Source organism: Sceloporus occidentalis, unplaced genomic scaffold (genome assembly GCF_023333645.1).
Source record: "Sceloporus occidentalis isolate IW3139 unplaced genomic scaffold, rSceOcc1.0.p SCAF_10, whole genome shotgun sequence".
Classification (NCBI taxonomy): domain Eukaryota; kingdom Metazoa; phylum Chordata; class Lepidosauria; order Squamata; family Phrynosomatidae; genus Sceloporus; species Sceloporus occidentalis.
In genome coordinates, this window is record NW_028316990.1 from 24,304,389 (window position 1) to 24,376,477 (window position 72,089).

Genomic DNA, 72,089 nt, shown 5'->3' on the forward strand with positions numbered 1-72,089 from the left:
AGGGTTCGGATCGTGGCCGGCCGCCGTGGATTTTGCCTTCTGAACTTGCCCGTTTCAAGCTCCCTGGACTCTGTTTTGAATCTCAGCATCCAAACCCTCTTTCGATGCAAATGGAGATGGCTAATTGAAGGAGACGCGGCCTCCGTCCATTTCATTGATTAGCAGAGGACTCTGGACTGTGTCTCTTTCATCCTTCCTGTCAATGGACAAGCCGTATTTTAACTTCTCACCTAATTGGATTGTTTGGAAAGAGTTGTTTGCCAAGGAGCCGCAGAAAGAGGAATCCCTTTGATCACAAAGTAGCTCCTTCCCCTTGGGACCTGTCTTTGCTCTGCTCCGGGTAGGAAACATGGCCTTAAAACACACACAGACGCACAGACACACAGACACACCCCTCATCAGATTGCAATCCACCGAGGGAGTCTTCTGCAGAGGTGAACCCAGCGCAGTAGCCACAGGGAAAGACATGCTTTCCCTCAGAGTCTCACATGCATGTATTTCTCACATGTATTTTGCAACATGGCCCCTGAATATATTTCCTGGCCTCAAACAGTGATATATTCAAGGAGTTATTTGCACTGTAAAAGTAATCCAAGATGAATCCAGGTTAAATTTTCATTGTTCACAAACATCCCCAATGCACCCGAATAAGTTTGGTGTGTGTGTGTGTGTGTGTGTGTGTGTGTGTGTGTGTGTATGCCAAAAAGACCACTTAATTCAGGATTATCGATATCAGGTTATCCCTGAGTTTTTAAAACAGCTCCACATCATTGTTACTGTGAATAACCAATGCGAATAGACCCGAATAGACCTGGGATAAAATGCTGCATGCCAAAAAAGGGGGTCCGAATGCATTTACATCATCGGCTCCATCTTTATTCAAATGCTTGCACATGTGAGAGCAACTGAACTCACAGAGAGGCGGATCGATGTGGATCGATGTGGTTCCATGGTGTGAATAGCAAACCTGGAATGCGTGAGTGAGATGTTTCGCATCGTTGTGCTAAAAAAAAATGATGTGCGAATATCTCCCAAGTCTTTTACTCCAAGTCTCAAGTCGAGTCTCAAGTCCTTGCAAAATACTCTTAAGTCATGTCTTGAGTCTCAAGTCTGGAAGCCAATGTTGACATGAAAAAAGGAGGTGGTGGAGGATTTCCGTACCTAGTAAAATCAAGCAGATGTGCACAAAGTTACATTTCAAAAAATTAAATCATCGCAGGGAATGTATCAAGATCTGGATGGTCCTTGCGGTCTCTTCCAACTCTATGATTCTAGGTTCAGTGCCTTCAAGCTTCTGCTTGTCCACTGGAGGGTGCTGGTTACCCCCCTTTATCCAAAGCAGACTAAACTGCTGGAAAGCTACCCTTGGCTCATCCATATTTCTTGGTCCTTGATGTGAATTATGCTACTATTTTGTATGGTTTGCATCCTGGGTTCGCATCAGTGGTATATGAAACCATGAACTGAAGTCAACAAGATCTGTTCTCAGTGGCAGCGCTTGGAGCCAGTGTGCCATACCTTTGACTCCTCCATTTGTATACTGTACTGTCCAATTCTAACTCTGACTCCTTCATAGCTGGCAAATGTATATCAATTGGCAAGGCAGCAAAATGGTCACAGAAGGCATTTTATCACCACCACGTGAATCATCAGGCTGCGTAGAGGGACAGAACGTAAAATATATTTATATGATTAAAATTTCTAAGCACGAAAGCTTTCCTAAATTCCTGCCAAAGTAAATGTGCAACAAACTAGGCATTTCATGACTTTGACTCTACCCAGAATTGTTTCTGACGCCTGCTCAATGGCACGTGAAATCATGCGTTAAAGTCATCAATATCGGTTCAGCTAATAAAAGCAAAGGCCAGCGGATGAAAACGTGGGGAAATCAAAAGTAGAATCAGCTTTGTTTGGACTCTGTGTGCATCTACAGTGCAGAGATAATGCAGTTTGACACCACTTTAACTGTCATGGCTCCAAGGGTGACTCAGCCGTCCATCCTTTCGTCGGTTGGTAAAATGAGTCCCCAGTTTGTTGGGGACAATTGGCTTACAGATTGTGAACTGCTTAGAGAGATAAGTTGTATAGAAATGTCAGTGCTATTGCTATTGCTATATCCTACAGAATCCTGGGATTTCTAGTTTCGCAAGGTCTTTAGCCTCCTCTGCCAAAGAGTGCCGCTGCCTCACCAAACTACAAATCCCAGGATTCTGTAAGATGGAGCCCTGACAGTTAAACTGGATTTATTTCTACAGTGCAGACGGACCCAAAGTCAACTCTGGCATCGACGAACTTTGGGAAAGTTCATAGGACTGGTGGAGATCGTGAGAAAACGTTTAGTCTACATCCCTGGAAACTGATACGTTTCTCTGTGGGATAGGCAAGATAACAATAATAATAATAATAATAATAATAATAATTATTATTATTATTATTATTACTTGAACTCCAGTTTTCTATTCCTTCCATTTTCCAGCTGCATATGGATACACACAATGGTTTACTCACCAGGCTGAATTTTGCAATGTTTTCTTACTCCCCGTCTCTTCATTTATTATACCGCTTTGCCTGATGAAGAGCTCTGGAGAACTCTAAAGCTGGCATCACTTACATATCCTCTTTTGTAAACCTTTTGTGAAAGGCATCATGCATCTCTGATTCTTGTTTTTCCTTTTGGACCGCATTGCTACTGGGTTCCCCACCGCTCCCTTGGAAAATGCACACAACTCTTACCTACATTTCCTCCACAAACACAGACTCACCCTCCAATATCCTAAGCAATGAATCTTCCCCTTTCCTCAATTACACTCTTATCGCTTGGGAGGCTTGGAAGCCCTAATTATATTCAAAACAGATAATTATATTAATGGGCTAATTAGCACTTTTGCTGATTGTGGCTGGAACAAAAAGGGAATGACACAAAAATGGGAATTGGTGGCTCCGGAGGGGATGGATGAGGAGAGGCAGCCAAAATGGAGGCACTGCACTTTTGCAGATGGTGCGCTTGTACCACCGGAGATGCATTGATGCACAGAGTCTGGAATAAAATGCTCCTTTTTTTGGCCTACAACTTTCAGAATCCCTCCAGCAATATGAGGGTCAACATCAAGCGAATGAGAAGGTCTCCTGTGGACAACATCTACATCTTGGATGGACACCAAGGCATCCTATGGTGGTCGATGGAAACCTTTTGGTAGATCTGGGGTTCTCAAACTTTGGTCCTCCAGATGGTTTGGATTTTAAATTTCCAGATTCCTTGACCTTTGGCCAAAATGGTTGGAGCTTCTGTGGGGTGAAGGCCAAAACAACAACAAGAATAACAACAACAACAATAGGATTGAATGCATGGTTAAAATTATTAGTAGACCACAAGATGAACATGAGTCGACAGTGTGCTGCAGCATCTTTAAAAGCCAATATGATTCTAGGCTGCATCAGTAGGATTATAGTTTAGATTATAGTTTAGTATATCTAATCATAATAGTAGCACTTCATTCTCTTTTGGTCAGATCTCAACCAGAATATTATGTCCAGTTCTGGGCACCGCAATTCAAGAAGGATTGTGACTGAAATGGTGAAAGGCCTGGAAACCATTAGGTCTTATGAGAAATGGCTTATGGAGCTGGTATGTTTTGCCTGGAGAAGGGAAGGTTAAGAGGGGACATGATAGCCATGTCTAAATATTTGCAGGGATGTCATATTGAGGAGGGAGCAAGCTTGTTTTCTGCTGCTCCAGAAGATGAGATCCAGAGCAATGGATGCAAAGTTCAGGAAAAGAGATTCCACCTCAACATCAGGAGGAACTTCATGAAGGTAAGAGCTGTTTGACTGTAGAAGACACTCCCTTGGCATCTGGTGGAATCTCCTTCTTTGGAGGCTTTTAAACAGATGCTGGATCTTTTTGGGATGCTTTGGTTGTGAGTCGAGGATGCTTTGGTTGAGAGTTCCTGCATGGCAGAACGGGGTCGGACTGCATGACCCTTGGGGTCTCTTCCAACTCTAGGATTCTATGAGTCTACGAACCGCCATCCTGTCGCCGAACGCCGTTTTTCTTTTTTGCGGCCACCCATCCTTTCTCTTTTACATTTTCTTTTTTCAACTGATGCAGAAAGAGGGCAGGAGTATGCCGATGTAATAAGTCCATTGCGCTCCCAGACATGCGTGCGAGTGTGCATGCACACACTCACTCCTATTAAAACCCGGGTCTCTTTAATTAAAACCGACATTTGCAAGGGCTGATTGTGAATTGCCCGGCATGTGGCTATCATCAGACTAATTGCTGTTTATTTACAACATGTTTCTCGTCTTTGATTTTAAAACTCTGCAGGAAAAAAAGGAGGCATTTAATATATATATATATATATATATATATATATATAATTTTTTTTTGCAAATCCCTTCCCAAGATGCAAGCGACTGCAAACCATAATTACGCTCCCCCCAAATATGGAACGGAGAAGAAGAAAAATCAGACGTGGAAATATTATTTCCCCGCATGCATGCGCTGCAAAACATCCCTCTCCTCAATGAACCTCTGAATCTTTTGCTCAGATGTTGTTTGATCTTCTTTTAATTCCAGTTTGGGCTGGATGTCATAAAACCAGCAGAGACACATTTGGTTTTGATTTGCACTATCCTGCCCTATCCTGCAGGTTCAAGGCAGATGATGCATTAAATATTTTGGGGCACGTCAAGAGACAAGGCCAGGTTTTCCCTCCTTGCTCTCCTTGAAGTGGAAAATATGGACCTCCCCAGGACTTCTGTATACTTTGAGTTTACTTCCAGATGTCCTGTTTATTGATGGAACCGTAGAAGATTTTTTGAGATGTAGGTGTTCAGAGGAGCATAGTAGGGTTAAAAATTAGAAGGGATGTCATGATGAGGATGGAGCAAGCTTTTTTTCTGCTGCTCCAGAGACTAAGAGTAATGGCAGTTCATAGACTCATAGAACCATAGAGTTGGGGGAAGACCCCAAGGGTCATCCAGTCCAACCCCCTTCTGCCATGCAGGAACTCTCACTCAAAGCATCCCCGACAGATGGGTGAAAACTACAGGAAAAGAGGTTTCACCTCAACATTAGGGAGAAATGTTTAGCCTGGAGAAGAGGAGGTTAAGAGGAGGTTAATGATAGCCCTGTTTAAATACTTGAAGGGGTGTCATATTGAGGAGGGAGCAAGCTTGTTTTCTGCTGCTCCAGAGACTAGGACCCAATGGAGCAATGGATGCAAGCTCCAGGAAAAGAGATCCCAAAGTAAACATTAGGAAGAACCTTTCGATGGCAAGAGCTGTTTTGACATTGGAAGATACTGCCTTGGAGGATGGTGGAGCCTCCTTCTTTGGAGGTCTTTAAACAGAGGCTGGAGGGCCATCGGTCAGGAGGGCTTGTGTTTTCCTGCCTGGCAGAATGAGGTTGGGCTGGATGGCCCCTTGGTGCCCCTTCCAACTGCAGAATCCTTTCAATAATAACATTTATTACATTTTAAACCACCAATGCCTTTGGCTTTTTAACCTATTTAGGGGAGGAGGAAGAGGAGGAGGAGGGATAGAAGGAGGAAGAAGAGGAGGAAGGGAAGAGAAAAAGGAGGAGGAAGAAGAGCAGCAGGAGGAGGTGGAGGAGGAGGAAGAAGAAAATAAAGAAGGAGGAGAAGGAAGAAGAAGAAGAAGAAGAAGAAGAAGAAGAAGAAGAAGAAGAAGAAAACTAGGAGGAGGGATAGAAGAGGAAAAAGAGGAGGGAGGGAAGAGGAGGAGGAGGAAGATGATGATGATGAGGAAGAACAGAGGGAGGAAGGATAGAAGGAGGAAGAAGAAGAGGAGGAGGAACAGAAGGAGGAAGGATAGGAGGAGGAAGAAGAGGAGGAGGAGGAGAAGGAGGAGGAGAAGGAGGAAGAAAAGGAGGAAGGAAGGATAGAAGGAGGAAGAAGAAGAAGAAGAGGAGGAGGAGGAGGAGAGGAGGAGGAGGAGGAAGAAAAGGAGGAAGGAAGGATAGAAGGAGGAAGAAGAAGAAGAGGAGGAGGAGGAGGAGAGGAGGAGGTGGAGGAAGAAAAGGAGCAAGGAAGGATAGAAGGAGGAAGAAAAGGAGGAAGGAAAGGAGGAAGAAGAGGAGGTGGAGGAAAAGGAGGAAGGATAGAAGGAGGAAGAAGAAAAGGAAGAGGAAGAAAAGGAGGAAGGATAGGAGGAAGAGGAGGAGGTGGAGAAGGAGGAGGAGGAAGAGGAAAAGAAGGAAGAAGAGAAGGAGGAGGAAGAAAAGGAGGAAGGATAGAAGGAGGAGGAGGAGGAGAGGAGGGGGTCTCCCGCACCTGGCTGCCCTTCTGTCCCACTCCTCGAATCGGTGCCAGCGAGGGGGCGTGGCTAAGGGGCGTGGCGAGGGCGTGACTAACGCCTGTGGGGCGTGTCTAGGGCGTGGCTACATGACATGTGGGCGTGGCGAGGGCGTGGCCCAGGCTTTGCGGGCTGCTGGCGGCGCCGTCGGGGCAGCCTCGGCCTGAGCCTCCTCCTGCTCTCCTCCGGGGCGGTCGGCGGGGCTCCCGGCGGCGGATGGGATGTAGGCTCCGGGGCGAGTGCCAGGCATCGGCGTGGGCGTGGCGGTGGCCGAGGGCGTCCCCGGTGGCGGTGCTGCTGCGGCCGGCGATGGGGGCCCTGCTGCTGGGCTCCTTCCTGCTGCTCTGCCTGGGAGGGAGCCCCGCCGTCGGGGGAGGCAGGCAGGGCCAGCCCCGGGGGGGCCTCCTGCTGCTGCTGCGGAGCCCGGCTTTGGCCGCCCCCCCGGAGCCCCTCCGGAGCCCCCTCCCCGTCGGAAGGAGAGAAGGCGAGGAGGAGCAGGACAACGAGGAGGAGGAGGAGGATGAAGGGGAGGAAGAGGAGGGCGAGGAGGGACGGGGCCCCGAGGGAGGCAGCCCCTCGGCGGGGGCTTCGCCCGGGCTCAGCGGAGGCGTCGGGGCCGCCGGGGCCAAGCGCTTCCCGCAGGCGCTGATCGTCGGGGTGAAGAAGGGCGGCACCCGGGCCCTGCTCGAGTTCCTCCGCCTCCACCCCGAAGTCCGGGCCCTGGGAGCAGAGCCCCACTTCTTCGACAGGCACTTCCCCAAAGGACTGCCCTGGTACAGGTAGGGCCCCCAGGGAACCCCGCCAGCCTCTCCTTCCCCTCTTCCTCCTCCTTCTCTCCTTCTGCTCCTTCTTGTCCTAGTCTTTCTTCTCCTCCTTCTCCTTGTTCTTCTCCTTGTCCTTCATCTCCTTCTCTGCTCCTTCTTTCCCTGCTAGGAACTTCCTGAGAGTAAGGGCTGTTCGACAGTGGAAGGCCCTCCTTCCTCGGGGATCATAATGGAGTCTCCTTCCTTGCAGGTCTTCAAACGGAGGCTGGATGGCTATCTGTCAATGGGGATGCTTTGATTTGGATTTCCTGCATGGCAGAATGGGGTTGGACTGGATCAGGGCCCTTGAGGTCTCTTCCAACTCAATGATTCTGTGATTCCCTCTCCTCCTTTCCCTTCTTTTGCCTTCTCCTCTCTCTCCATCTCCTTCTTTTCTTTCTTCTCCTCCTCCATCCCTCTTTCCTATCTGGGGCCCCTCGAGGGCATTGAAAGAGATGGGAAGGGGGCATGGAAAAGGGCAGCGAAGGAGCAGGGAGGGCACTGAAGGCACAGCAAGGGCTTTAAGGGACCATGGCAGAAAGGCTGAGGGCAGCGAAGGAGGGCATGGGAGGCACAGCAAGGGCTTTGAAGGAGCACTGAGGGCATCGGAGCCATAGTAAGAGCGCTGAAGGCACAAGGATAGGATACAAAGAGCAGTGAGGGTATCAAAGGCATAATGGTGGCATCAAAAGGCATAGAAGGCACCTTTCTTGTCTGCTGGAGATGTTCCAACCCTTTACTCCTAGGAGGAAGGGCAAGGTGGCTGAAGGGAGCCCTCCTCCTTCCCATCCACCCCTTGGAAAGGACTGTTTGAACCTTTGTCCTCCTCGCCTTCATTTGGATGCCCATCTCGAGGGATGTTCAGAGCGTGCGCCACGTTCTTGATGCTTAGCGTTCACACCTCCCATGTTACCTGAAGGCCCTGTGCACAACTTGCCCCATCCTCGCACCCTTGATTCTCGTGTCGGGGAGCGCCTTTGGAGACCCCACCCGATGGGCATCTATCTCTTTGAGACATCTTTGGCGAAGATCCATTTCACGCAACGCCTGGATGCAACTCTAATCTGAGATTGGAGGTTTCCTTTTCATTCCGGGGCGAAATGTAGAGTTTTAAAACCCAGGGAAATGTTCTTGGGCAAGGGATACTCAGAGGTGGTTTTGCCCGTTCCTTCCTCCGCCATTGAGCCTAGAGGACCTGATGTTCGTTGCTGGTCTCCCCTCCAAATCCCAACCATGGCTGACCCTGCTTAGCTTCCAAGGGGCCTTTAGGACATTTAGACCCTTCCTAGCAATGGCCAATCTTTAAATGCTTTTGGCCACTTTCGCCCCTCAGTTCCTCCTCCTTCTGGTCCTTCCCTTCATATTCTCAATTTGGCCCTCAATTTACTGGGTCCGTCCCAAAGGGGTTTTTCACTTTTGATCACGAAAGTGGATTTATGGGGTACAGACTCCCCTTGACCCCATAACCTTGCTTTTAAAAACCCGCCATTATCCTTCTCAGGGTTGTTGCTTTTCCCCCCAGAAAATATATCCAAAGTGGGAAATTGCACCGAATTTTCAGTGCCAAGAGCCATCCATCTGGAATCGCGATGTCCTTCGTATATCGATATCACGGGGTCACAAAAATCCCCCGCATTGAATGGATTTATCCAAGAGACATTTGCAACCCTGGTTTTGAATTGGAAACTGTTGGGACTGGTTTGGTCATTTCTAGTTTTCGAAGCATAAACGCTGGTTGAAAAGGGATAGGCGTTTGTCCCTGGTTGAGTCAAATGGGACACAGTAACACCGGGGCTCATTTCGGCATTAGATTAAAGTGCGTTTAAAGCAACCCACGAACAAAGCGGAAATGGCGAGCAATATGGTGATTGCACACCATTGCGCAAATAGAGCGGTGTCGGAAATGCATTGTCGCCGAAATCCCGCAAGTAAAAAAGAGGCGCGTTGATGCTTCTTTGCGGCCACTTTAATGGCGGATTTTGTGTGACGCCGTCTGAAATCGTTGCGCGAATTGTTCAGAATATTCAGGGGAGCAATTCCTGGTCTTTGTGTGATAAACTTCACGGTTTCTACAGACCCGGCTTGAGCTTTGGTGCCTTTGGTAGAAGGGAGAAGTAAAGAAATAACCCAACTGTTTCTTAATCATGCGATTCCTGCCCAAGTTCTGTTGCTGCTTTAGGAATGAAAGTTCGGCGCATAAACCGGCCGCCAGAAAGGAACCTAATATAGGCAAACTGTTGTTGGTCATTTGATCATTTGGTCACGTAGATCAATTTTGGATTTGCAATTCCATCCGGATTTGAAATGCCTTTTAAATTAAAAGCATGCCTTGTCTGTTTTAATCTGGATAGCCTTTCTAATTTCCATATTGTGAACCAGATTTATTGCATGGGTTGAAAATATATTTCCAAATGTTTAGGACTCTCCGCTATTTCTTTTCAAAGCCTGGAAGTCCGTCCATCAGCCATAGATGCAAATCGCCAAAGGTTCGATGCCCCATTTGTGCGCCGGACGATAGGTGCTTTCCTTCTCCGTCTCCTCCTTTTCCTGCCCTTCTGTTCCTTTATGAATCTTTCCATTATGGGGCAAACTATGAAAGACGCCCCGACTTTCAAAGTGGAAGCTCTGCTTTTCGTTTGAAGTCAGTGGCCAGCCCTTCGCTTTTGTGGACTTCAAAGGGGATCTAGATTTCCCAAAGACAAGGGGACAGAAGTCGACCGGCTATTGAGAAAAAGGGGCTTTTTTTTCTCCTTTTCCTTTAAAAAACGTCCCCAAAGCGATTCATTGTGGTTTGGTTGTCACAAAGTCATCTGGAAAGGAGATCCCAAACTTTTGAAAGAGTTGCTTTTGTCGCGTTCTTTGGGCTCCGACTCAACATTGAAATGCCTTTTGAGCAGAAGGTCTCCAAAACTTCCAAGTCAGTATCCGAAGAACAGCAAAGATCTCATCCATTCCATTTATTTTCTCTATCTGTTCTCTCTTGTCTGTGTTTGAATTGTATATTCTGTCTTTTCTGTTGGTGGCGGCGATGTTGCAAATCACAGTTTGCGTTGAATGGGAATTTCCTTCCTGTTTGGAACAAGTGACAACCTTTAAAACGTCTCCCAGATCCAAATATTTGATTCATGGGTGTCTGAGATAGGGACACCTTTGCTTTCTCAGGGATCAATGTACACAAACTTTGTTTCGTGCCCCAAAATTATTAAAAAATAGTGTATAAAATTACCTTCATGTGTATAAGTTGTATATGACACATAAATGAATTTTGTGTTTCGACTTGGGTCCCATCTCCAAGATATTGCATTATGTACATATATGCAAATACAAATTCGAACCACCACACACACACACACACACACACACACACATATATATCTGAAATCCAAAACCCTTCTGGCCCCAAGCATTTTGGATAAGGGAAACTCAGTCTGGATATAGGAGTCTCTCCGCGGAGGTTAAGATGCCATTGTAAGCATGCTTCTTTGGAAGCCAAGTCTCTTAAATTCAATGGGGTTTACTTCCTAGCAAACATAGATAGGATGTTAGGCAAGACATCTGGAGGGTCCGACGCCAGAGATGTGCTGGACCGGATCCTTTCTTTCGCCTTAAAACATCTGAGAAATGATCTTCTCTTCCCCCTTCTTCCTCTCGGTCGTGGCAACCATAGATGTGACATCATCCATATCTTATCAAATAACATAAATAAATATGCATATGTTTCAGGGAGGCTTATAGGATTACTATCATTTGTGGTTGCATATGTTTCAAGGTGTTGCCAGTGGTTTCCTGTGTATGTGTCTTTATATATATGTATGTGTGTGTGTGTGTATACATACACTTGTCCCTCCATATTCGCTAGGGTTAGGGGCACAAGACCCCCATAAATAACAAAAACACCATGTTATCACCTCCCTAGGAATCTCTAGGTCCTCCATTGCAACTCTGTGGTCAACGTCCGACAGACACTGACCAGAGAACTGCACCGGAGGAGCTACAAAGTGGAGTGTCCTCTCTAGGAATCTCTAGGTCTTTCAGTGCGACCTTTAGTTAAAGTCGACCATAGAGTTGCACTGGAGGACCTAGATGTTCCTAGAGAGAACGTATTAATTGAATCAGTGAATAATCAGATCTGCAAATATCAAAGCCGCAAATATGGAGGGATGAGCGTATATGGGTTTTTTTTCCCCTTTCTCTCTCTTGTTAATAACCTCCCTTTTCCAATTAGTCATTTCCAAAGAAGCATCGTTAGAAGTAGGGCCACAATCTCGAAAGAACGATTCTTGCATCCAGAGAGTATCAATTGAGTAGATGCATCGAATGACTGACACTGACTTACGTGTTGACTTACTAAATTCTTATTGATCCCGTGGGTCTAGTTTCATTGGGAACATTGATTGGATTTAGGCCGGAATGGACAAGGATAAATATCTGATCGGAGCCCCTTACACGATCGCATTGTGATCAGAGGGCATTGATCCAGGGGATATTAATGCCCTTATAATACAAATGAACTCTTTCGGTGGTCCAGGTTTGAGCCGTCAGCTACTGTTCATCTGCTTGATATTAAGCCTTCATCTTATGACCAAATGGATCAATGTCTGGAGCTGATTTATCTCGGCTTAGAAGTCAGCGGATGTATCCGGTAGATTATCTTCAGGGCGGCGGAGGAGGAAACATGGAGGGACAAAATGCGAAAAATTAAAAACAGCTACCTTGTTCATTTCTGAAATGGGTCCCATCGCTATCCATTGGGTCTCTTCTGGGACGGATCAAAGGGCCAATGGAAAGTAATGCTGGAAACAGAAGAATAGTTAACCAAGAGAAACGGTGTCCTGTTTGGAAGATAGTGAATGTCTGGGAGAGTTGGGGTTTTTTTTGTTGCATTTGGTGGCTTGTGAAATTGTGAAAAGGCAACATTTTTGCAGACAGTGCAGTGCACCTGAGTCTGGAATACATTGTTTTCTGTCCAAAAATGTTTCGGCACAAAACAAAAGCAGTTTGGTTGTGCAAATGGATTTTTCGCTCACACGTAGAAAGTCCCAGCGTGCAAATAGCAATTGAAAAATACAGAAGAGAAACCTCTTACACTGTATAATCATAGAATCATAGAGTTGGAAGAGACCACAAGGGCCATCCAGTCCAACCCCATTCTGCCATGCAGGAAATCCAAATCCAAGCATCCCCAACAGATGGCCATCCAGCCTCTGCTTAAAGACCTCTAAGGAAGGAGACTCCACTACAATCTCCGAGGAAGGAGTGTGTTCCACTGTCGAACAGCCATTACTGTCAAGAAGTTCCTCCTAATGTTGAGCTGGAATCTCTTTTTCTGTAGCTTGCATCCATTGCTCCATTGGGCCCTATTCTCTGGAGCAGCAGAAAACAAGCTTGCTCCCTCCTCAATATGACATCCCTTCAAATAATACATGAGTATATACAGTTAAGACATAGTACTTACATTGGCCCATGGATAAGTCGACTCAGGTTTTTGGGGTCAATTTTTTTGACCTAAATTTCTAGACTTGTACATAAGCCTAGAAACTTAGGTCACAAAATTGACCCCAAAAACCTGACTCGACTTATCCATGGGTCAATGTAAGTACTGTGTCTTAACTCTTATTTAAAAGAAGGAACCATCTCCTGGTGAAAAACAAGAGTATAATTTGTCCTGGAAGCACTGAACCCCCTCTATTTTCTCATTCATCCAGCCTTTAGTATTCGCACAAATAGTTATGTCTGCTGGAAATTTGTAAGTTCTTTGACTTTGCTTTGCTTTGCTTCATCCTTTAGAGCCTTTGCTCCATGCCCCTAAGTTTTACTCTCAACTTATCCAGGGGTCATATCAAAATCCATAATTTTGGCCCTAAAACCTGCCCCCAACTTATACATGAGGTCGACTTATAGGCGAGTATATGCAGTAATCCTGCAGAGAGGACATTTTTGAAAGTACCGTATATACTCGCCTATAAGTTGACCTCATATACAAGTCGAGGGCATAAGTATGGATTTTGATATGACTCATGGATAAGTCGAGCGCAAAATGTAGGGGCATATAATGAAGGATGTAAAGGACGAAGCAAAAGAAAACAATGCCAGAGAACTTACAAAATTCCAGCAGACATAACTATTTGTGCGAAAACTAAAGGCTGGATAGATAAGAGAGTAGAAAGGGGTCAGTGCTTCCAGGTTAAACTCTGAAATAAGTGAAATAAGGAACAATTTGCACCTCTATTGACCAGATTTTCACGTTCGTTCAAAAGCAAATCCCATGGCTTTGAATTTGTTTTTTTACCAAGTGTGCCAGTGAACTTCAAAGTTTGATCACGACGGCAACGACTTTTTATCAGGATCAAGTATTTCTCCAATAAGCCTAAGTTTCTCTTTGGATCCTTAGCATCTTACAGGGAGATGGATAGGTTTATTTCATGGCTTTTTTGGGGAGATGAGGAGGCTATCTTAAAAAAGATAGGAGTTTAATAACATTTGCGGGAATTGCATTCTTAGAATTAGCGGCTATGATGGAAAACTTGAGCAAGTTGGTTTTGGAAGCTGGCGAACATACATCTTCTGCAATGAGAAAATTAATGTTTGAAAATATCATTGCTGTGCATTGTGTTGCTACCAAGACGGTTGGTAGAACATGTTGTGTTATCAGCGTTGACACGTTCGAGATAACAGAAACGGCAGTACGAAGACAATTTCTGATCTCGTGTCTCAGAGTTGTATGTTCCCTGCAGCGCTTCAGGAACAAGGGGAAGAGGGATGATTTTCCTTTTCTTGTTTAAAAAAGGCAGCATTAGGTAAATGTAATGGGCTTGGCTTTTGGGGAGCGTAACATTTAATTAAAACCACATTCTTTCGGCTGCAAAAAGGCAGGTGCTTGCCGCTTTGCCAAAACTAAATACTTTTGAGGCTGCGTGTCTGGGGACGGGCCCAACGCCAACCTAGCGGAGTTTGCTCCTGAGTAAATATGCATAAAATCCAACCGCTTTGTGGTGGAAGAAAGAGTTATGCGTGTGCTACAAGTTGTAACGTTTTGAACTATTTTCTGTTCTGCTGAATTTTGTAATCTCTTTCTTTGGCACAGAGAGAGAGAGAGAGAGAGAGAGAGAGAGAGAGAGAGAGAGAGATGGATGCGTTTCTTAATTTGGGTGCATTTCAGATTGCCTCCGATCGCAGGTGTTGCGGCTGTTCAGAAGTGGGGTGTGTGTGTTTCTATATCGGAGCGGAGAGAGAACAAAAGTTTTGGAGGCTCTCGCTCCTGGGGATCTTTCAAAGTCATGTCAACATTTCTGAAATATTTGACTAAGCCAAGAAAACCCAGCCAGTGCCAGAAGCTTTTAATTGCCAACATGTTCAAACCCCGAGGCACCTGCAGAACGCTTCACCTTTAAGTCCCTTCTTCTTTCCTTTTCTGCACGGAGGAGAATATTTGTCCCACAAGTTCTCGCTTTGCAGTCCAACCCTCTTTGCATCTTCCCATGCATGCAACCTTAATCCTAAAATTGAGGCCTCCGGTCGATGTTTCAAGGGAGATGATATACTGGAGATAGTATTCCTCGAAGTGAGAGGCGTTTCGCTCGGGGGGAATGCTACTTTCCCCCACCGACCCAAGTTTTTGTGGAGCGTTCCTCCTGCCCCACCTCTTCTGGATCTTGCGGTTTTTTGGTCGAGAACAAAAGAAATTGTCAGTTAGAAAAGCAGGGAGTAATCCCCCCGGTTGCTAAACCTTTTAACTCCTTAAAGTGGAGGGTGGTTGTGGGTCAGAAGGAGGATAAATCTAGCCTTTCTTTTCCAGGATCATGAATAACTTAATGGGCAGAAAAAAAGGAGAATGGTGAACTTGGATCAAAACTCCATCTAAAATAGCGCGATGCAGTGGTTTGAGCGTCGGACTCTGGGAGCGAGTTCGAATTTCCACTCAGCCATCAAAAACTAGTGGTTCACCTTGGACAAGCTACACTATCTCAGCCTTGGAGGAAAGCCATGGCAAACCTCCTCTGAAGAAACTCTCCAAGAAAACCCTATAATAGATTTGCCTTAAGGTTTCCATAAATCAGAAACAACAGCGACACTATACCAACAACAAAATATTAGGATTATATTATAATCTTGGTACCTAAACTGAAACAGGGATGGGGTTAGGAAAGGTATAACAACTCCTATAGCAGGATCTAGCATTGGATGCTCTTTTAAAGAGGTTTTGTTTTCTAGAACAACAACAAGAACAACAAACCAGCCACTTTTTTGTATGATGCATTGTTGGAAACTTGCTGATAAAGTTATGGATGTAATTCTTCACTAATTTTCCTTATGAAGGAAGCTAATTTTAGTCATTTTCTCCTCGCTGCAAGGAAGCCTAGAAACACTGTTTGCAGTTTGGGATTTACTCTGCCCCTCCAAATCAATGCCGTTGTTTTGTGCAGAAAACAGCCTTTTCTAAGGAAGAAACCACATTTTGCAATCAAGAGCACCCATGTGCGAATTTTGCGTTGGAAAAGTCCCATATGGAGGAGATTCTTGTCGGCCCAAGATTCGTCTCATTCGGGTTTCCCAACACTTGAGAAACATGTTTTTGGACCTTTAAAAAAACTATTTCCCAACATTCTTCCCAAACTAATCTTGCATTGCAGTGGCTTTGCCACATTCTCAAAATTATACTGGAAAATCGTTAATGCGGGGGAAATTGTATTCTGTTCATGTGTGTCTGTCTTTGGTTTATGCCTCTTCCAAGTTTTCTTGTGATTCCTCCCATATTTTTGGTTGCACACAGACACCCAAAATCTGTTAAAGAGAATGGAGTCGCTGCCGTTTCTTGGCTTGTGAAAGGGGTGAAACCATGCGCGACGGGCTTCAAAGTACATTGCTAGCTGAAAGAATGAAGAATAAAGCAAGGGGTGGAGATCCCAAATTTCAAACCCATGGTCTGGTGCTTCCCTTGTGCCGGAAATGACATTGCATAGCTTTCTGTTTGCCATTTGCAACTGGTTTCTGGATGAAAAATGGCATTTGGAGGATGGGAAGTTGGAAATTGGGGTGGATGGGTGAGAAATCTGTATTTGCAAGTGGTGTTTTTTGGCATTTTGGGCCATTGAAGGTTGGATCTAAAAATGAAAATATTGTGGGGTTTTGGCAAGTATTGGGGAAGTAGCAGAAAGCTTGGAGTGGGGTCTTTAAAGTGGGGTTCAAGGGCTGTATGTGGCCAAGGGGACTCATTTCCCCATTGCCTTAAGCGTAAAGCCCAAATCCCATTGCTAATCCCAACTAGAGTAGATCCATTGAATCAAGGGCTTTGATTTACTATTGGGCAGCTGATTCAATGCGTCAACTCTAGTTGGTTCTGCCCATAGGACTCTGGCCTAACTGGTTTATTCTGGCTTTATTTATTTATTTGAAATGAGAATTGCATTGGCCTTTTTGGCTGCAGCCAACACAGTCGACTCGTGTTTCACTTGTGATCTACTAAGATCCCAAGATCTTTTTCGGATGTACTGCTTTGGTGCCAGGTGCAACCCATCCTATATTTTTGGCCTGCATCTTCTAGACATCCCCAACCAGCACAGTAACTGGTCATACTGGTTGAGAGACTATGAGAGTTATAGAAATATAAATGTCGCTTGTGCAGAATAGACCCATGCTGGCCATCTTGAAGGGAGGGAGTATGGGAGACATAGTGCCGAAAGGGTAACTTTCTCCAACTTGGGCCCGTCTGCCACTCCTTTGGAGAACGAAAACAACCGTTGCAACACCTTTTATAAATGGGATGATTTGGAAGAGCGAGGATGCCATCAGGGAATCTCTTTTACTCCAAGCGTCTGTTTGGTAACCGAAGTGGGCAAAGGATTGTGGGTCCATGATGGCAAGCCAAAAATCCATTGACTTGATCTTGCTGTCTTTTAGCGGAGGGTAAAAACTATATAGTGCCAGGGCATGAAGGCATGGCATTGGCCCAGAGCATTGGCTCTTATAGATTTCAAGTACCGATAACTTCCCCCTGAAACATGATCAACATTACTAGGAAAGCCAAAGTGGGTTGTATTAGTGTAGTTGCCTGAATGCTGCCAGGACATTCCTTCTCTCATGTTCTTTCTTCAATTAATTACAATATCTATATTCCATCTTATATCACAAGATCTCAGGGTGATGTGATAAACAGATTTACTCCCTCATTACAACACCTCCACTTTTACATATCTCTTGTTACAACATCTCCTTCGGTGACGGCTCTCTTTCCGGTAAATCTTTGTAACATTCATGCATTCAGGGGCACTTTAGTTGAGTATTCTGATGGCATTGGGGCCAGACTAGATGCTCTTTGGGGTCCCTTCCAACTCTTACATTTCTTTGAAACATCTTCCACTTTTCATTTACCTGGAAAAGGAGCGGATTGATTGCCAATAAGATATCAATGGGAATTGGCAATGGAGGAGTGAATTTATCACTCATTTATAACACCATTGCTTTACAAGAAGTGATGGAAAGAAGAGGAGGAGGAAAACGAAATCTGGTCCTCTTGGCTGTGAATTGTCCCAGTCTTCGAAGGAAAATACTTCTTTTGGCGCATCTCTCTGCCTTCCAAACACACAAACAACACACAAACACACAATCAGAGTTTTGTTGAGTCTTGCTGGCTTTGCAAATGGGAAAGTTGTTATTTCAGCACTGGTTCCATGTTGTTGTGTTGTGTGTTGTGTGTGTTTGCTCTTTAGAGGAATAATAAATGCATTTGCTCGGAGGAGGGAGCCATCTCTGCAATGGAAATCAGTCAAAGGAGTCATGAATGTTTATCAGAGGAGCATTGGAAAAGCTTATTGTCGTTGTGCATCTTCAACTGGTTTCTGACTTATAGTGACCCAAAGGCGAACCAATCATTGGGTTTTCTGGGGCTGAGAGAGTGTCACTCATCCATGGGTTTTTGTGGCCGAGGACAAGGATTTGAACCCTGGTCTCCAGAGTTGTAGCCCAATGCTCAAACCACTATACCACACTGGAAAGAAGGGATTGATGTTAATATGTGGAACTCACTGTCACAGGATGCAATGATAGTGGCCAACCTCATTTCTCCAATGCATTAATTGAAAAGTGAGTCTGGCTGCCATTTTGGTAAGAAAATATCTCCTTCATTTCAATTAAAAACAGGAGGCAAAAGATGGGAGAAGGAAAGCTGGAAGGCCTGAGTCCATGGGAAGAGGCACTGCATTGTCTGACATAAATTATTGGTGTGTTTCATGTTGCTACATAATCTCATTTCACTCCCCTTTGGAGAGGATTTCCAAATACTTCTGCAATCTATTTATCTGTGTCTGGGATCTGTATTTCCATACTCAGGCTTTTTAATAGGAACTGTTATCCAAATAACTCTGGAGCTGTGAGGTGTACCAAAATAACTCTCATGCCAATGCGGATTCAGTAATAGTGGGCACACACCCATGTGCCAGGTTTCGGTGTGAACATTTGAATGCTGGTGTCAAAAGTGATAAACGTTCTCCAAATTATTACTTTCTTTCCACCGCATCTGTGGGTGAGATTGACCTGTTGCTGCGATCCATCGCCCTTATTTCCATACTTTAAATCTGGGAATGGGGTCAGACCAAGGATGGGGAAAGGGTTTCTTTGGGGCTTCATATTTGTGCCACCTGTTTCCCAGGAGCCAGCTTCACTCCTCTTTTTTTAATGGGAGGCAATTTGGGGTCCAGAAATAACTGAAAATGGCTCAAAGCTGCAAAAACCCTAGCAAGTTAGCTTTCTCTGATGAAGACAAAAGCAAAAATCCTGTCCCTTGGCTCCCTCTTCTTTATTTTTCCTCTGTAGCAGCTAAAGTTGTGGTCCAGAAAATATATCCAGGTGTAACCATGTTGGCCATAACAGCAAAATATAATAACATCCAAAATCCACAAAACAGCGATACCTTTATTGGGCCAACATAAACGCATGTTGCAAGCTTTCCAAAGCTCCGCTGTCTTCTTTATCAGGCAAAGATGAAAACCAAAGTGGAAAATGATAGTGTTTTGGGGGTTTTGGGGGCTATATGGCCATGTTCTGGAAAAGTCTATATATCCGATTCTCTTCCATGCCAGCATTCTCTGAAGATGCCAGCCACAGATGCTGGCAAAACATCAGGAATAAACTCTTCTAGAACACGGCCATATAGCCCCTCAAACCCACAGAAAACTATGGGAGGCAGGAACAATGCAATTTGACACCACTTTCACTGCCATGGCTCAATGCTATGGAATTCTGGGAACTGCAGTTTTGGGAGGCATCTCTGACAGAGAGCTTGGGTTTGCCATAAAACTACAGTTCTCCAAATTCCATAGCCATTATGCCATGGTAGTTAAAGTGGTGTCCGCCTGGGTTATTTCTGCAGTGTGGATGCAGCCTCAGAGTCGCAGGCCTACATTTTTGTCGTCGTCGCAGAAGCAAGGAGCAATGTTTTATGTAAAAATTATTTGCGTGTACCAAAAACCTCCAGGGACAACGCTGACCCCTTCCCTCGCTTTCCTCCCAAATAGCTTCAGAGGGTTTTTTACGAGAGCAAATTGATTACAAGCAGAAGAGAATTACGTTAATATACTTGCTTGTCACTTGGGCTGTATTTGTAATCTCCTCTCATTAATCTGCAGAGAATACAGAGGTGACCTTGTTAAGTATCCTTGCAGATGGGGGAAGTCTGACCTGGCCGCTCATGATTTACTACCAGGAGACCCATCAATGCCCTCTCTGTGTGCACCCTGCATTCCAGCCCCAGTGCAAGAGAGCATCTGCAAAGGGAAGAACCAGCCGGGTCTTGACTTGCCCCACTGGCTGCTCGGTTTGCAATTCCGCACTTGCCACAGTTTGCAAATGTTTTCTTAGATGAGCCCGGAATCCCTTTGTAAGAAAAGGCCTTGGCAAGTGATGGATTTGCTTGACATTTGGCCTCTGGGCAGGGATGCAAAGACTACTTGGACGTCCTTGAGGAGCAACAGATTGAGGGAACATATTCAGCCACAGCTGTGTTGGCCATGCGGCAAAATAAAATAAAATCCACAAAGGAGGCTCCATGGCCAAGAAATTGAGTGCCCTTTATCGGCCACACAAAATGCATTGTGTGGTCTTTTGGAGTCTCCACCGGCTTCTTCACCAGGAATAAGAGGTTTAAGGAAATGAAACAGGAAAAGAAAAGTGATGGCGGAAGAGTTACAGGTCCAATAACAATACCACCCAAAGTCCACAAAACAGTGATATCATAAAGGGCCAACCAAAATGGTTGCAAGCTTTCAGAACTCCACTGGCACTCACTTTCTTGACCATGGAGCCTCGGAAGACCTTAAAGGTGCACCTTTAAGTTGTGGTACTCCGGCTATCATGCCTTTCCAGGGTGCAAAAAGGAGCCACTTTTTGCAGCTCCTTTTTGCACCCTGGAAAGGCCAGATTGGGGCCACAGCATGTGGCAAATTGAGGCAAATATATGAGGCAAATTGAGCCTTGAGATCATCATCAGGAGAGGCCCTTTTCTCAGTCCCACTACCATTGCAAGCACAGTTGGCGGGGACAAGATAGAGGGCCTTCTTGGTGGCTGCCCCTGGACTCTGGAGCTTCCTTCCATGAGAACAGCAGCCTAACTGGGAGAGCGGGCAACCATTGGCCACATGGCCCAGACAGCTCTGCCATGCTCAGGATCTGCTTCCCAAGGTTGCCACCTCACCCTGCTCTAAAAGCCAGTCCTGGCCTGGCCTTTCGCATTTAATGTGCCCCATAATTCCGAGTGACAAGTTGTCTTGGACAATGTCCTAACAGAGGAAGCATCAATAGCATTGGGCTTGAAAACCTTCTGTCCCTCCAATAACCATTCCTTAAGGAACCAGGCCAGCTGGGGATATGACGAGAGCTCAATAAACGACATTGATCTGAACACCGAGTGAGGCATGTGCCTGGGCATGTCAGTGCGCCAACCTGCTCATTACTTAGCCTTGTCAATAGAGCTTGGCTCAGATGAGAGCATTGGCCGCCAATGGAGTCCCATGCCAATAGAGCGGTGGGTTGTCGCTTATCGGGAAACGGCACACTCAAGTCTTGCACATTTGTCAATAGCCAAGCAAGGCTTTGGAGGCTTCTAGCGACGCATGAGAAACTGGGACACAAGCCAGTGGTTTGAAACAAGAAAAGAGATTCCAAGCTCTATTGACAAGGAAATAACTTATTGACGGCAAGAACTGTTTTTGGGTGGGATGGATTCCCTCGGAGGGTGGCAGACTCCTCTCCTTTAGAGTCTTTAAACCTCTGTCTTTAAACAGAGGTTGAGTGGCTATCTTTCAGGAGTGCTTCCATTGTATATTTGTGCATATCTTAGACTGTATGATCCTTAGGGGTCCCTTCCAACTCTTCAGTTATATAATTCTGAGTTTGCATCTGGACTGCAGAATTAGTGCAGTTTGACACCGCTTCACCTGCAGTTTCAGGAGATATTTAGCCTTCTCTGTCAGAGAGCTCTGGTGTCACAGCAAACTACAAATCCCAAGACTCAGTAGTATTGAGCCATGGAAGTTAAAGCAGTGTCAAACTGCATTAATTCTGTAGTGTATATGCAACCTAAGTGACAGCAGTTCCATACAGAGACAAACATATACCTGCCTGCCAGAATTGAAATGCCATGGATGCTTTTTTGGGGGAGATTATTGATGCCACCTCCATGTGTGGCATACCTAGCCCTAAGTCCACTTGTGTGTGCCTATTTCTAGTTATTTTCAAAAGTTCATCTTTGGAGGGGATCCAAAGCAGCCAGCCCTTGGCAAACCTCTTCTGAAGAAATCCATCAAAGAAAACCCTAAAATAAGGTCGCCATCAATCTGACACAACCTGAAGGTGCGTACCAACAGGGCAGCACAAGCATTCTGTGTGTCGCGGCATGTGATGAGTTTAGCATGGATGCTGCTACACAGCGAGTGTGAATGGTTTTGTGCTGAGCAAAGGGAGAGGGCAAAATTTGGCACCTGGGCAAGTTGCTGGGCCGATCAAAGGCAAGTCGTTTTCTGCACCTTGGCCTTATGTAAGCCAGTCCCCAGAGGGCATGGGACTTGAATCCAACTCCAAAGAGAGCAGCTGCTCTCTTCTTGGGAAAATCTCAGACATGATCCAACAAGAGCCCTTACTCTTGGCCTGACAGTCCCGTCATGCATTGGAGTTGTGTAAGAGCAAAACGTGGTTGGATTTTCCCACTGGACCACCTTCTAAAGCTTTGGCCTCTGGAATTTAAGCCAGTCTTGTTCTCTTGCTGTCTATTAAACTCAGAAATGCAATTCAGAAATGCCACCGAACTCAGGGACAAGAGGGGAATGCAAGGAATACTCAGGAGTAGGTTTGCCATTGCCTTCCTCTGAAATGGACCTGGTATTCCCAGGTGGTCTTCCCTCCAAGTACTGTCTGGTCCTGGTACTCCTTAGATTGCAAGATCAAATGTATATTCTAAGAATAAAAAAGGTGAAGATGGGTGTACCTGATCCCATTCCATATTCACACATTTTCTCTTATTCTGCATCTCTAAGGGGCTGTACAAACAGCCCATTCAGGGGCGGCTCTGTGCCATCCCTGGAAGTGCTGGGTTGGGGATGCAGCTACCGCCTTATCAACCCTAGAAGGGGCACCATAAGGGACGTAGTGTGGCCTTATGATGCCCCTTGTACGCAGTGCTGTTTGGACGCTGTGCACAATGGACGTCATCATGGCATGCAGCGTCTGAATGGGCACATGCCAAGATGGCACCCAGGAGGCGGACTAGAGTTTCTGAGCATGTAACCCCTAGTCTGCGTACAGGCTGGCATAAAGTGCTGGTCTGTACATCCCCTAACTCTCTGGCCTCAGGATGACACACCTGAAGCGCATTAGCTTACTCCAAAGATGCGGGAAGGTCTCGCCATTCTTTTTATCCCACGCTCTGAGTGCAAAGGAAGTTATTTTCCAGAATCTCCCAGTGGGAAAGTCTCTTGCCCTTGTGATCTCAGAGCAATGGCAGAGAAGGAGACTGCAGGAGACGCATGTTAATCTTCTGATCGGTCATTCCGATCCGGGGAGGAGCGCTGATGATTTATGGTTTGCTTCAAAGGTCAAGGGAAAGATAAAGGGCGGGAGAGAGTCGTAACATCTGTATTTCAGGCTCTTTCGGGGAAGGAGCTGACTGACGCTTGCCTCTTTCAGACCCCTACAGGTAGAGTGCTCTGCCAGGAGATGGTTCTTCCATCCCTCCATCTCCTTGGCATCTGGTAACGCTTGTCCGGATACTTAAGAGAGACCGATGGGGCGTCATTAAATGTAACTCATACCTTGGACCTGTTGGGAGACTTCCTCAAATCGCAGGAGCTAAAAGAGAAAAGCATGCATTCTCACATGTACAAACTGAAACCAACTCTGCATGGGTTGCAGACAATCTCTGCTATAAGAGGAGGTGTGACCAAAATAGACATTTCAGCATTGGCCCAGATCCCTAAGATCAAAGTTGTTATGATATTGTTTATATTGTTGTAACATTTTGGATGATCTTATTTAGTTAATGTACTTTAATTTTAAAAAACAACAATGAAATAAAAAATAGCAAATTATTTTGGAATAAAAATACCGTATTTTCCGGCGAATAAGACGACCGGGTGTATAAGATGACCCCCAACTTTTTGTGTCAAAATATAGAATTTGGCATATACTCCCTGTATAAGACCACGTCTCTTCCAAATCCAAGGAGGGAGCAGGCCAGTGGTGCTCACACCAGCCGCTCCCTTGCGACCTCTGCGGAGGCCTCAGCCTCCTCAGAGGCCGGGAAGGAGGGAGCAGCCCAGCGGCGATTTCTGCGATCGCGGTGACCCCGCGCTCCTTCCCGGTCTCTGCGGAGGTCTCGGCCTCCTCAGGCCGGGAAGGAGGGAGGAGGCTGCCCGCGATCGCGGTGATCGTGCCGGCCCCACGCTCCTTCCCGGTCTCTGTGGAGGCCTCGGCCTCCTAAGAGGCCGGGAAGGAGGGAGGAGGCCACCTGCGATCGCAGTGATCGCACCGGCCCCATGCTCCTTCTCGGCCTCCTCAGAGGCTGGGAAGGAGGCTGCAGCATGGAGCTGCTGACTTCCCAGGCCTCTGGAGGCCTGACAAGCTGGCAGCGCGAGAGCGTGTACACCAGCTTCCAAGGGGCCTCCAAAGACCCCTTAGAAGCTGGCGCGAGGCCGCCAGCCTCCCAGGCCTATGGAGGCCTGAGAGGCTGGCGGCCCCGAGAGCCCACACGCTCGGCCGCATGGCTGCCGGGCTCAACCCGGCGTACGAGACGACCCTCGACTTTTGACCGAATAAAATTGGGTCAAAAAGTCCTCTTGTACGCCAGAAAATACGGTAATCCAGTGCAAGTTGTTTTGAATGTGTACCACATTCTTTCAGATTTATGGAATCATAGAGAGAAGCACAGGGGCATTTAGTCCAACTCTCTGCCATGCAAGAATACAGAACTAAAATGCTCCCAAGAGTTGGTCTTCCAACTTCTGTTGAATGACCTCCAAAAAAAGAGAACCCAGCATCCTGTGAGGAGTCCGTTGGACTTTTGGACAGCTCTTACTATTCTTCCTAGTGTTCGGTGGAATCTCTTTTCTTGTACTTCGAATCCGTTGATCTGTGTCCTAGTCTCTGGAGCAGAAAAAACAAACCTTTCCATGGTCGTCCTTCATCATTTTACTGTAGTTCGCATCCATTGCTCCAAGTCTTGGTCTCTGCAGCAAACTTGCTCCATCCTCAATATGACATCCCTTCAGATATTTAAACAGGGCTATCATGTCACCCCTTAACCTTCTTGCTTATTGTTATGTGACTTCAAATCAACTCCGATTTATGGCAATCCTATCATAGGGTATTCTTACCAAGCTTCCTTTAGAAATTTCCCATTGCTTTCCTTTGAGGCTGAGAAAATGGGACTAGCTTAAGGTCACCCAGTGAGTTTTCTTGGCTGAGTTTTCCTGGTCATCCAACCTTATTCGAACCTTCAGAAGTCTATTTAAAATTTAAAATAGCTTTCCAGAGTTTGGGTTAGGGAAGGACGAGAGGGAAAAAGTAAACGTTTCCACCCCAAACCAAAGCTTCTGCCTTGAGTTATGGGGAAAGTTTGGACAAGAAAATCCCAAACTTGCCACGAGACCATTTTATTTCAGGGCAGAATGTAAAACCAAAGAATTTGATTCCTCCACAGTCTGGAAACCTACAGAGATGCGGTTGGATTTCACAAGCCAAGCGGGAACCAGGGTGGGCTCATAACTGGGCCAGGCGAAACCATCGGAGATGAAGAATGAGTTGCTCTCCCGTGAACTTTTATCCATGCTTAAGAGCCGAAGCAGATTTATATTTCTTTTCCATGGACATCCCATGGAGCATTGCGATAGTCGAAGTCTGAGAAAGCGAGTCTGTTCTTGGGAAATTTGCAAGCGCAGGAAGGGAGCGCAGCCATTGCAAGGTCTATAAACGCTTCTCCAAACCCAAGCGGGGAATGTTCAGCTTCCTTTGCGGTCCTTTCCTGGAGGCTTGTTCAGGCAGGACTGGACCTCCTGTCGGGTAAAAATAAGAATATTTTGCATTAATGTACTTCTTCGCAAGGCCGAAACTTTAAAGTATTGCTTTGCGTTGGTGGTAATTAGGTATGTAGAGAACATACTTTGCAAATCGTCTTGCCCTCCGCCAGATAGGATAGCGCAACATGTCAAGGCAACTCATTGAGAAAACTGCTCAGCTGCTGTGAAAATTTTCCCATGATTAGGACCTTTTTTGCCAACATTTGTTTGCAGAAAAAATAATATTTTGCCCAGGAAGCTCAGTTTTGCACACTGTTCTGTGCAAAAGGAAAGTTTTGTGCAAAGGATGTTTTCCGCCCTCAACTTTTAGGGTCAAAATGAAAATCTAGGGAGACTCCTTATTGATGTCAAAAGGCCCTTTTTGACACAACACAATTCTAGTACTATATTCCAATGTGCAAAGGGATCTTGTAATGCCTTTGAAACTAATGGAGTGAAAGAATTCAAAGTTATAGCCATGTTAGTCTGTAGAATCCGTATGCAGAGAGATCTTGTAGCTCTTTTGAGACTAACTCAAAGAAAGAAGTTGGCAGCATGAGCTTTTGTAGACTTCAGTCTACTTCCTCAAATGCATTTGAGGTGAAAGGCGTTGTTGCTAGCACAAGATTTCATAGGCTTGGTCTACTTCCTTAGGTGCATTCGGAGACATTTGCTCCATGCACCTAAGGAAGCAGACTAAGATTATGAAAGCTTAAACTACAACATCTTTCACTCAGTTAGTCTCAAAAGATACTACAAGATCCCTTTTGCATATTGATATTCCAGACTAACATGGTTAAGGAGCTTATTGCTTGAGATAGATCCTATGCAGAAACTTGATTTAAAGTGGAAAATACCCTACAAAAGTGGGTTGATTTTCACATGATGTTTGGGGTTAAAAGAAAAGTGGGTAGTTTTTTCAGACAACATTGGCATCAAAACCCATTCCTTTTTAACTTCAGGAACTTCCTGAAAGTGAAAAAGAGTGTGTTTTGTCGACTTTGCATTTGGATTAATGCCGTGTTATTTCTCATTGACGCCAATGCCAATGGGAATTTTGTCGGCCCTCCTTCCTTCCTTCCCAAATGCTGTGTCCTTTGGATGGATGGATGGATGGATGGATATATATATATTGTGCAAGGTTTGGCCTGAACATGTAATTGCTATTCAAAACTTGACCATCTTCTCCATACATCTTCATTCTGGGGAACTGGGGGCATTTTTCGGTGTTTTTTGTGGGTAACAAATGCAAACCCTTTCCACTGAGACATTTTCAGGAGCTGTTTCTGATTAATTTCTTTTGCTCTGGACAGTTTCCGCCCATCCGCTCCCATTCTCTGAGGAGAAAGGAGAGATGTGGGTTATGTTTCTTGCCTTTCTTCCGTCCTCCTTCGCTCTGGGATAACATTTTCTAGGTTTACAGCAGGGATAAAATAATCTTGCAGAGAGAGTGAAAATGATTCCAGTGTATAATAAGTCCTGCTGACCCCGAAATATCCGATGGCGAAGAAGGAATGCAAGGGAATACTTTCGATGGCCACCTGATGAAGCTGTCAAAGCTGACAGAGAGAGATGAACGTTGTGGCTAGGGCTGTTTTTTCCCCTAGAAACCTTTTAAAACAGTCTTTTTGTTTGTAAAAGAAAATCCTGACTAGCTATAAAAGCAGAAACTCGGAAGGGAAGAGGGAAAAGATGAGTGTCTCTTGGAGCGTCTTGAGAAATGTGGGGGACCTCTGCAAAGCCGCAGGTGGGAAGAGATCAGTCGTTTGGAGCAACCGAAAGGCCACACAAGTGCGTCGATTGGAAGATTCTCCTTTCATCAGGGCTTGCAACCAGTTGCAAATAACTAGTTACCAGTAATGAGTTCTTCCGCCAACATCGAAAGCAACAATTCCCAAACTCTGGTCATCCAGGTGTTTTGGACTTCAGCTCCCAGAAGCCTCAGCCATCATGGCCAATGGTCTGGGATTCTGGGAGCCGAAGCCCAAATCATTTGGAAAGCTAGCATTCTGGAATCACTAAAGCATAACTAGGATAGCTTGGTTGTGTAACTCTTTTTGTGGTATAAATAGCACTTTTCCTCTCCTGCGCAGAGAGGCGTGTGGTTTCATAACAGTGGAGGAGAAATATCACTGGTATGGGAGCAGGTTGGTGCTAGAAACCCATTGAATCAGTTGTTGAGCGGTGTATCGACATGTAGGTAAATTCCCATTGGTTTTGTACACTCCAACTATCCTAATTTTGCAATTAATTCCTAAATTTGACAATTAATCCTCTGTCCTACCACTTTTTCGGGGGCATTTAGAAACATCTCAGTTTCTCCCTCTTCCTCCTTCTTTGTCCTCAGCTTACTTCAGTTGCTGCAAGCTAACTTCAAAATGCAAAAGTAGCTTGCATGCCATTAATTCAGTAAAGACAGAAGCCTTCCCAGTTGGCTCAGGCAAAAGGAAACTGCTGCACCATCTCCTAACTTGCATGCTCTTCCTCATTAATAACTTTCGCCGTTTTGCCCGCATTGCGATGTTGCTTGGCTCCTTGTCGCCCGGTTTTAATCTGTGGGGTGTCGGAGGGCAAAGTGATTCAACACATCCGTTCTAGTTAGGAGGAAAGCAAAACTCTCTCTAATGTGAACTGCAAACAAGTCACATGGTCAAATGTATAGGAAGCTTTCTCAGAAAGCCTTTGCAATCACTTTGCAATCACTTTGCAATGCCCTTCAATTGCTCAACTGGGTTTGAACTGCTTTTTATTAAGTCCGAGAGGGAAGGAAAAAGGATGTTTTCATATTTTTTCTGGAACCCGCTGCCCAGACAAGCTGTTCCCATGGCCTGACAGTGAACACTGGGTTTCCTTTTATTTTTCTTCCTATCTTTCTTCTTTCCTCCCTGTAAAACGGTTCAGGCCTGCTTGAACTCATTTCCTTCGGCCGTGCCGATTGGCAAAGCCAAGGGGAAATGGTGGGATTTCAAACTCTTGGCTCCAGAGCCTGAAGGTCTAATGTCTTCTTAATGGCCATTTTCCTCGAAACTGTCTGTAGCAGCCAAGCCTTTTGGGGTCAGGAGGGGACTGCTAGGTGGGCAGATATCCGTCTTTGGAGAAGGAGAAGGTTGCCAATTCAGCATTGCCCCAGATCCTGGGTTTTTAAAAGTTAAAAATAAATAATAATATAAGATAAAATAAAATAAAAAGCACGCTGGGTAGGGCACAAGGCAGGGAGGCTAGGAAGATTTTCATACCTGGCATAAACCTTGGAACTTGGAATAGTTACTCTTTGGGGATAGAGGCATCTGAGATGCCTTCAGCTGACGTGCCCCATATTGACTGTACTGGGGGATTCTGGTGGCTGCAGTCCAAAGAAAGTACCCTTCCCGATGCTCAAGGGTGTCCCAAATTAAATGTTTGCTGTGATGACAACTGTCAACATGGTGAATTCTTTCTGAATTTTTAGTCCAAAGGGCGCATCTGCATTGTAGAAATAATGCCATTTGGCACCTCTTTAACTGCGATGGCTCCATCTTAAAAAAATTCTGGGATTTGTACTTTGGTGAGGCACTAGCGCTCTTTGGCAGAGAAGGCTAAACACCTTCTAGAACCATGAATCCCAGGATTCCATAGGATGGCATTAAAGTCTTGTCAAACTGTATTATTTCTATAATTTAAATGCACCCCAAGCTGCTGTTTCTTATCCTCTAAATCAATGGGGAATAAAGATAGCACTTTTAAGGTCAATGATAAAACCTGGAGTGGAGTAGTTGCCCCAATGGACTGGGTTGTTTCCTGGCATGGTGAAGGCATGTGGGCCATTAGCCCTGGCAAAACCCCAGACTCTGTTGGACACGCTGTTGCTTTTTATTTGCAAGGGATGTCTCCCTAGGCAGACCCCAGACATGCCCAGCCGCCAGCCAGGCAAAGACAGCAGTCCATTCCAACCCAGCCTCGTGACACATCTGCTGCCTGCAGGCCACCTCGCAAGTCTGTGGGTGTGTTGTGGTTGTTGCTGCCTTGGGGAGCAACAAATATGTACACACACACACACACACACACACACACACACGACTGGATATTTCCATGCAGCTCTCTTTTGAAGAAGAAGAACTGAACACAGTCCAAAAGGGATGGTTCAGAAACAGAACCATAAAATCATAGACTTGGAACAGACTCCAAGAATCATCTATTCCAATACTGTGGTGCCAAATGCAGGAATACACATCTAAATCTGCTATTATGAAACACTTATTTTTATCCTTAGGGACAAATGGGAGTTCGTTTACTTTGCATTTGGACACAAAGCAACTCAATTTGCACCTTCCCAAACTAAGACGTGAATTGGGATGGAATTATTCTTCCATTTTCACAGTTCTCTCTGTGGTTCTCCACTTAACGTGGGCATGTTTAGCGCCATTTCAACAGGATTATCTATCTATCTATCTATCTATCTATCTATCTATCTATCTATCATCTATCTATCTATCGTCATTCTCTTATGAGTCCTAAGGTGTGTTGCCTCTGTCTCAAAAAGTGATGGAGAGCAATAGACTGACCAATAACACAAGTTATTGGTTAAAGTCGCAGTGAATAACAGCTGCAATTTAGTTTTCAAACATCGTAATGAGAAATGGGAATGGACACAGGTTGAGTCTTCCTTATCCTAAATGTTTGGGACCAGATGTGTTTCGGATTTTAGATTTTACAGGGTTTGGAGGAATCTTAGCATATACATTATGAAATACCTTGGAGATGAGACCCAAGTCTAAACATGAAATTCATTTATGTTTTGTATACACCTAATGCACATAGCCTAACGGCACCTTTTTGCACAATACATTAAATTGTTTTTGTACATAAAACCAAGTTTGTGTACGCTGAACCGCCAGAAAGCAAAAGTGCTGCTCTCTCAGCACGATTTTGCATTTTTAAATATTTCGGATTTTGGGTAAGGAAGACTTGACTAGTAATTGGTAAAGAAGCTATTTTTTGATGATGTGTCCAGATCTCTGGGTTGCAGGTCTTTCATTCGCCTGTGAATGACAGCATGTGAAATGTCCCAAAAAGAAAGCCACGAATTTAAAAATTCTGTGTGGTCTTGTACAGACTTCTTGCCATGCCAGTCTGGCATTTCCAGTCGCTGGGCATGGATGCCCACGCCACAAAAATGTGTGCTCATTCTTTCTTTTTTTGGAGAGATCTGCTCTAATTTCGAATCCTTATTTTGGCTCCTGCCATTGCACCAATGGAAGGGGCCAAAGCGAGGACTTCCCTGCCTTTTTCCCTTGGCTCAGCACTCCGTCTGGAGGTATGTTGCTCCTGGCCTGGCTCTCCTGAGCCCATCCCAGAAACTATAACCCAAAGCAGGGGCAAAACCACAAACGGCATCCTGAAATCACCAACTATAATTTCCTTGGTGTGTGCGCCTGTGTGTGTGCACTTTTCCCTTCTGCCAGACAGGCAAACAGAGCAAGCCAAACAGATGGAAACATTTTGCTGCCGATAAATTTAGGAAAGGGAACGATGTTCTGGAGGGGCTGCGGAGGGGAAAGTCACCCATTTATCTCTCCAGGGAGCAGGAGACATCAGTCCGGGGAAAACAAACAAACCCTGGCTTCCTGGAGTTAGTTAGATCACCATTTTCGTATACATTCATCCACTCTGGGATCTTTTAATTTTCTTTAATACACTGGTGGAGTTCCTAGAAATGCAATGAATTTTATTTTGTTCCAAATGAAAACCTCTCTCCATGATTAGTTGTAGTGCAAAGCTTTGCTCACAGGGTGCAAATCGACTCTCCCATAGTTACAATGTCTTTGCTCTGTATTGCCTTTCTTCTTGGCACCGCACAATTGACAGTGTACCCATCGTTGTGCTTGCTTCTTGTGTCATTGTGCAATGGGGAAAGCACAACAGTTGTTTTGGCACGGCATTGGAGACGCTGGTGCTTAGTTATACACCTATGTAGAGTTGTTGTTGTTTGTTGTTGTGTGCCTTCTAGACATTTCTGACTTACGGCAACCCAAAGGCAACCCTGTCACGGGGTTTTCTTGGCAAGATTTGTTCAGAAGGGATTTGCCTTTGCCTTCCTCAGAGGCTAAGAGAGTGTGTCTTGCCCAAGGTCTCCCAATGGGTTTCCATAACCTGCACAATCCTGCTCTCCAGAGTCATAGTCCAATGCTCAAACCACTACTCCATGTCAGCTCTTCTTATGTAAAGTCGAGTCATTTTATCAATTGTGAGTAAAGCTTCTTTGCTCAGCGTGTGTTAAAACTGGTTGGAATAAAAACCCAAGAGCTGCCTTGTATTCCTGATAATGTTGTGGGCTATGCCAAGTTCTGTGAAAGTTCCTATTTTCTCTCTCCAGCCTTCTGCATTTGTGTCTTGTCTTACTCTTTTTTAAGTCCTGCCCAATATTTGTGATACGCTCGGGCCAAACTCCACCAAACTCTTCTGTTCCACTCATGCAACCCCAGGTTATATATTCCTGTCTCCAGCTCTTGGGCGTAAACTAATGAATTTTCCAGATTGCTTAAGGAGCAGAATGTGGGTAGCAGAGAAAAGGTTAAACTGTTAGTAAACTCAGTTATGAAAGTGAATTACTAACCAGGAATGCTGGCGCTGGGGGGAGTTGTTTTGACAAATCGGCCTCAAATAGCTCAGGTTGATTCAGAGCTGAGCCAAGAGCCTTGAGTTACAGGACCAGAAGCCAAGCCAAGCCCATAAGAAAGGTGGCAGCTGCTGTCAAGCCATGTTCTGGACTACACAGGAAATCCTTATGCCCTTTCCTGTTTGGGAGAGCCAATCAAGGAGCAGCCTGGTTGGGCAGAACCACTGTCACACCATGGAGCTCTCCACACCCATGGAGATGCTCCAGTTGTATCTCCATAGGGTTTATGGTAGTCCAAAGAAGGAACTTCCCCTAGATCTGCCATAGGTTCACGATAGGAGGCTAACAACTGATGTTGCCTTCTAATGAATTAGACCTTCTGTGATCAGTCTAGCTCTATACAATTAGCTCTCCAGGGTTTCCGGCAGGACGCTTTCCTAGCCCTGGAGATCTTCGGTGGTCCATCCCGGTGGTCTCTCATCCAGGACTAACCAGGCCCAACCTGGCTCAGCTTCCAAAATGAAATGGGATCAGGTGTGTTCTAGGTGGTTGAGTGGTTCTACAAGTCCAGAACCCAGCCCTGGGAATGAGAGTCCAAAACCACACAAGGCGGGTTTGATGATCTGGTACGTTTGACGGTCTCCAGATGGACCATAATGATGCCAAGTAGAGAAATCAAGCCTTGTCCATCTTACCAAGAAGAGCCTAGGATGGGGTCATCATAAGTGGAAGTTAACTTGAACGCATGTAACAATAGCAACAAAGTCATTCCCAGGAATAGCAAAGATGTTCTCCTCTGTGTGTCCAAAGGGGATCTTTCTACATAGGTTCAGAGCATCAGAGATGGCTCATATTCTGGCAAGCGGCTTTGAATTAGTGTCCCCAGCTGACGATCACCTCCCAGGTGGGTTGTGGCCTTTACTAGCTGACCTGCCCCTTGTTTAAAATTCCTTAAACAACCCACGCAGCACAAAAGCTTTGATTTCCTCCACGTGGTTGCAATGGAACAGATGTTGCTTTTGCCGGTCCCTAGCGTATCGGTTGCAGTCAAAAGCCTTGCTTCCGCAAGGGGCTGACAGATAGCTCTTGGGTGTTTTTTGAGTCCTAATGTACACTGTTTGCCTGATTGCTTTGGGAACTTTGTCATAAGCCCTGCCAGAGGAAGACTTACAGATTCTCTCTCTTCCACCATCCCTCCAATTCCAGGAAGGGGAAGGGTGCAACTTACCTTCTTACTTGCAAATTTAGACCCAGGCCACTGGATACTCATGCTAAAGTATTTGGCATTTTCAAAAGGATGAGTGGGAGGCATAATAAATGGCAACCCTCCCAAATAGTTCCTTTAATTAGTCATGCTCTGGGAAGTGAGGGAGCGCAAGGGCGCAAGGCAGTTTTCCCATGGCTGGCAGCAGCGGAAGTCATCCATGTTGACAGTTAAATTTGCATGCAACAAATTATCCCGGCAGCTCAATTAATTATCCCGATTGGACTGGAGCCACTGCATTTTGCCTGACACTTTTTTGTCATGTTGGCTCCAACTCCATGAGAAAGTGAGCAGCGGTGGACCTTGGGTTCGGAAGGGGAAACTTGTCCAGTTTGGGGTTCGGGAACGGAGGCCTAATGAAGTGATGACAGCACTTTAGGAAACAATGCAGTGTCAGTCCAGAGGTCAGCGACGTTCCTGATGAGCAATCTGGCACTGAAGAAAACATATACACTTGGCATTTATGTAAATGTTTGAAATGTTTACAATGGGATCTATAACTATGGATGCAGATGGGACAGACAGTGAGTTTGGCAGACTTTGCTCCCCAGTAAAACTGCCTTGGAGGCAATGGGGGACCAGCACACGGCGGTTTGGTGGCTATTGTTTTCCTTTGCGCAAAGGGCCCATGACCCATCCGAAATTGCGGAAAGGGACCTGTTTTTTTTAATGGTGTGCAACAGAGGCTGACTGTGGCCAAGTCTTTAAAAAGGGGGAACTGACCCTTTCATTCTCGAATACATCATCTCCTCTCCACTGCTCTCTCATCTACAAGCTGCTTGGAGGCCGCTCTTCGTAGCCATTGATGGAAAGGGTCACGGGGCGATCACAGCCCTCGATTGACCCAGGTCACAGGCATGACACCTGTCACCAGGCTGTCCCCCCCCTTTTTTGTTCCTCCTTTACTCCGACCCTCCGCCGCGCAGCGCCAACCCGGACTTGTGAATCAAAGGGACTCCAGGGAGTGGATATCAATAAAAGGGTCTCTAATTGCTGCTTTTCCAGACATAGTTCATGCTGCGGCGTGGATGGGTTTGCAGCGCTCTTATTCCTTTTTGCTTCTGCCTTCCCCACCCCTTCCCTAAAGTTCTCCATCTCTCCAAATTTCTTAAGGAAAGCTTAGGAAGAGGGTCATTATTAAAAGAGGGTCATTATTGTCTTTTATTAAAAGGCCCAGCATGAAGGGATGACAGTGAGCCGTGGGTGATCAACCTGCTTTGAAAGGGATGTCTTTGTAGTTGAAAAGAATCTGTGGCTCCTTGAGAAAATTGTGATTTTTAAAAACATTTAACCAGCGTAAATCCTAGCCTCTCACTCCATGTCACTCATATGTGTGCATTAGAGATCTAAATCTTGGTTTATTTTGTTCTTGCACTCAAAAGAACATCAATGTACATTTTCAATTTTTATTTTTGCATGGCAGCTCAGCGCTCTTTTCTATGAACAATTTTGTTTGCACAATAGAAACCCTTTTGCTTTGCTCATGACCAACGCTTTAATGCAAAAGAACAAGTGGCTTTGTCCCAAGTGTACTGTTTTCTGCGCACAGATGTTGGTTTTGGGCAAAAAACAGAGGTTTAATGAAAGTAAGTAAGTTTTGATGTGAATGAAATTTTCACGAAAAGCCACAAATCTTGCAGCAGCTGGCCATTTTTTCTTAGCAGGATCCTTCAATGGCTCAAGAACCCTTTCAGTTGAGGATGAGAAGTGACAATGGCAATCCTGGGGTCTATAGTTTGGTGATTACGATTTAGTATTCTCAACCATAGAGCTATAGTAGTGCCTTGTTGTTGTCATTGTATGCCTTGAAGTCATTTCCAACACATGGTGACCCTAAAGTGAACCTACCATGGGGTTTTCTTGGCCAGTTTCTTCAGAGGGGGGGGGGGGGGTTGCCATTCCTATCCTCAGGCTGAGAGAGTGTGACTTGCCAAAGGTCACCCAATGGGTTTACATGGAGGACCTGGGATTTGAACCCTGGTTTGCAGAATCATAGTCCAATGCTCAAACCACAAACCAAACTACAAATACTAGGATTCCCCAGGATGCAGTGAAAGTGGAATAATAGCACTAAAATTATGTCGGTGGAACAGATTTTTTTGGGGAAAATATCCAGTGTTTGCAATCAAATTCAATTATATTTTCAGTTCTTTTTTTTTTTTTTAAGCCTTGTGTTTGGAGTCTGGGCAAGCTTTGGACACTTCCCTCCTCCTTGGCCTTTTTGCAAAGCAAGGAACAGGTCTCTCACTTTGTGCCAAATGAAGTGATGCTCCTATTAATTTCATCCCTGGGCATCGTCATCATTCCCTCTCCTCATTTGGGGCGTGTTATGGACAAGCGAAGAGGGAGAGGTTTGCTTGCGAGAAATCCTCCCAGGCCCCTGTCCCTCGAATAATAAACATTAATCATCCCTCGACCAACAGCTGATGTCTTGGGGCTCCTGCTGACAAAGAGTTAATTCTGGAGACCTCCTGTTGCTATGCTTTTGTTAGCGGTAGAAATGGAGAGACCTCTGCTCTCTTTTCTTAAGCGAGGCTGACCACCTCCGAGTGCCCTCTGAACAGATGTTTCTCCCACTATTTTTTGTCAAATATTTATTTTACTATTCCCAGAACCTCCCTCGAGTCCCGGAGGAGCCTTTCCTCCACTCAAACCACTGTGTTACATTGGCGCTTGTGTAACGGTTATACTTGTGGAAATCTGCTTGGGCAAGTGTGAATGCAAAGATTACACTGTAGCCATAGATATATAGCTTGAGTCTCCTTGATTCTCTGGAAACATCCGAAGCAATAATTCACTTTTTTCAATGGGTTGATGCCTTCTGCACTGTCCTATGAACTCATGCATCTTGCAAATTAAAATGAGTCGAATGCAGAATCATTGACTCTTTTCATTGCAAGGGCCATAAAGGCCATCTAATCTAACGCCTAAACATGCAAAAATTCACAACTTGAGCACTCCTGAAAAATGCCCAACCGACCTCTGTTTAAAGACCTCCAAAGAAAGGGAGTCCATTCCCTCCACCAAGGCAACCTATTCCATTGTCAAACAGTTCTTATCGTAAAGATGTTCCTGCTAATACAGATAAAACCATGCAAAGGATCAAAGTTAACGCAGAATTAAACTATCAACAATAAACAATTGAAAGCGTTGAGTTAAAAATAATAGAAAGCAGTGCAAAAAAGTACAATTCCCTTTCCGTTAACATACATCAGTCCAAACTGCATGGACCTCGTTATGCTGCGAAGGAGCCTTCTGCCATCTTTTCTCTCCAGCTGGAGATATCGGTCAATTTCTGGATATAATCCCCCAAATGGCCTTTGGGGGGTAATGATCTCATGGCTTCGAATCTAAGTTTGGGGCCTTCAGAAGAAAACTGTTCTAATTCCTCCCCCAGGAGCTCGGTGTTCTTCTTATTGATGTATCGGCCATTCTGGAAGCTGCGAGTGTGAATCGCGCTGCACTTTGGCACTCTTCTCATTTGCACATTCGGAGATTAAAAAGAGAATTGTACAGAAGCTTTAGCTAGCGGCCCTGTGGCATTTGGAAAGCCAAAGCAAATCAATAAGTTCGATTGGATGGTGTTAATTGTCCCCCCCCCTCCCTGTTTTTTTTGCCCCCGAAGAATTAGGCTCCTTATGGAAGATTTTGTGAATTTGGTGAGGGATTTTTCTCCTTTAGCAACATGGCTTAGCGCAAAGAAACCTCTGGAAGAGTTGGACTTTTAAGCAAAATCTGATGGGGATTGGTCCCTAGAAATTGTGCGCAGACTTGCAGTTTTGAATGAACCATCTCCACAAGCCCTAGATGTCAGACAGGCTCATCTCTCTTGCTTCATGATGTTGGGTGGCCCCTTCAATTCGCCCAAGCACCTATGCACCCATGCGCCTGTTGTATCAGCCATTCCAAAACTGCAGCCTCTTTTTATTGTAAATTAATAGCAAAGTTGCCAAATCGAGCGTTTTTCGTCCAGAAGCAACTCTGGCTTGAAATCATGTTAGCTTTGAGCCAGGGGCTAGAGCGTTCCCCTTCTCCAAATCCTTCCAGATCTCTAAAGCAAATAGCTTCAAGAGGAAACAAAATCCCTCCCTACTCCCTGCAAAAAACCCAGCCACTTTTCCTGCTTGCGACCCCAGCTCCTGTTCCCGGAGCGTTTGCAGTTGTGATTAGCCGCTTCCAGGTTATGACCTCTTGGGCGATCATTGACTTGTGTGTGCTGCCGCTGCTGCTGTTCCAACTGTTTTAACTTCATTCACTTCAATTAGCGGTGAAGCGGCTCAGGCAAAACTCTGCTCCTTTGGAGGTCCCCAGACAGATGTCCTACACATGCACACCCATACATGCGTTTGTTGTTAACTTTCTTCCAGTCGTCCCTGACTCATGGCGACCCTGTGGTTGAGACATCTCCAAGACCCCCTGTCCTCCAGTGCTCTGCTCAGGTCTTGCAAATTCGTACCCATGACCTCCTTAATAGAGTCCATCCATCTAGCATGCGGTCTTCCTCTCTTTCTACTTTCCTCCACCTTTCCTAGCATCGTTGTCTTTTCTAGTGAGCCTTCTCTTCTCATGATGTGGCCAAAATACAATAGCCTCAGTTTAATCATCTTGGTTTCCAGGGATTGTACAGGCTTGAACTGTTCAAAGACCTATTTGTTTTTCTTTTTGGCCGTCCATGATATATATCCTCAGCATTCTTCTCCATCACCACATCTCAAATAAATTGAGTTCCTTCACTTTCTTCACTGTCCAGCTGATGGGAAATACTATGGTTTGGATGATTCTGTCATGCTCAGCCTGGCGGATGACTTGGAGGACACAGAGGATGAGCCAGGGCCTCTGGGACCTGAGCCTGCAATTGGGGAGCCTGAGGCAGGTCCTAGCAGAGTCTGGGGCCTCTCCAGAGGTTCAGCAGCCAAGTCTGCCTGTCAAAGAGGATCAGGGACATGTGCCTGCCTTCAGGGAGCGTTGAGCTGAAAAGGCGGGCCTTTGAAGGTTGCAGAGGCTTTATCAGAAACAAGCTGCTAACCAGACACACCTGAACGCCTGCTGCCTGCCTATTTAGGCAGCGGGAGCATGTGTGTTTAGTTACTAGTGATTGTCTGACCTTCTTGAGGAAAGACTCTGGCTCCGGCTCCTGAACCCTTGCTTCTTGGACTGTTGACCCATATTGGTTATCTGGAACCCTTGGCCTTGGACTGCCTTATTGACCTGCCTATCTGATACTCCTGGACCTTGGACATCTTGACAAATGTTTTGGTAATACCTCTTGTGATACCGCATTTAGACTCAAAGACTTTGTTACTTAGCTCTGGCTCTACCAGTCGAGGGTTTATTTGTTTGGGAACTGAGCTGGCCTTATCCATTTGGCCACTTTCCTGGACAGATTCTACCATTAGTGCTCAGTTTTGTTTCTTTACTCTTTAGCCCACAGAGAGCCAGCATGGTGTAGTGGTTTGAGCACTGGACTATGACTCTGGAGACCAGGGTTCGATTCCAAGCTCGGCTTTGGAAACCCCCTGGGTGATCTTAGACAAGTCCCTGTCTCTCAGCCTCAGAAGAAACATGCCAGGAAATCCCCATGGTAGGTTTTCCTTAGGGTCACCATAAGTTGGAAATGACATGAAGGCACATGATGCCACTGATCCCATCCTGTGTTATCCTGGGATTTGCAGTTTAGGGGAAGGTACTTAGAATTCTGAACTAGAGATGCATGGAACTGTGTTGAGCAATATCTGAGAAACATCTAACTTTTCTATTATATTTTGAGCATGTAGAACCAGAGGAACTCATATTCGGTCTTCCTTCACTAGTTCAGTGGCGTCTGGGCCTTTCTATTCCCAAGCAGGTGGGGAGTGTTCCTGGTTCCCGTATACAGCAACCACCACTCTCTAAAGCCATTAATGCTCATTTAAGCATTTTCCACCCACACATGCCCATTAGCATGCCCACCTTAATTAACTATTAGCTAAGCATAAGGCTAGGAATTATGCTAACACTTTGCACTGTTTAATAGCTTTTTGTCTGACTCTGTTTTGTTGTGGGGTTTTTTTTCTGTTAAATTAAGTTCAGATTTAGCCTGATAATGGAAAATATTCTGCACTGTTCCAAATTACTTGTGTGCATAGATTTGTTGCCTATCAACTTGAGGTTACCCCACGGAATTTCAGAGGGTTGTCTTAGGGCTAGGAATCCTCAGAAGTGGTTTTGCCAGTTCCTTCCTCTGAAACATTGCCTCCAGCACCTGGGATTCCTTGGTGGTCTCCCATCCAAGTTTCATCCACATCTTCCAGAAGCTGAGCATAGAATTGCATGAGAGGACCTGCAAATGCCTCGAGAAGCGTACCTTTGAAGAATCTCTATGTCCTCCAACACAACTCTATGGTCACTATCTGCCAGAGGCTGACCATAGAATTGCACCAGAGGACTTGCAGATACCTACAGAGGTGTTCCCTCTAGGAATTTCTAGGTCCTCCAGTGCAACCTCTGGACCTCTGGACACTGACCATAGAGTTCCACTGGAGGATCTAGAGATTCCTAGGGAGAACATATTGATCAAACATGTGAATAATCAAATCCGCATATGTCAAAGCCAGAAATGTGAACAGTCGACCGTACTGTTGTTCAGCTTGTCTTTTCTACTTCCAGTCTGGAAATGGGAGGTGTGGCAAAGCTACATCCGCTGGCCTCGGGGGTGTTCCTGCCCCCTTGTATCAAACCCTAATTAGGTATAAAGGGTAGAGGATGGGGTTGGCAGAGGGGTGGGCGAGGAGGCATTAATAAATGATTCCCCTTGTCACTAATTGTCACTTCTCAGAATCAGGAGAAGTGGGGGGCTGACTTTCGTCCTGGGAGGAAAGGGGGTATCATAGCCTCCCGTTGGCCTCCATTAGTATGTATGGAACTTGGGCTCTTAAAAGCAATTAGCTGCCAAGCCAAGTTTGATTGGAAACCTGCTGGCCTCTTTTGCAGGTTGGAATCGTTGGCGGAATAACCAAAGGGCCAGACAAGGGGCTTAAGACTTGAGAGACCCCCAGGGCCTTGCATTATCCAAGCTGCTTTGAAGCAAGTCGGGAGGGGAAAGCCTAGCACACATTGGGTCAAGCGGCCGAGAGAGAAGCACCAGTAAAAAAAAACAAAGGGGGAGAGTTTTTGTTGCTTGAACCACTCCACTTTTGTAGCAGTTGTGGTTGTGCCTTCAAGTCGTTTCCGACTTATGGCTACCCTAAGGCGACCCTTTCATGGGGTTTCTTTGGTAAGGTTTATCCAGAGGAAGCTTGCCATTGCCTTGTCCGGGTAGATTACATCATTTCATCTCAGTGGGTAGATTTGGGAGGAGAGCGGAGGCAAAGGAGGCCTGTTTGTCTTCTGTAATTGCGTCTGCTCCTGGAGAGCCATTAGAGGTCATTATGAACAGACCTTGCACCACGTTGGCCGTAATGAGGGCGCCTGATGGGAAATCGATCCCGCCTCGTAATGAACCTGGACCTCTAAGCCTCTCCAAAATCCAGTCCACTGATATCTCTTAAGCGAATAAATTAGTGAAGTCAAAGGCTGTTGTGGCCGGCATTCATAGTTTTTTTATGGGTTTTTCGGTCTCTGTGGCCATGTTCTAGAAGAGTTGATTCCTGACATTTTGCCATCAGCTGTGGCTGAAGATGCCAAAGCCACAGATGCTGGTGAAACGTCAGGAATAAACTCTTCTAGAACATGGCCACAGAGACCAAAAAACCCACAAAAGCTACCAATAAGTTAAGCTCCTTCCCATCTCGATTCTAGCTCCTCCAGCCCTGTTGCATTAGGTAGACATTGGGCATTGCTTTGTGTCCAAACCATGGTGCCCAACTTATGGGGAAAGTGGTTTTAATCAGACCTCAGTACCATTAGGGTACGAATGGCCAACTGCATGGGGACTGTTTTCTAGGGTCAATCCACATTGTAGAAGTAATCCAGTTTGCGTCCGCTTTAAGTGCTGTAGCTCCATCCTATAGAATCCTGGGATTTCAAGTTTTGCAAGGTCTTGAGACTTCCCTACCCAACTGTGCTGGTGCCTCACCAAACTACAAATCCTATGGTTCTGCAGAATGGAGCCACAGCAGTTAAAGTAGTGTCAAACCGCATTGTTTCTACAGTGCGCATGTCGAACTATACTTGCAGTAGAGAAACATCTGCAAGAGGGGTTTGCAGTATTCCCATCAGTAGGATAATGATGATGATGATTATATTTGTATCCTGAGCTTTTCCCAAAACTGGGACCCAAAGCAGCTCACAGTGTTAAAAGTACCGTACACTTAAAAACATACAAAAGCGCTACATCAAAATAGAATTAAATTATAAGCCAACTAGGAGTTAACAGATGGTTTAATTCAAAGAAAAGGAGCAAAACTTTCATGTAGCCCATGCAAATAATATATTAGGATCAGGTACAACTGTATATCTCCATGTTTGTTTATGCTGTTTGAAAAGTCATTTCCGCTGGTCATCAGATGCCCAAGAACTTTAATGTTTCATAGGTCTTTGCATTCTTTGGCTCAATCTGCACACACAATCTTCTTTCCTCCCAGGCGATCTCTCTTTTTCGTCTTGAAATGTAACTCCGCAGAAATCTAACTTTGCTCCGTTATTACAATTCTTCTCGCTCCTACCTGCAGGCAACGCTTAGCATTCGAAAGACATTCTCTTAAGGTCAATACTAATTAATGGCAAATTTAATTAAAGTTTCCAGTGCGTTCGCTTAAAGTGGTTTCTAATGGGTATCTCTCTGGCTTGGCACTCTCTCCCCCATTCCCCAAACTCAAGCTAGAAGGGGGTTATCATTGATGAACAGCAGTCATTTTATGACAGAGGGATCAGAGAGAATGAAAATGTGGCAAAAGTGGAATTATTTGAGGAGTCACCGGAAGAGTGGATGGGGAAATTGAGGCATTGCCTTGGTTTGGTCTTGCAGAGAGAGGATGCAGGATGTGAATCGTCACTGGTTTCCTTTCCGGAAGCGAAAGCAAATAATTTCAAAGGTTTCTATGTCCCACGCTGGGCGAGAGATTATGAGGATTTCTGCACATTTTTGAGAATCTCATTAATTTTTTCAGATTTTTGATTTTGCAAAAAAAAAATTGCCAATATTTTATGTCCGTTACGTAGTTATTGTCGTTGTGTGCCTTCAAGTCGTTTCCAATTTATGGTGAACCTATCATTGGGTTTTCTTGGCAAGTTTCTTCAGAGAAGATTTGCGGTTGCTATCCTCTGAGGCTGAGAGAGTGTGCTTTGCCCAGGGTCTCCCAGTGAGTTTCATGACTGAGTGGGCATTCAAATATATATACAGTGCGCCCGCATTATATGCGGCTTTGAGTGTATGGGCTCAAGCCACGCGGGGCGCAAGGGAAAGTGCGTCCCATTCAGATGAACGGGGTGCACGCCCGTGGCACGTGCGCGCCACTGCACTGCTGTGCGCATGAGCCCCATTCACTTGAATAGGGCTCAAGCATAAGTGGAATTTGCCTTATGCAGGGGGGTCTGGAATGGATCCCTCACGTAAGGTGAGGTTCCACTGTGTATGTGTGTGTGTATGTATATGACAGAGCCGGCATGGTGTAGTGGTTTGAGTGTTGGACTATGGCCCTATACAGACGGGCAGAAAGCTCCAGCGTCCTCACACTGGGTGCCCTAACTCTACCCCCATGGCGCCATTTTGACGTCTGCCGGTCCACACGGCATGCACCATCATGATGCACCTCCAGCACTGCATCAACATAATGCAGCACTGAAGGGCCATCATAAAGCTGCACCGCCACAGCTATGGTGCCCCTTGGAGGGTGCAAAAAGGAGCTACTTTTTGTGGCTGCTTTTTGCACTCTCCAGAGGTCAAATTGCAGCCACGGAGTCAGGTTGCTGCAGCCCCGATCCAGCCAGGAAAGGGGCGGCTGCATGCTACCCCTTATGCGCAAATGTGTATAGCCCCTATGTCTCTGGAGACGAGAGTTCTATTCCTGCTCAACCATGGAAACCCATGGAAACACACTCTCAGCCCCAGAAAACCCTGTGATAGGTTTACCTTAGGGTTGCCATAAGTCAGAAACAGCTGGAAGATACACAACAACAACAACAACACACAAACACAGAAAGAGAGAAAGAGAGAATTTCCCAGAAAATGCTTCTGCCTTCTAACTGCGTCTTAAGGCTTTCCATCCCGAATTTATCTAAAATGAGGAAGTGATGGTATATAAAATAAATCTGACGCAAGGCGCTTTATTATTGGTTTGGGGAAAGAATGCTGGGCAGCATTTTAAATTCCTACATTTCGGACTGGAATGATTGCTGCTGTGTGTTTTTCAGATCGGCTGCAGGATTTAATGCGGTCCTTTCTAGTATCTCAAATGGCATCACAACTCAGCCCCTGCCCCCCCCAATAATGAACATTTTATTGCAAGTTAAGCGGAATGATTGATTTAGTCCCTAAGCTTGTATTTGCTGAGCAAGACGCGTAAAAGGTTAGGAACACACGGAAAGAATTATTTTTCTGTACTTAGAAAGGAAAAAGGAAGCAGCGAGAAACACAGGAAGGCATTTGGAAAGGCCATAAATTCTTCAATAAGTCAGCGCACAGTAGCTCTCTAGGACAGAACCAATGAAATACAGTGAGCTCTAACAACAACGGCACAATTTTACCACTGTTCTATGGTATTATTATTATTATTATTATTATTATTATTATTATTATTTCCATTGTACCATTGTTCCATAAGAGAGCCAGTGTAGTGTAATGGTTTCAACATCGTACTACGATTCCGGAGACCAAGGTTTGAATCCTGCCTCCTCCATGTAAACTCACTGGATGACCTCGGACAAAGTCGCACTTTCGAGTAACAACTTGCCAAGAAAACCCCGTGATACGGTCGCCTTAAGTCAGAAACAACTCAAAGGCACACAACAATGACAACAAACCATTGTTACATAGGTGAGCATGGGTGCCATTTTTCACCCCAGTCGAAGCCTCCAAAAACTTATCAAATCCACCCCATGTAGGCCACTTTGCCAAATGATGAAGACAAATAAGTCTTCTTTTGTGGTGCTATTTCTTTCTGGCTGCTCCTGTATGGAGTCAAAGGGTCGGTCTAGGTGGGCCATTTTGTTGATGCAGTCCTTTACTTCTTCTGCCAATGGGCAACTGTGCAAAGATTGCAACTGGGAAGCTGCCAGAGGTTTGGCTGGGAAAGGGCATCGCTGCCTGGCTAGAATGCCACACAATGTCTCCATCTACGACATGCCCATCTCCAGGCTTTGAACATCAAAGAGGTTTGCGCACTGTACAGACCAACATAATGAGATGGATTGGCACCAGATCAAACTCTTGCCCCAACCCTTACCAGTCAGTCAATGGAGTTAGTCAATGCAATTCAATGCAGTCAAGGCAAGTTTTAGCCACCCACCCACCAAAAAAAGCAACGCCTCCAAACTTTCTGCAAACTCTGCCTACCGAATCTCAGAAGAAAGGGTCGAATAAGGAATATGCAGAGTTATAGCTCACCTTAGTTTCATAACACTTTGTGCCATCTGCAGTATCTAGACTGACCTTTGCCGGCCTTTTTAGTAGCAAGAATTGATTAAGCAGTTAACGCTGAGCGTGATTTCTCCATCCGTCATGAAGACAAGGTGCTCTGTGGCCGTGAAAAATGCCTGATCTTGAACAGCAACACTTACCATCACACCTTGCTAAACGGAGAACGAAAGTCCTTCGACGCTCAGTAAATATTTATGGGCACCACAATGAAGTGATGACTGGAGAGGTTCCTTTGCTGAGAGGGGAGGCTGGATGCGCTCCAATGCAAGTGAACATCTCTGTATTTAACCTCATGCGCTGGGATATATATTTTGAAAACATTTGCACTGAATGACTGGCAGAGTGTTTTATGACCCCGATGTAGGGTTGCCACATTCCAGTCCTTCAAATCCAGGCATGTAATTTGTATATGATGCAAATTATTATCATTAAGCTTATTATTAAATTGCATTCTGATTATACAAAGTCAAAACAATAATCATTGCTGTCCAGGATGGGTATTTTTAGCCCCTTCAGTCCGGGATTTTCTGGGTTTTCTGGGACAAATGGCAACCCTACCCAGATGGGAATTCCAATGGAGTGAGGCTTGGTAAAGGACTAGTAGTAGGGTTTCATGTAGACGTCTTCAGTTTCCTGAATGGACTAAAAAAATTAATGGGGACCACTCTACAGACAACTAGAAATATGTGATTCCTTTTCAGCATTACGGTTTGCTAGGAAATGGAAGTACCAGTTGAGTATCCCTTATCCAGAATTCCAAAATCCAAAACATTTTTTGGGTTTGAGTACCTGCACTTTAACTCAAAAAGTTTTAGATTTTGGAGTATTTTGGATTTTGGGATTCTGGATAAGGGACCTGTATTGTAAGGAGCCAGCATGGCATCATGGTTTGAGCGTTGGGCTGTGAATTTGGAGACCAGGGTTCGGTTCCCCGTTCAGCCATGAAACCCACTGAGTGACTTCTGGCAAGTCACACTCTCTCAGCTTCAGGGGAAGGCAATGGCAAACTTCCTCTGAACAAATCTTGCCCAGAAAACACCATGAAAGGTTTGTCTTAGGGTTGCTGTAAATCCGAAACAACGTGAAGGCACACAACAAGAAAGTGCAGTTGGAGGAGACCTTCATGGGTTGAGTGACAAAATAAGGCTTTGGCTGCTTTTGTTTGTTATTCTTTTGAAGAGCAGTGCTGGGTTCCTCTGAGATTATTCACTCTAGTGATTGATTGATTGATTGATTGATTGATTGATTGATTGATTGAGTTCTCCTTCTCTCCTGAAACTGGGACTCAAGGCAACTTGGGTTCAAAGAAACACACAAAGGATGGGCGTTTGTGAGTGACATATGCATGCATAAGACACACTATGTATGCAGGGTGGAGTATTTGCCAACAGAGATATTCTTCTGTCAGCTAGCTGTATCTGGATTACACAACAGCATCCAGTCATTGATGTGAATTACACAACGTTGCTCTCTTGCCTGGGAGTTGCGTAGCGCAACTTGCGGATATTTATTCCAAGCGAAGCGGATGTTGTACTGCAGCCAAGGAGTGATTTTATCAAAGCCCACTTAAGGAAGCTGTAATAGTAAAAACAAAAAACCGAGTTCAAAGCCATGTTTAAATCACATCGGTAAAATAAAAATAACAGTACAACATTTTGAGTTCGAAGCATTTTGGCAGGAACCGATCGGTAATCCAAAGCCTTCCTGTATAATAATACTTTTAAAAGTGCTTGGTCTACTAGACTTGTCCAAAGCTTGGAAAGGTAATTTCTTAAGGAATACCTTGTTTTCAAGCCTTCAAATTTAATTTATTGACCCCCCCCCCAAAAAAAAAAAAAAACCCCAGCAGCTTGGTGCATTTCTTACAGGAGTAGGTGTCTTCCTGGGCTACTTTAAGTGAAAATTTGGTAACGGGTAGAAATAACAGGGAAAGGCTCAGGACAGACACTGCAAAAAAGGAGGACAATTCGACACCTCAGCAAACATTTTATTGAAAACAAATAAGGTGGATATGTGAAATGGAGGCTGCAGCTTCACTGCAAAATTAATGCAGTTTGACACCACTTTAATGGAGTCCTGGGATTTGTAGCTTGTTGTGGCACCAGAGTTCTGCGGCAGAGAAGGCTAAATTTTTCACAAAACCACACATCCCAGAATGCATTAAGCCCTGGCAATTAAAGTGGTGTCAAACTGCATTAATTCTGCAGTGTAGATGCAAATGCAGCCTTGCATAAGCAAAGACAAACATCCAGAACTTCCTAGAGACCCCTTGAAGGCTTCTTCCAAATTGCATCCAGGGATGACATTTTCTTTCACCAGCCTCCAGTTTCCTTATGATTTCCATTTTAGCGGCCAAACTTATAGAACTATATCTGTAATAGCTATAAATCTGTATCTTGTGGTTGTTATTGTGTGTCTTCAAGTTGTTTCCAACTCATAGCGGCCCCAAGGCGAACCTATAATGGGGTTTTCTTGGCAAGGTTAGTTGGCATATGGTTTTTGTAATCCAAAAAGGTAACTTTCCCAACCTTTGCTGTCCTCCAGGAGAGGAGACCACAGAGCCATACTCCCAAACAGGAAAACCTGTTTTTTTCTGATGGGTTTCATGTAATTCACCCCCAGCTCCTTCCTAATTGCTGACATCTGAAAGTCATTACAATAATTGACGCAAAACTGGAGCGTTTTGGCATTCCTCCTGAATGTCTCACTGGGATGGGTTCATGATTCTGGACCACCCCCTTGGAAATGTCCAATGACCAAAGTCCATATCTGATGGGGAGAAAGTACATGGCACATTAATCCCTGGTATGTGGAAAAGGACAGAAGCACGGCTGGATTTGTCAAAGGGTCTGGCTCTTTGCAAAGTTGGAGGGTAAGCAAAAATAACAGGACAAACTGGGGGCAACCGTGTATGGACCAAACAAGAGATGCCTTTCATTTCTGTCGATGTGCCGTGCTGTAAATCACAGTCAATTAGCAAAAGCCATCAATATTGCCAACAACTGCCTATCCTAAGCTTTTAGATTTGGACAGGGCATGTCATAATCTTCCGTTCTGCTTTCCAAATGAGTCCTGGTTTTGAGTCTTGGCACGGATGCACCTCTCTGTTATGCAGCAAAGTGTTATCTTTGCAGCTCCCATGAGTATTATTAACTTCAAGGATGTGGCTGGGCTCCAGAGAGCTTGTTTTCAAGTTTATCGAGAACATCCAGCTTGGCGTCTTGCCTTGCGGAGATAAATGTGGGCTTTGTTTGTTGGTTCTTTTTCCTCAGAAAGGAGCCCTAGATGGCACGCCAGAGGCAAACGCAGAACAGTTTTGCCTCCACTCCTCCTAATGATAACCCAAGGTAACAGTTTTATAGCTCCTCCACAGATGCAAGAAACATGATCTTGTGGGATCTTGTGTGAAGACAGAGGCCAACTCTCTCTCTCTCTCTGTGTGTGTATCCATACTGTACACTTATAGCATTATTTGATACCACTTTAAGGTCCAGGCTTTGGAATCCTAGGATTTGTAGTTTCACGAGGGACTCAGAATTCTCTGCTAGAAATCTCTAGTGCTTTCCCCACCGAACATCAAATCCCAGGATTCCAGAAAAGTGGCGTCAAATGGGCATGATAAAGATGTTTTTACGCCACCAGGCTTTCACATGACATGGCTGCTGTCTTGTTTTCATTTAAAAAGTGTTTTAAACTTTAAATTTCTGACCTGCGTCCTTTTCGTTTCTGCAGAAATCTGATGCCGAGGACCTTGGAAGGCCAGATCACCATGGAGAAAACGCCCAGCTACTTTGTGACCAAGGAAGCCCCCAGGCGCATCTACAACATGTCCAGGGACACCAAGTTGATTGTGGTGGTGCGCAACCCGGTGACACGGGCCATTTCGGACTACACACAGACCCTTTCCAAGACGCCCACCCTCCCCAGCTTCCAGGCATTGGCCTTCAAGAACCTCAGCACCGGACTCATCGACACAACCTGGAGTGCCGTGAGGATTGGCATTTACGCCAAGCATTTAGACAACTGGCTGCGTTATTTTCCCTTGTCCAAATTCCTCTTTGTCAGCGGGGAGCGGCTGGTGAGCGACCCGGCTGGGGAGATGGGCCGCGTCCAAGACTTCTTGGGTCTTGAGCGGGTGGTGACAGACAAACACTTCTACTTCAACGAGACCAAGGGTTTCCCGTGCTTGAAGAAGCCCGAAGGGAGCAGCCGGCCCCGGTGTTTGGGGAAATCCAAGGGGCGGCCGCACCCCAAAATTGACCAACAAGTCATCCGGCGGCTGCAAGAGTTCTACAGACCTTTCAACATGAAGTTCTATCAAATGACGGGGCAGGATTTTGGGTGGGATTGACAGAGAGACGTCTTTGCACAAAAGTGGGGACGTTGAACATGCTCCAAGGTGAGGTGTGGGGAGTCCGTTGGCCCATTTAGCAGCCCTACAAGCCAGATCCTGCTCCCCTAGACCCAGTATGAGCTGGAGTGCCTGCAATTCCAGAGTGGGGACTTCTGGATCTGGGATGTATCGGCTCCTTTCTAATTTATATCCCCTCTTGCCAGGAAGAGAGAGATGCACTCTTTGCTGAGGAGAGAGAAAAGTATTTAAGATATGTCCGTTGTTGTTGTTTTTAAAGTCAATGACAGCAAAAGGAGAGTAACTATGGGGAGCTCTGGTGCAACGAATTTTCTTCCAAATAAACCTGGCTAATACAGATTGGCCTTCAAAGTTTTTGAGTGTGAGTGTCTTATGTGTGAATGTGTGTTAGAGGGGGAAAGAGAGAGAGAGATGATGATGATGGTGGTGGTGGTGGTGGTGGTGATGGAAGCAATTCAGTATGTTCTTCTGCAAATACCAAGAGCCTGGGAAAGTTATCTTTTTAGATTGCAAAAAAAGTGCCCAGCCAGCATAGCCAGTGCTCATGATAACAATTGTAGTGCAAAAAAGTAACTTTCGTAGGCTCTGCATGGTCCCATTCTCTGTGACCCAGCAGCCATGAGACTCAGAAAGAAGGTGGGCATGACTTAAACACAGAACAGTGACTAAATGCAAATCTATATATATATATATATACACACACATATGTATTTGCTAATGCAAATCCATATATATACAGTATATGTATTTATGGGTTCTTCCTGAGTTTCTGCGAGACCTTCTAGCAGCTAATAAAAAGCCCCTCTGAACCTCCTCCAAATGTTTACAGTTGTTTCTCTTTTTAAAAGTCGGGCACTTTCCCATCTCTGGCATGCAAGATCTCGGGTCGGGAGGGATGTATCTAGGAGGAAAATGGAAACACAATACTTTGCCGTATCTGATAAAACGGAGGGGGACAAATCATTCCCTAGAGGGAAACCCAGAGAGGTTGTGCTTGTTGAAGTTCCTGTAACAAGAGGCTTATCAACTCTTTGTTTCCGCGGCCTCTTCATGGGGCAGTAATTTTGTTCAGGTGATGCTCAAGGGCTCTTAAGCCGCCTCTGAAGCCCGGATCCATTCAGGGGCCTCTTCAGATGGCTTGTTAATCTGTTTACTGAAAAAACAAAGAGCGCAATGACATGGATCAAATGGATGTCTGACTCAAGCCTCTCCAGCTCGCCTGGTTTCCTGTCCTAAAAGGGAAGCTTGAATGATTTGTGCGCACTCTCACATACACATGCACTGTGCAATGCTTTTGTGTTGCTGGAATTGTTGCCTTCTGAGATCAGTGGTGAGAGGAAGCGGTTCACAGATGAGAATGGATGGGAATTTCAGTTCAGCTCCTCTCCGTCAGTGTTTTTGACATCCGTAGGGTGGTCAATGTGCTCTGGGTGTTGGTGTTGTGATATATTTATGTCCCACCTTGTTCCTGGTTTCAGACTAAATGCAGCTGACAACCGTTCAAACACAGTTAAAAATTAATTGTTGTTGTGTGCCTTCAAGTTGTTTCCAGCTCGTGCCAACCTGAAGGTGAACCCATCATGGGGTTTACTTGGCAAGATTTGTTCAGAGGGGGTTTGCCATTGGCTTCCCCTGAGGCTGAGAGAGTGTGACTTGCCCAACGTCACCCAATGGGTTTCTGTGGCCATGCAAGGAATCGAACCCTGGTCATAGTTCAACGCTCAGACCACTACACCAAGTGATAATCAAACCTTGGTCTCCACTGAAGAAGTGGATCGATATCCATGAAAGCGCATGCTGAAATAAAAATGTCCTCCACTTGGAGCATGACTAAGAAGCATGGATTTATATTTATATGAGTGTTTTTAGCTTTTATTTTGGAATGTCCTACATTTTTCTTGAATGCCCTACATTTTGCTGTCTTGTCTCCTCTTTTGCTGTTACGACATCTGGTCACTCTGTCTGGGAAGGAAGGGCCTCTCATGGCTCCTTTTTTGAAGGCCCCAAGACTTTCCTCAAAGGGGAAAGGCTCCACCAGTGATCCCCAAATTTTGGTTCTCTACGTGTTTGGGATTTCAAGCCCCAGAAGCCCCAACCAGCTTTCCCAACAGTCAGGAATTCTGGAAGCTGAAGCCCAAAATTTTGGATGACCAAAGTTTGGGAACTACCAGCCCTTTTGTGTGCACCAGCGACCCTTGGAGAACTCTGGACTGCTAGAATGGGCAACGTGGGTTGGAGAAATTACAGGTTTGGCTCAGTATCAGTCCCTACATTGTCTATCCCTATAAAACCAATGTCCAACTTTGTCCCTGACAAAATCAGTGTCCAACATTGTCCATCCCTACAAAACCAATGTCTAACTTTGTCCATCCCTACCAAAACCAGCATCCTATATTGTCCATCCCTCCAAAACCAGCATCCCATACTGTCCATCCCTACAAAACCAATGTCCAACGTTGTCCATCCCTACAAAACCACTGTCCAACATTGTCCATCTCTACAAAACCAGTGTCCTATATTGTCCATCCCAACAAAACCAGGGGATCAGAATAGTTGGGGGGCAGAAGGATTGGCCTCTTTGTTGAGGACCCCCATCCCCAATGGAAGCAGCCTACCAAATGGGCCACCAGGAGACAGGGTTAGGTGCCGGCGCCAAGCTAGGGAATCGAGTGCGAAGAGGGGGAGAACCCTGTTGTCACTTTGGCCGGCTTTCCCCCACATGATAGACTGTGCCCTGCTTGTTTAGGTTTTGTTTCCAGCCGTGTGACATTCGACCAAATTATTCTCCGCCGAGGGCTTTAGAAGATTCCCAAGAGTCCCTGAATGCCGGGAAGTTCCGATGGCGATCCTCTTTTTCAGCTGACTACCTTCATTCACAGGCCTGGTGCCATTGATATGCAAAGCGACTCCGGGGCTCCCAGCTCTGAAAGCTGGTTTGTGTCTCTGCTTTGTGAAACACAAAATATAGTGGGGGGAGGAATTGGTATAGAGAAGGTCTTCCCCTTTCTCTCCACCCCTTTTTCCTCCAAAGAAAGGCCTGGCCCTCCAAAGGGGACACAATGCCATATAGAGTGGGGCTTTTCAACCAGCTGAAGCGACCCCCAAAAAGGCATTGAAAAGGGAGCTTTGGCTTGCAAACTCATTAAGGCCTCTCAATGGGTTTTTTTTTCTTTTCTTGGCCAAGGCTTGGCCTCGGAGGCCGGTCGCCCGGATTAAGACTTCTGGAGTGTTACATGAGCCCCCTGCTTCAACTAATTGCTGCCCCACAGCTCCGAGGGTCAAGTCTTTTTGCATTCATGGCATTGAAGAGGCGCCACTTGCGGGGCTGACCAGGTGAAGCCTCTACTTCATTAGATGAAGACAATAAAAACAAGCCCATGGAAGGGAGGGGAAGGCAAGCGTCGGGGGAAGATGATCACCGGGGAAAGGAAAATGGCTAGTGCTTTCCATAGGAATTCCTGCTGGCATTCAGAGGGAGACACACGCACGCTCCCAGTGACTGCTGGGAGATCTAGGGAGGCGCAAAATGGAGCATGTCACATCTGAAGCATTGTGGGGTTTGAATGGTAGGCAACCTCTCCATTGCAGAAAAACCCAACGAGCCATTCGGTCATAGACCACCCTTTTAGAAGGAGAGCATTTTTATCAGGGTGGCATCATACCTTCCAACATTTCACAGACGAAAGCCAGGGCATGTGTGGGCAAGCATGGCCAAGGTGGCAAAGTTATGGATGAGGAAGAACAGGCAATCGAGGACATGCTGCGGCGGTTTGCTTTTGCCTGAACCTACTGGGAAGGGAAAGAATGACCCATCCTCTCCACTACCACCAGCACTACTAACCTGAGTGAATTCATTGCAAACCATTTTTTCACTTTCAGTTTGCAGCAACTGGAGTCATCAGAGGGCAAAGTGGGAAAGAGGGAGGAGGCAAGAGAACCTGGGACATTTTAAAAGCAGCTGTGAAAGCAGAACAATGGAGGCTTAATTGTGACTGTCCCTGGGACACTAACTGCACAGACGGAAGAAGGAAAGAAGAACCATAATCAGTGTGTCATTAAGGGGGTACGGGGGGTGCAGACTGCGCCAGGTGACACCTTAAGAGGGGTGACACCTTTGCACTGCAAACATCTGCCTTTGGGCAGACATGGGATGTGGCCTTCACCTGCATCCCTTTAAAATGCCGAAGAGATGGTGAAGTGTTTCATACCAGCGCGAACGCAGTTTCCGTTCATAGGAAATTTCTACTCCCCAAACAATTTAGGGACGTGGAGTCAAGGGGATGGTTCCCTGACTTTTAGTAAGCGCAGCAGGCTTTCAGAAACATGAATGTTTTACCGGCGTTTTACCAGCGCTTACCTGATATGAACATCTTCGGTGTGAGCGGGGTGAGGCTTAGTGAGAAGAGAAAGAAGAGCCCTCAGGTTTAAAATGTTATTATAATTATTATTTTAGTATTTAGTATTATTTTTTAATATTCAGTTTTCTTAAATTCTTTCGAAACATCACATTTTGCCAAATGTTCACTTCAACCATATGAAACTAAGTATGTGTATATGTAAACACATTTAGGCTGTGCATATGATATACTTTTAATTACGCTAGCTGTTTATGTCTCAACTATTACCATTACATTCAGTAATATGGAGGAATTAATGAGTAATACGATTAATGAGTAACTTTGGTACAAAAAAGCATTACTAAGGATTCTGTATGATGTGGTCTGGGAGGAGTCGATGGGGTGTTTGTTACCACACCGGGGGACACCAAATCTAGTGACACCACTGACCATAACGCAAAGTAATCATACTTTTATTATTTGGGGAAGTAAGTAATTAAAAATGTTACTAGCCCCAAACAACTCATTTCTTCCAAGTGTTGCGCAGAAGCAACTCTTGCAATGTATGCGTGTTTGTGTGCAGCATGTGGTACTGCTGCAGTTTCTTCACGGAGGGAAATTGTGGCCAAACCATGTCATTCCACATCTGGCGTTTCTGAAGCTTCCCAGGAGCTGAGATGGTGGGAGATGAATTCCCCCCAGATGTTACGATGGCCTGAATCCTATTGACAATCCCAAACAAAATAGACCCATTGAAACAATGGGACTGGTACAAACACGGACTCATCATCCAGCAACTGATTTCATGGCTGTACTTAGTTGGGCCTGATCGATAGGATTCAGGACCCTGTGATGTTTTATTGCAGGAGATGTGCAACCATGCAGAGAACAGATGCTATTTTCCTAACCTGTGCCCATCCACTGGCATGTTTTGGGGCGCCTGAAGTGACACACCACTTCCAGATATCATTTTGGCTGAGTTTTGGCTGATTTTTACCATTTCTTTTGTGTTTGGAGAAGTTTTTTTGGGGGGGTTGGGGTGCCTTTGGAGGTCAGCGGAAGAAAACTGCTGAGCTTTGGGCACATTTTGGGGCATCAAAAATCACCTGAAAATCAGCCTGAGTTCTAGGTCCTTTGAGGGTTTTCTGGAGGCACTTAGGAGTCCCAAGGGCCACTTCATCCATTCCTATTTTATTGGCCAAGTAAATGATGTTTGTGAAGTCAATGGCTTTCATGACTGGCAACACGTTTCGCCAGCATCTGTGGCTGGCATCTTCAGAGGATGCTGGCAAAATATTTTGTGAAGTCGGTCTTTCATGGCCAGCATTCACAGTTTTTTGGGGGGCTTTGGGTGCTATATTTTGGGCTATGCATCTCTGGCATCTTCATAATATTCTCTGAAGATGCCAGCCAGAGATGCTGGCAAAACATCAGGAATAAACTCATCTAGAACATGGCCACATAGTCCAAAAAACCCACAAAAAAACCTATAAATGATGTTTCCTCATATAAGATTTAAATGCCTATGACTGTTTCCAGCTTCATCCTACGGAGGTGTCATGGAAATTGTCCCAGGGCCAGCAATGTGCTCATTGTGAAGAAATCCACAATGAAGAAGGGTCACGCCTCCTCCACAGCTTCCCCAGCCTCTTTCCCCAAAGCCGCTGGGCTTTTCTGCCAGGGTTCTCACTCTTTCAGCATTTGGGGAGGTAAAAGTGTCAGCCAGGTCCCCCCTTTCTGGCAGGGTCAGCGAGTGATCGGGCGACCTTGTCACTCACCCATGGCCAGCCCCATCTCCCCGGCTTTCTTGTTGGTGACCCCTTCAAGTGTTTGGACAGAGGGCAGCGTTTGCTGTCAGCAGAGATTAACTTGTGTGGGGAGAAAGTTACCCCCATTGGTAGGACCACTTGCTATGTGCAAAGGCGTTGCATTTGGTTGTACACTACTTGACTTCTTTCTGCTAAATCCATTCCCATTCTCCATTTGGGAAGCAGCATCCACTGCAATAGGAAAAATAAAAAGATTGAAATCTCATTGTTTTTCTGCGCCTTCAAGTCAGCTCCAACTTATCGCAATCTAATGGGTAGATTTATTTAGAGGTAGCTTGCCATTGCCTTCCTCAAAAGCTGAGATTGTGTGGCTCACCCAGGGTCGCCCAGTGAGTTGCTCTAGGCGAGTGGCGATTCGAACCCTGGCCTTCCAAAGTCCTAGGAGTTTATCACATGTGAGGAGTTTCTCTTAATTTCAAATGACAAGAAAGTGGGGCCAGAACGCATTCACTTAAAGTCGGTAGTTTAGCGAAATTACGTGAATGCTCATTGCATTCGAACTGGCTTCCCATTGCCCCAAAATAGCATGCCATTGCCCAAATTTGCGTGTGGCAGTCTATCACGCAATAACATGAAACCCCGTGATTGCGTTTGGACTGACTTCCCATTGCCTGAATTTGTGTGTGGCGGTCTATCGGGCAATAACGTTAAACCTCATGATTGCTTTCGGATTGCCATTGGATTATACTTCCAATCTCTCTTGTCTGATAAATTCCCGAGTCTAACACTCAAACTACTACACTGCACTGCCTCTTGATTGCTATGTGACTTCAAGTAAACACTGACCTATGGCGAACCTATCTGAAGGTTTTCTTGGCCAGTGAGAGAGTGCGACTTACCCAAAGTCACCTTAGTTTCCCGGTATCCTAACCCAATGTTCAAATCACTGGGTCAATTGGCTCTAAATAAAGAAGATTTTCTTGGTAAGGTTTGCTCTGCGGGGGTTTGCCATTGCCTTCGCCTTTGGCTGAGAAAGTGTATAATTAGCCCACAGTGACCCATTGGATTGCCATGGGTAAACATGGATCCAATGCTGGTCTCCCAGAGCCCTAGTCCAACTTAAATTTTGGCCTAGGACTCTGGGAGACCAGTGCTGAATTCATGTTCAGCCGTGGCAACCCACTGGGTCACTGTGGGCTAGTCCCAAGGGCTACTTTGCCCATTCCAAACCAAGGCGGGATACAAACCGCTGCTTTGCGGCATTCCCCCGCCGGCGCCATTTGCTCCACACGGGAGCTGCAGCAGCCAAACCGCGCGGCTCCCGCGCGGAGCAAAAAAGAAGCTCCATTTCGGGCGGGATACAAACCGCCATATAGTACGTATTGTATACGTACTAGGGTTAGGAAGGGGCGGTGCTTCCGCACCCCCCTAACCCTAGTACTTATACAATACGTACAAGATGGCGGCGCCCCTTCCACATGGGCGCCGCCATCTTTACGTACTGGATGCATAGCGTCCAGACGTGTCGCGGCGCTAATGACGTCACGAATGTGCCCTTGGCGCTTTGCGACGTCATCAGTGCGCTGCGGAAAGAAGCTCCAAAATGGAGCTTCTTTTTTGCTCTGCGCGGGAGCCGCGCGGTTTGGCTGCTGCAGCTCCCGTGCGGAGCAAGTGGCGCCGGCAGGGGAACGCCGCAAAGCGGCGGTTTGTATCCCGCCTCGGAGCTTCTTTCCGCGGCGCACTGATGACATCGTGAAGCGCCAAGGGCGCATTCGTGACGTCATTAGCGCCGCAACACGTCTGAACGCTATGCGTCCAGTACGTAAAGATGGCGGCGCCCATGTGGAAGGGGCGCCGCCATCTTGTACGTATTGTATACGTACTAGGGTTAGGGGGGTGCAGAAGCACCGCCCCTTCCTAACCCTAGTACGTATACAATACGTACTATATGGCGGTTTGTATCCCGCCTCACCTTGCTAGTTGTCTTGAGCATTACAGCATCCTCTAAAGACATCCAACTACTTGTACAATGGCACAAATAAGACACCAATAGGATTCTAGACTATGAGAACAACCTTAATATTCCTGGTGCATGTTCTTCTTAGCCTTCAAGTTCAGAGAATCTCCTGGCAATCTCAGTTCACATGAATGAATGAACGAATGATTACTGCAAAGGTTGGCATAACGATGGCACCCAAAGGAATCCCATCATCCCCACAGATGGAGGAAAAGAGGAATGCTTTCATTCATGGGCTGAAGCTTGTTCTCTCACACCAAAAATTATTCAAGGAACTTAACAAGACCTTGGGCCAAAGAAAACCAGAAGAGAGCACCAGCCGTTTCCCAGTTCTACAACCTGTCTACTGGTTTGAATTGCGGCGAAGTCTTCCAACACAGAATAAACTTGTGCCATATTAAAGAAAAGGAGGAGGGAGGGGATGCCCAAGCCTTGGGAGAAGGGTGAGGGGAGGGTTGAGATAACCATAGCCACATGTCCGTGAGTTGTTTCCAAGCCCTGTCAAGTTGAAATATGCGAAGTGAGTCCGTGTAACCACTATCATATGGTACCATCTTCAGTTGAACCTATAAAGGAGGGGGCTGAGCTGGCAGAGGGAAACCCGACAGCCTCTTTTAATGCTCAAATACGTCCAGGCACTTGGGGTTTAATGTCGGTCTAATTGTTCCAGAGACAGAGGGCACCGGCATTGATGGGGGTGAGATGGAAACCCATCTCTCAGATGGAGCCGAAGTCATGTTTTGCTAATTTGGCTTCTCCATCCCTGCCTTCCATCCTCTGCACCCATGATTGGAGATGATTTTCCCAGCAAACAATGGCGGCTAATTTATTCCTCTGCCGTTGATCCACCGGCCATCTGCTGTGACAATCTGAAATTTGACAGAGGCCACAGAGATGGGGAGTAGGAGGGAGGCGTTGGATGGGTTCAGTACTGGTTGAAGACACAGATCTCCGCATTGTTGTGCCAACCTCCCCTTCCAGATCAGGGAGACGTTCAAAGGAGCCCTTCTGTGGTTTTCCGTCCTTTTACAAGAGAGAAGGAGGCCTGCAGTGTCTTTGTGGGAAATATGTTTATTGACCACTGCCATGCTCTTTTGCTTCAGGAGCCTGGTCTCTTCCTTCAAAAGCTCAGTGCAGGGCACACTGCAAAAGTGATCGTGGCATAGGAGGAAACAAGAGACCATGCATCCCAAATAACACACTGCTAGCAAGAGACTTCTTTTTCGAAGGGCGGAAAGTATAGATGCATTGGTCTCAGTTCATTTGCTAGTCTCAAATGGATGCAATGGTGCCCAAGCTCTGGCTTTCCAGGTCTTTTGGACTTCAGCTCCCAGAATCCCAGACCACTGGCCAAGATGGCTGAGGCTTCTGGGAGTCTGAAGTCCGAAACATCTGGAAGACGAGAGTTCGGGAATGAATGGAGGAAGGTTTAAAGGAGGCAAAGTCCATATGCTGCATGGTGGTCAAAAACTATTATTTCTTATAAAGCTCAACACTTTTCTGCCCGAATCCCATGCCTTAGCTTCCAGAAATATTTTCGGATCTGTTCACTATAGAAATGGACCTTTGAATATTAGAAGGACATTTCTGAGACTTGACCCCTGAAGAAGGCCAAACACATTGGTCTTTTTAGGAAAGAAATGCTTTTGACCATCGTATAGCATGCGGGACTTTATCTTTCATTCTTCCACTGTGAATACTGTGCTTTATTCTTCTCCTTGTTGTTGTTCCCCAAAGCAGCCTTCTTCCTGAGCTGTGCTTTCCAGATATGTTGGACTGCAACTCCCATCACACCTCACCCAATGGACTGCTGGGCTGGGGGTGATGGGAGATGTAGTCCAACATGCCGGGAGTCCACCAGGTTGCAAGGGGGGAGGGGACTGACCTTTAGGCTTGTGAACCCAACCCAACTCAACCCAACCCAACCCTTGCTCTCAAAAGGAACTGCACTTACAAAGTCAAAAAAAAAAATCTGTGATGGCAGGAGGTAAGGGACTCATTTGTCTCCCTCTTTTCTCTGCCCTGGATCATGGAAAATTCTGGAGGACCGCAAAAACCTCAAGGCTTCAGTGCTCTGTGCTCCCCCCCCCCCCCGACATACTGGGGACAGATGGTGAAGAGGAAGAAAAAGAGCTCGGAACGAAAGGGAGGGATTTTGCAAGGATGTTCTGGTTAAGAGGGTGAAAGAGAGAAAGAGTGGGATAGATGGAGGGGGGGAAGAAGAGAAGGCCTTTAATTAAGGACCTTGGAATCCATTCCCAGCTGGTTAGCATTGCTGGCCCATCTTGGAATGGTTTAAGAGTAATGCTCTGCTGCAGTGATTCCCCTGCTCTTTCATCATGCTCTTGCGCTCTTAAAAACTCACACAAACACACACACAGACAGACAGACACACTTCTTTCTGCCCCGGGGTAATGGAGGAGGCCTGCCCCCCCCCAACCCCTCATGAGATCTGGTTTGTATCTCCGTTTGCAATGTCACTTGCAAACCCTTCTCTGCTAGGGACAGGACCTCAATGCGAGACTTTGTCATTTTTTCTTTTGGAGAGATGAAGTTTTCACCAAAAAGTGTGCAGGAATCATCAGAAAGATTGCACAAAACTCTTGACAACCTTGTCCAGAGCGGAGAGGAAAATATTCATTCCTGCATTCAAGAATGAAATAAGCAATTATTGATGTTCTCCGTTTAGAGCAGTGATGTCCAAACTCTGACTCTCCAGATGTTTTGGACTTCAGCTCCCAGAATCCCAGATGATTAGCCAAAATGGTTGAGGCTTCTGGGAGCTGAAGTACAAAACACCTGGAGGGCCAGAGTTTGGACATTGTGGTTTAGAGGAATACAGCAGTTTCCTCCCAGTTTCAAACTTGGAAAAGTTACTTTCTCAGACTACAAGACCCAGAAGCCTCCAACCACCATAGCCACCCCTCAGCAAGGAGGTTTCTGACATTGCTGTTGCTTTGTCATGGAAACCCACACACCTACAAGTGAAAATGTTCAACATTAATGTCCACAACCGCCCCAAAACGAGCTGAAAATGATGCTCCAATTCAACCGCCTGCCAAAGGGGCAGCATTTTGAGGGTGGCACACAAGAAAGTTACCAAAGACTGTGGCCTTCTAAAACAAGTCTTCGTACAATGTGAAGTCGAAGGCTTTCATGGCCAGCATCCATAGTTTTTTGTGGGTTTTTCGGGGTATGTGGCCATGTTCTAGAAGAGTGTATTCCTGACGTTTCACCAGCATCTGTGGCTGGCATCTTCAGAAATGCATTCCCTGAAGATGCCAGCCACAGATGCAGGTGAAACATCAGGAATAAACACTTCTAGAACAGGGCCACAAAGTCCCCCAAACCCACAAAAAATGAATTCTTCATACAATTTTGTGTTTTTTACAAAACCCATTGGGAATCACCCAGGCTGAGAGAAGGAAGCTTGAAATCTGGAAAGTATGTGTATATGTGTGTGTGTTCAGCTTGGGAGAGTGATGAAAATTACTTTCACATTGGGAGTTAAACACCATCAAAATACATGCGCTTCAAAGTATTAAAAGCAACTGGATGATCCGTCATCGTGGGAGAATTGCAGCTCTCAAGACTTTGTCCCTTCTCGCATCTCTCTCTCTCTTACACACATTGACACATACACACACACCGCCTTGAAGTACAAAGCCCAGATATTGGTCTGGATCAAATATGCAACTCCAAATGAGCTCGGAGAAGGAGGAGAGCATTTCTCAGAGATTAAAAGCAACACGTTTTCCAAATTGCTACCAGACACTTAAGAGATCAATGCCTTTGCGCTTTGCCAGCCAGAAGGGAAACATCCTTCATGCTACCAAACTGGGACGGGTGGGTTTTGCGGATGGCAGCAATGGCCTCTGAACTGCTGTGACATCCCGTTTAATAATAATAATAATAATAATAATAATAATAATAATTTTTATTTATATGCCGCCTCTCTCGCATGTTTATTGGTAAGAAGCAGCATGCTGGCATATGCTGCTTTGCTGCACCCAGTTGGTCCCCCCTTGTTAGCGGAGATGGTTGAAAGCTTGAATCCTTTTGGTGACTTAACACTGGTATGAGTTCCAGTTTTAGCAAAGTAAAGACTTTTCCAGGCATGAGGTATTCCTTGCAATGCTTTTACTCTGGCAGTGCAATTCCAATATACTGGCCAGTGAATAGGAGCAGAGAAGTTGCACATGTGGCCACAAGGCATCCTCTAAGATGTCCATCTAGGATCCATCCACTGAAGATGGGTCAATAGAAATATAGTGTCTAGATCAAGGGAAGTAATAGTGCCTCTCCATTCTGCTTTGGTCAGGCCTCACCTGACTTGGGTCCACAATTCAAAAGGGATATTGAAAAGCTGGAGCGTGTCCGAAGGAGGGCAACCAAAATGGTGAAGGGTCTGGAAACCATGCCCTATGAGGAGAGACTTAGATAACTGCTGGGGATGTTTGGAGAAGAAATGGTTAAAAGGTGATAAGATAACCCTGCTTTAATATTTGAAGGCGTGTCATATTGAGGATGGAGCAAACTTGTTTTCTGCTGGTCCAGAGATTGGGACACAATGAAATGGATGCAAACTACAGGAACAAGAATGACCCAAGAAAGTGACTTACACAATCCTGCATAAGTCACTCACAGGAGGCCATCCGGGTTCCTCTGCTGAACTCCAGATCCTGTTCAGGTTCTTCTGCAACGGCTGTCGTTCAGGTTCAAAGCAAGACAGAAAAATATATCCACCGGTTAGACAGGCTCTGAAACTTGCTCTGCTCCGGTTCCCAGCAAGGAGCCGTTAAAGAGTCTCATTTGTTATAAGTAAGGACCAAATCACTACTTGGAAGAACGCATGAAACAACAAAGAAAGAATAATTGCGATGCTGGAAGGGAGGCCTCCAGCTTGTTTTCAGTTTGTGCCTCTTCATGAAAAACTTGTTTGTACTCTCAGCCTTGGAAGTAAGCAGCTCTTTTTGTGCCCATCACTGACATTTCTCATCGCTCAGATAGTGAGAAGAGGGCATATGTGCAGAATTAATGCGGTTTGACACCGCTTTAACCATCCTATGGAATCCTAGGATTTGTTGTTTGCTGTGGCGCCAGAGCTCTCTGACAGAGAAGGCAAAATAGCAGACGAAACGACAAATCCTAGGACTCTGTAGCATTAAGCCATGGCATTTGAAATGGTGTCAAACTGCATTAATTTTGCAGTCTGGATGCAAACTCAGAATCATCGAACTGAAGAGTTGGAAGGGACCCTAAGGACCATGTAATCCAAGGTATTTGAAATGGTGTCAAACTGCATTAATTCTGCAGTCCAGATGCAAACTCAGAATTAAAGAATTGAAGAGTTGGACCATGTAGTCCAGTGATGGTGAACCCATGGCACACATGCCAAAGGGGGCACTCAGAGCCCTCTTTGTAGCCACGTGCACTGTATCCCCAGCATGGAGTTCGCCACAGTCCGTTACTAGAAAGCCAGAGGTACACAGCACTTTGCGATAAATAAGTGGGTTTTGGGTTGCAGTTTGGGCACTCGGTCTCTAAAAGGTTCACCATCACTGTCCATGGTATTTGAAGTGGTGTCAAACTGCATTAATTCTGAAGTGCAGATCAGCTCTTAAAGGGAATCCCGTCTCCTTTCTGGGGAAATTGCAGATGCTCTTAGAAGTCTGCTCCTCTTTCCTTGGCCCTTGCAAAGGTGGGCTGTTAATCATCTTTAATGCTCCCTTTTGGATGGACACTAGGGAGGCTGTAAAAGTTTATTACGCAGAGGAGGTCACCTGAAAATGATCGGGATCCTTAGGAAGGCCATGAAAAGTGGGGTGGGGGGAGGTTGATTCTTCCCTTCACTTCCCTTGGGAAGCTTATAAAAGCAATGCCATTTCCTGGAGGGACTCACTTACTCTGCAGGGTTTGTGGGTTTTACCTTTTTTTCTCCTTCAAACCCTCCATTCCTAGTAATTTCCCCCAAGTAATGGGACTCACGGCGACTGACATCTTATTAAAAGAGTACCAGTGGTTTGAGTGCTGGACTATGACTCTGGAGACCAGGGTTCGAATCCTGGCTTGGCCATGGAAACCCATTGGGTGACATAGTAACACTCTCTCAGCCTCAGGAGAAGGCAACGACAAACCGCCTCCGAAGAAACTTGCCAAGAAAACCCCATGACAGTTTCGTCTTAGGGTTGCCGTTAAGTCGGAAACAACTTGAAGGTGCACAACGACAACAAAAAAAAAAACATGTACTGATTGAAAAGAAGTGTGATACTGAACATTTTCCAACTGGTACAGCCTTGGGCAAGTCACACTCTCTCAACCTCGGGAGAAAGGATTTACAGCGCTATATAAATAAAGCGTAATAATAATAATAATAATAATAATAATAAAGCAATGGCAAGCCCCCTCTGAAGAAACTTGCAAAGAAAACCCCATGATAGTTTCTTCTTAGGGTCACCATAAAACAGAAACAACTTGAAAGCACACAACAACAATAAAGGTACCACTGTGTTGTGGATTTTGGATGTTATTGTACTCCGCCTTACCAGTGTCAGTGTCACATTTGCCATTTGTGAGTCCATTGTGCAACATAACTGTGTTGTGTGCCTTCAAGCATGACTCTGGATATGTGCATTTGTATGTGTCCAACCATATAAAGCTACAGCGCCAGAAGGGAGGGAGAGAATCGATAAACTGATTGACCGGACGGTGTTTTAATCTTGCTTCCAAGTGTACCGTCCCCGCCATCAAACCGCTCTACTCTCCCCCTTCCTTGGGATTGACACAATGACATTTGCCACCGAGGCGAGAGCCGTCTAATGTGTACATGGCTTAGTAATGCTGAACAAGAGAGACGCAAAAGGGAGGGAAGGGGCAGAGATCAATAGCTGGCGATAAATGCCGGTAATAAAATATTGATGAGCAGGCAGTTTCAAATGGCAGCAGGGCACTGCATCAAAGATAGACTCATTCATTTATTATTGTATCGGAAAAGGCAATCTTGGATGGACTGGGGTGCGCCAAAGGTGTGCCATGGGATTCATGCAATTCCAAAGATCCTTTCCCCCAAAACTTGTTTTAATACAGTGGTCCCTCCACATTTACAAGGGTTAGGGGCACAGGACCCCCGTAAAAGTGAGAAAACCACAAGTTACCAAAAACACTGTTTTTTTTAACCTGAGAAAACACCTCTCTAGAAATCTCTAGGACTTAATGGTTCTCAACCCTTGGCCCTCTAGATTTTTTGAGACTTCAACTCCCAGAATTCCTGAATAATGAGCATACTGACCGGGACTTCTGGGAACTGAAGTCCAAAACATCTGGAGGCCCAAAGGTTGAGAATCACTGCATCCTCTGGTGCAACTCTATGGTTATCATCTGCCAGATGTTGACCATGGAATCATGCTGGAGAACCTACAAAAATGCCCAGGGCAGTGTTTTGTTTAGGAACGTCTAGGTTCTCAATCACAACTCTATGGTCAACTTACGGCAGAGTTGCGCAGGAGGACCTAGAGATGCCTAGATATTAATCAGAACCGCAAATAATCAGATCTGCAAAAGGCAAAAGTGGGGGGCCAACAGTATCTATACAAAAATGCACACCTCGTCATCAATCCATTACTAATATGGAAGCACCAATAGACATAGAGGCAATATACTCAATATTCATATTGGCAATGTTATTACTGGTCTTTCCTAATGAATAATTGTCTCTCCTTGGTTGCAGCGCAAAAGAAGAGAATGGATTTCAAATCAAGGTAAATGAAAAAGAAGGATGTATATCATCTTGAAATGCATCGTTCCAAAACGTAATCAATACCACCCCATTTTGTTGCAGAATTACTTTCATGCATCCAATTTTTCTCATATACAGTATGTTAAGTTCACCATAATTGTTTTCATTTCTTTCTCGGTGCTTGTTTCAGGCAAGTACAAATAATTTCCAAAGTTTTCTCCCAGTTGAGAGTTTCTCTGTGTGTTTGCAACGACTTTTCACACACAGCAATTTTTTCAGCTAAAACATAGATTTGCACACAAAAAGAGCAACAGCGCTTGTTTCGTGCAAATAAAAGGTAACTTTTTTTTTGTCCAGAAAATGGTATATTTTATGCAAAGAAAGAAGGAAAGAAAGAACATTTCTTGCTTTCTTGGGAGTGCCTTCTTAGTGGCTGCTTTCCTGGCAGTGGAATACAATGGTTTGTATGATTCTAACTTTTGCGCTCAGTTGTATATCATTGAATTTTAGAATCTTTTCTATTTCTTTCATAAACACACTCCCCATTCTTAACCTTCTTCTGATTTCTTGGATGCAGTTCCCATTGCTATCAATGTTTGATCCCGGGTATGAGAACTCTTTTACCACTTCTATTTCCGCATTGTCTGGTTTGAATTTGTCCAGATTGTGCACTGACATTATTTTTGTTTCTGGGACAGACCAGCAGGAAGTGCGGTCCTCGGGCCAATTCTAGGGTTCTGGAGCACACGGCAACTGCACGCTCTGGAACCCTAGGACGTGCGGGCGCCGCCGTCATGGCGGCCTCCCATCCACACGTGGGCCGCCATCATGATGTAAGTGACATGCAGCTTATAGACGTTGCTGCACATCGTTTACATCACCAGTGCACCAATGGTGCCTTTAAAAGAACCTGGGTTCTTTTTACTGCGGAGGAACACCATGCGGTTTGGTTGCTGCAGCATCCCTATGGAAGAAAAATGGATGCTTCCAGCCCACCCTTTCAGGGCAGTATGTACCTTTATGTTCAACAGCTGGCTTGCCTTTGCACTTTCTTCCTTGATATTCCTTAGTAGTTGATCCAGGTGTGGTGACATGTCAGCTATGTTTAAATATGTGAAAGAATGTCATATTGAAGAAGGAGGCAAGCTTGTTCTCTGCTGCTCCAGAGACTAGGATATAGAGCAATGCATTCAAGCTACAAGAAAAGAGATTCCACTGAAACACTAGGAAGAACTTCCGGATGGCGAGAGATGTTTGACAGTCTCCTTCTTTGGAGGCTTTTAAGCAGAGGCTGGATTGCCATCTGTCAGGAGGGCTTCGATTGTGTATTCCTGCATGGCAGAAAGGAGTTGGATTGGATGGCCTCCAACTCTGTGGTTGTATCATTCTCCTCCATCCATTGGGATGAATGGGAACTCAGAGACAGCACTATTGATTTCAGTGGCAAGTGACCGAGAAAAGGTTCCAAACAGATTGAGATCATTTTGTGCATCGGTGTGTGTGTGTCATTCCCTTTGCAACACCCCACCAGCCCCCATGCTCTCTGTACACTGGTGCATTTCAAGCAAATTAAAATGGAATCACCATTTGGCTAGCGGATGTTCCCTTATTTAAAACATGCCTCTCCGATGTCCTACAATGCCTTTTAAAGCATTCTGGCAAAGCTGAGTTTGGCTTTGAAGATGCAAATTGCAAAATATCATGGCCCCCTATCTGCCTTTCCCATATCCCCCCCTTTGCCCCCCACAAAACCCATCCCAAATGTGCTTCCTGTTTAAAAAGGGACGGCTGTATTTATTTATTTCGGGACAGGGGAGATCTGTTTAAAATTCCCCTTTGCAAGAGTCCCTTTGCATTGCGCATCCATTTGTCCTCCTGCTTCCCTTCCCGGTTCACTGACACACAGCCTTGACATCAGCCCTGGACATCTGTTTTCTCTGATCAAGGAAGGCCTGCTGGACCTCTCCTTCCTCTGTCCTCTCCGGCTCTTTTGCACCCTTAAAAGACAGCAACAAGGCTGATGGAGACCCTTTTTGTCTTTCCAGGGAGTATTTTATATATGGAAATGGCACCAGATGCTACCGGGGGGGGGGGGGGAAGGCCCCCATTGTGGCTCTTTAAACGCAGTGTTCTTTTTCATCTTTTTAAAAGCTACGCACGACTCCTTTGGTGTACAAAAATGTTGTCTTCCATTGTTCTTGGCCTAATTATTGTTGCATGGTCCAATTATTGCTTCGGGGGTCAGGGGCCTTGCCTGTCCAAAAAAGAACTGGATCCTCTTGGTTTGCCCCCCAAATAGAGGGGGCCCACTGAATAAATGGCTGAATGGTGATACAACACACTGGTGTGTGTGTGTCTATAGGTCTGTACAGACCGGCACTTTATGCCGGCATGTACACATGGTGAGGGCTGAGCGTCCGCACGCTCTGAGCCCTCACTGAGCCACCTGGGCGCCATCTTGGTGCGCGCCCATCCACACGGTGTGCACCATGATGACATCCCTTGGGTGCAGTGCCCAAATGGCGCAGCACAGAAAAGACGTCATCGTGGCACGCCGGCACGCCTATGGCGTCCCTTCCAGAATGCAAAAAGAATCTGGGTTCAATTGGCTTCTTTTTGCTCCTTCCAGAGGCCACAGCGTGCAGTTGCTGCGGCCTCCATCCAGGGCACAAAGGGCGGCATTGAGCCACCCATATGTACAGTCCCTGTGTGTGTGTGTGTGTGTGTGTGTGTGTGTGTGTGTGTGTAATGGTCATCATGATGGACCAGTATTCTGCATCATGTACTCAGCTGTTATTGTTATTGTTCTTGTTGTGTACTTTCAAAGTCATTTCCGACTCATGGCAACCCTATCATGGGTTTTTCTTGGCAATGTACTACTACTACTACTAATAATAGTAGTAGTAGTAATATCCTGCTCTTTGGGGTCATATGTGGCCCTGGGACTACTTGATTCCCACCCTGCTCTAGTCTTCTCCAAATTCATCAGGCTTACGCTAAAACCCCTCTAGAGTTTCACTCCAAATTCATTCCAGTGTCCACCTTTGGGAGAAATGCTAGTTTTGTGTGGTCCTCCAGTTGTTGGACTGCAACTCCTAGCAGCCCTAGTTAATGGGGGAAAATGCTGGGAATGGCAGTTGACCACCATCTGGCCAAATCCCACTTCCTACTAGGCTGGTTGCCCCATTTGCAAGGTCTATACCTTCTCTGAAATGACTTAGGGTGGATCTACACTGCAGTTCTGATACGACTTTAAGTGTTTGTAGCTCCATACTATGGAATCCCGAGATTTGTAGTTTTGCAAGACCTTTAGCCTTCTCTTGCAAAAAGCATCGGTGCCTCACCATACTACTAATCTCAAGTTCCTGTAAGATGGAGCTGTGACAGTTAAAGTGGCGTCGAACTGCATTATTTCTGCAGTATAGATGCACCCTCCGTGCTCCTTGTCGCTGGGCGTCAACCTACTTGCGGCACTTTCTTGCAGGAGGGTTAATTCCTCCGAGGCGTAAATGAAGATCCACCAGACTATGAGAAGCATCAGCAATGTGATAGATGGTCTTCTCCTTTGCTGGCAAGATTTATGAACGCAACGAAACAAAGGAAAGTACGCCATGTATCAAAGTCGCAAGGACATGCAGAGCAGCCCTATGAATAACACAAAGAGTTTTGTTTCTGGAGCGTTGAACAAGCCACAAATTTTCCTTGCAGGCAGCTGTCTGCAAAAATGGTGAAGTGGTTACTACAACTCTGTTGGGTGGAAAGTTTCACTGATGTCCTGCATAACCTAAGTTAGTTATGAGTGTAAGGCTGCGTCTGCACTGCAGAATTAATGCTGTTTGGCACCGCTTTAAACTGCTGCGGCTCCATGATATGGCATTCTATAATTTGTACTTTAGCGAGATATTTAGCCTTCCCTATTGGATACCCTTGGTGCCACAGCAAACTACAAATTCCATAGGATGGAGCTATGGCAGTTAAAGTGGTGCCAAATTGCATTAAACCTGCAGGACAGATTAGACTTGAGTTTGTTCATCCTCCATTATATAGTTTGTATTTCTCTCTCTCTCTCTTCCCTGCGTGAAGAGCCCAAGTTATGGAGCCTCTCATCAAATAATAAGATATTGCCTTTAGTTTGAGCCAGCATGGCATAGCAGTTTGAGAGTCGGACTACGTCTCTAGAGACCCAGGTTTGATTCCCAGCTTTGCCATAAAACTCACTGGATGATCTTGGACAACTTCTCAGCCTCAGGGGAAGTCAATGGCAAACCTCCTCTGACCAAATCTTCCCAAGAAAAACCCATGATAAATTCAACTTAGGGTAGTCATAAGTCGGAGCCGAAGGCACACAATACTCATATCTATAAGTAAACTTACTTCATATGTTTTTACTACGGAGGACTAAGCCTGATCAATCCAACCAGAGAGGTGGGATATAGAATCATAGAATCATAGAGTTGGAAGAGACCGCACGGACCATCCAGTCCAACCCCCTGCCATGCAGGAAATCCAAATCAAAGCATCCCCAGCAGATGGCAATCTAGCCTCTGCTTAAAGACCTCCAAGGAAGGAGACTCCACTACTCTCCGAGGGAGTGTGTTCCTCTGTCAAACAGCTCTTACTGTCAGGAAGTTCTTCCTAATGTTAAGGTGTGGAATCTCTTTCCTTGTAGCTTGCATCCATTGTTCCGGGTACTGCTCTCTGGAGCAGCAGAAAACAAGCTTGCTCCCTCCTCAATATGACATCCCTACAAATATTTAAACAGGGCTATCATATCACCTCTTAACCTTCTCTTCTCCAGGCTAAACATCCCCAGCTCCCTGAGTCGTTCCTCATAGGCAAGGTTTCCAGACCTTTCACCATTTTAGTCGCCCTCCTCTGGACACACTCCAGTTTCTCAATGTCCTTTTTGAATTGTGGTGCCCAGAACTGGACACTATATTCCAGGTGGGGCCTGACCAGAGCAGAATACAGTGGCACTATTACTTCTCTTGATATAAATAAATAAATTATTATTGTTATTGTTGTTGTTGTTGTTATTAATATTAATCTATCGGTTCCAATGGTTCCCAAACCTTGTTCCTCCAGGAGCCCCAAACCAGCTTGGCCAACAGTCAGGAAATCTGGGAGTTGACGTCCAAAACATCTGGAGGACCAAAGTCTGGGAACCGTTGTGTTAGACCTTGTGTGGGCATGCACATAGGACTGGTTGTTGCTCACCTTCTGCTCAGGAGATCCACCACTGTTTCTCTCATTCCCCTCAATAACATTGTAATGAATGAGACTGAGGTTGACTTCCTTGTTTATTCTTGACTGCAATGTGCTGCTGCAGTAGAATATGAACCAGGGAACGTATTAATAGCCTTTTGTGTCATAACTGTTATCTATAGTATAGAGCCTAGGTACGAAGCATAACAAGTAGCAACTTTTGTTGGTTAAATAGAATGTAATCTCACTTTGCACTCAGTACCTTCAATGAAAGTAGCCCTGTCGAGATTCTGATAATGATGCCGATTTATTAATTAATGGAGATAGCTTGCAGATAAGATTCATTGCCTAAGGCACATCTTTAGATCCTGGTTTAGGAAAGATGCTTTGCCCCAGGCAGAGCGATATAGAAGGAGAGGAACAGGAAAGCTGGAGGGATATTGAATTAAGGAGACGAGAAAGTGTTGCTTGCTGTTGTTGTGTACTTTCAAGTCATATCGTGGCACAATTTGTGGGTTCGCCATGGCTTTCCTCTGAGGCTGAGAGAGTGTGACTTGTCCAGTAGGTTTCCATGGCTAAGCAGCGGTACTTTGTTAAAGCAAGGCAACACCAAAGTGGAATCACATCGCAAAGTTGTAGCATCTTTCTCTCGAATGAGCCTTTGCTTCCCTTTCTCTCTCTCTCTCTATATATATATGATTACAGAGTACATTAACATGTTGACAGTATGTTTTAAAACAAAAGCGTCTCTTAAACTCGGCTCTTCCTTTTATGCAAACCACATCTATAAAAAGTGCATTAAAAATTGGCCGGATCGCCACGATCTCACTTAAACCGCCTCCGATTTAAACGGGGACAATTTGGAGCCTTCCGCTAAGGAAGACCAGGACTATTTTTATGAATGCCCATGGCATTAATGTCCTGGAAAGAGACAGGCCAGGCCTGCAAAAACCTTTTTCTCCCCCCAAAAAACTCCATCTTTAGAGGAGGGACAAAAGCTCTCCTGTTATTTTGCATGGAAAATCAGAAAAGCCCAGAGCATCTGGAATGATAGGGAAGACTCTGAAATGGACTCCGAAATAGAGCTGAACCATTGGATCAATGGCTGAGTCAACACATAGGTATATTCAACTTATTCAGTGTGAAACTCACAAGTGGTATTTTTGGGCAGGGAACAGAGTTTTCTGCGCATTAAATCAGATGTTTTTGCACAGAAAGTGCTGCTTCCTGCGCATAAAAATGCTGCAGTTGGGGACTTATTCTGCGATACAGTTCATATCTCCATAAGTCAGAAATGACTTGAAGACACAAAACAACAATGATGACAGAGAATCTGGATTCCTTCCATGTGCTTTTTAAGGGGATGCTAAAAGCCATGCTTCTGAGTGCACATGTCCAAGGGCGCACATGCTTCATTCCCAGCCATAAATCTTTATATTTTGTGGTTGCTCCACCGACCCAACTCAGAATACCATTCTCTCCAAAGGGCTGCATGCATTTCCCCATCCAGCCTTTTCTACTTTCATAGCTTTGCTCCTGAAATGGGTTATCTTTATTTTCCCTTTCTACACTCCTCTCAGTCTA

At 45.5% G+C, this 72,089-nt stretch overlaps 1 protein-coding gene across 1 annotated transcript; it reads left to right on the top strand.

Moving 5' to 3' along the window:
• The first annotated feature begins 6,454 nt into the window (after positions 1-6,454).
• Positions 6,455-50,248, top strand: LOC149306227 (heparan sulfate glucosamine 3-O-sulfotransferase 6-like). The gene is made up of 2 exons (XM_089539807.1): positions 6,455-7,097; positions 48,803-50,248. The coding sequence occupies exons 1-2, from the start codon at positions 6,535-6,537 to the stop codon at positions 49,419-49,421; spliced, it is 1,182 nt and encodes a 393-aa protein (XP_089395933.1). The 5' UTR covers positions 6,455-6,534; the 3' UTR covers positions 49,422-50,248.
• Positions 50,249-72,089: the final 21,841 nt, after the last annotated feature.

Excerpts from the sequence above, each read along its gene's own strand:
- LOC149306227 (XM_089539807.1), top strand. The coding sequence starts at position 6,535 with ATGGGATGTAGGCTCCGGGGCGAGTGCCAGGCATCGGCGTGGGCGTGG. Across the intron at positions 7,098-48,802 it reads AAAGGACTGCCCTGGTACAG|AAATCTGATGCCGAGGACCT; the intron begins GTAGGGCCCCCA and ends TCGTTTCTGCAG.